Raw genomic sequence first — 72089 nt, forward strand, 5'->3', positions numbered from 1 at the left:
TGAGGGGAAACGCGTGTGCCTGACCTGCAGAGGACAGATTCCCCTGGGAAGGTGGTGGTGGCTCAGGAAGCTGAGCAGAGACATGGGGGACGGTACAGCTGACTGGGAGCGACTGGGGAACGACACCCATCGGACCATTACCGGGAACCATTGGGGGGTGAGCGTGTGCTGGGACAAGTGGTGGAATTCGGAACAGGGAATCTATGTCTGCATGTGGGGATCGCGGAAGACCTGCCCCACGGGCGTATCCATTATCTTTTCCGCAGCATGGCTGGGCAAGGGGAAGGGGGTGGAATGGGATTCCCAACTATACACTTGCATAACCCCATCCTCTCCAGCCTCAGTTAAGGCCACTGAACTCATGGCACGCGCCCAAAGCCCCTGCCCACGGCCCCGACAGTAAGGACACATATGGAGAAGTGCCCTGCCACACCAAGGGACCAGGGAATGGGCTGGTACTAGTGCCGACCGAAAAGGTGCTATACCAGGGGGTACACTACGCGGTAGCCCCCGTGATTCTAAACCTCACAGAGGTACACTTACCTGAGTGGTGCCCCAAGGAGACAGAACAGCTAAACCAGCCCCTGTTAAGAGAAATGTTCAGGAAATTCTACGAGTTCGATTTTGCCAATGTAGACAAAACAGAACTGAACACTACCCACACTGAGTACTTTAGCAATGCGGGGAGACAAAGAAGGGGAACCTGGAATGATGTTTTCACAGCATATTCTATGTCATAGAATTGCAGACACAAATAAACGGTTTAAAAACACAATTACGAAAAATCTTAACAGAGGAGAACACAGTGATAGGCTCAGAGCTACACGAGGACCAGGCCATGATGGTCCATTTAAAGGAGATTATTGCTGAGTTGGAAAGGCACGCCAAAACAGTGAATGCACTCATTCGAGAGGATAGGAATGCATCAGACCAGGCTGCACAGAATGACGTGTGCGTGCTGTACGGGGCATGGTTGCTGGGTGAGGGCTGCAGCAACCTGGAGGATTTAAAGCAAGGTTTAGTCCCTTCTTGGATCAGCAACAAGCACCTCGCAGCCCTCCACCCATTTGAGGATTCACTAAGCCCGTGTCAGTTCTGCCTAGCCTCTGAAGCCTACCCTGTCCCAGTAGATTGTGGGTGCTCCAACCACACCATCATGGGTATAGTAGTGAGGATGCCGGTCATGGGTGGGACAGCCCGACCTGCACCGGTATATAGGGTGGAGAACATTGGAGTCATTCAAGGGGGTGCACACATCCGTTTCACAGCGGTCCCACCTTACATCATAAAGTGGGAGCACATGATGACAGGTACAGACCTCTCTGGGTGCCGGAGCTGGGGTGCACACGTAGTACTGTGTCCCCAGCACATGAACACCAATTCCAGACCACAGTGCGGGTTTAAAACTGCTGGTGCACGGCCTATAAACTGTACCATGGACGTAATGGCACAAGGCCATGTTCCCCCACAGGTAGCATATATAGGGGGTGTGACATATTGTGTCACCACAAGTGCGCCCCACTACCAGCTTGGACAGCACATCCGGTGTCCGGTAAGTGACAGCAGTTTTTGTTTTAAACCCGAAGCAGAAGTTCAAGTGGCCCAGGAGCGGATTGTCCCCATTCCTGAACCCTCCACTGTTCACCTCACTGTTAGGGAAATCATTACCAACCTGCAGAGCTCTGTCACACATTTCGGTTACGAAATTCCCCCTCTACCAGAACATCTTACTAAACTACTAAAAGCTGTAGAGTTATCACAAAAGTATTTCTATACTTTGGAACAGAAAACATATGAGATAGAGGGAGAGATTCAAGGTATCACAGTCCAACCCTGGTGGGACATATTTGAAAACATAGAGGTCCCTTCATGGGTCAGAATGGCTTCCCACATCCTCATGGTTTTCCAGCTGGGAATAGTGTTGTACCTGTTGTGCTCTCAGTGCAAGGGAAAAGGCAAAATCCTACAGTTCCAAAATGAAAGGACCTGGAAGAAGCATTATGCTAAGGTGGAGAGAGATGCACCTGTTTGAATTTTTCATATTTTTTTTTTGTTCCTGAATAAAGATTGTTGTTTTTTTTGTTCGGTTATTTTTAAGAAAGACTTTTACGTGTTGTTTTCTTTTAATAAAGATGAATGTGCACCAAGTGGGGTGTTGGACCCCCTAAATGTTTGGATGTATGTAAATAACTCTATTTTGCCTATGCTTGCTTATGTACACCACATTTTAAGGAATGGGGAATGTACGTGTCATGAGATCTTAGATAGGTAATTACAGGGGAAGATTGACTATGGAGGGTCGGGAATTTTGTTTTTTTCCAGTATGATACTTGAAGCAAGGTTTAAGTATCACAGGGGGGATTGAAGGGTTCTCAAAATTCCCACGTTTTTATTTTCATGAACAAGGATATGAATTTTGGACTTTTATGGCAGAGGACCCAACTGCTGAGTTAAGTGTAGAACCCTGCAGACAGGAGGCTGGGCCCATGAAGGCCTGGGACTGGACATGCCCGGGCTTGTTGAATGCAGTGTGGTTTTTTTTTGCCTGAAACCAGACAACGAGAGGATACAGAATACACATTCTTCCCTTTAAAACAATCAAACCAGAGAAAGACTTCATCTTACACGAAACTAAAGCCCATCAAAATCTTGCATAAATAATCGCTTCTAACTACTAGGGCAGGAAGGCAGCAATCAATGCAATTATGCGAACCTATCAATACACCACATATACAATGGCTTTCAGTTCAAGACTAGTTACGGGGCAGGATAACAATGATAAACATCATGCGAGCCCATTAAAAACAAGACAACAATCACCGGGGGAAGCCCACCAAAATCAGAAAAAGAACTAACTTTGATTTGGTTTCAGATAAGAAATTGGAAAAAACAGTATAACTGGGCCACCAGTTATGAAGGGGGAGGGTGAGCAGTTTTTGGAGTGGTTGAAGCAAAGTTTAAGCAGGGAGCTGAGCCAAGCGGAGGATGGAGATCTGGAGGTTTGCAGGCCCGCAGGCAACATCACGGCGAGGGGCACGGGGTGGCAGGCTCAACCAAAGAGACAAGGCCGCAATCGCAGCCCTCCACGAAGATCGACCACCCACAACTGCGCCCTCCACCCAACTGAAGAACCTTCGCAGATTCCACGGACCAGGAACATGTGGGGACGGCAGGCCCCAGAGGACACAAAGAGCGTACCCCAAAACTGCAACCGGCTTACCTGGCTGGATTTCGAACTGTCAAGTTACCCTGGTTGGTGAGCATGATCCCTGACCTCTCCTAGTTCAATTTAGTTAGGTTTTGGGGATGGGACAAGGGTGAGAGGATTAGTAGCGTGATTTTCCCTCGTTATGCCGTGTGTTCCCCATTCTTAGCTAAGTGTACTTTGTAAATCTGTATAATCTCAGTGTAATTCTAATGTTATAAATTCATTTGTGACTTCAATAAACCCAGTTTTTTTTCTTGCACTAAAACCAGTTGTCTGCTGCACTTTGTCCCAACCCTCAAATAAGTCCAAGGTCTAGAACCCAGGGAATGGGAGTGATTTGGACCGCTCAGAAGTCAGAGGTGGAGCTGACACACACCACCACCCCCTACACACCTGATGGATCATCAGGAAAGTAACAGAAGGGGTCATCAAAGGTGCTATCAAGCGGCACTTACCAAGCAATAACCTGCTCACTGACACTCAGTTCTGGTTCCACCAGGGCCACTCAGCTCCTGACATCATTACAGCCTTGGCTCAAACATGGACAAAAGAGCTGAAGTCCCGAGGTGAGGCGAGAGTGACCGACCTTGACATCAAGGTCACATTTGACCAAGAGTGGCATCAAGGAACCCTAGCAAAACTGGAATCAATGGGAATCAGGGGAAAAACTCTCTGCTGGTTGGAGTTATACCTAGCACAAATGAAGATGGATGTGGTTGTTGGAGGTCAGTCACCTCAGCTCCAGGACAGCACTGCAGAAGTTATTGCTGAAAAAAGAGACATGTCAAAGCTTTGTCTTGCACTCACCAGGACACCACAAGAATACCAATGTAAGGGGAAAACAACAATTTATACTGTATATGAAGAGAGTGCTGATTGGTTGGCAAGTGCACTCTGATTGGTATAGGCATTGCCATGGAGAATGCACCAGTGATGGGAACAGGGCACTGTGTATTAATATATGCAGCTTCCAGTACACGCAAATATGCCACTCTGTAAGCCTGACTGACAACCTAAATTGGTTGTCAGCGTAGTTCTTAGCACACTGAGGATTATTCAGCAAATGTTGTCCAAACGCGGAATCACATCTAATGTTGGACACTGTGTTTTGAGTTTTGCAAGCATGGGTTGGTTGGGTACAGTCTGTACCCTGCCCATTGCGAACAGTGGCTGGGACATGCTGTTTGATACGATCCGCCAGTCTTTGGGACGTACGGTTTACATACCTAGCATCACACTGGCACTGAAATTCATATACCACATTACTCATTTATGTGAGAGGGAGGCTGGTGGCTCTGTTCTTTGAAGAGAAGGAGAGCAGTCCATGCCCAAATGCAGCAAGACCTGGACAATATCCAGGCTTGAGCTAACAAGTGGCAAGTAACATCCACACCGCACAAGTGTCAGGCAATGAACATCTCCAACAAGAGAGAATCTAACCATCGCCCCTTGCCATTCAATGGCATTACCATTGCTGAATACCCTACCATCAACATCCTGACCAGAAACTGAACTGGACTAGCCAGATAAATACTGTGGCTACAAGAGCAGGTCAGAGACTAGGAATCCTGCGATAAGTAACTCACCTCCTGACTCCACAAAGCCTGTCCACCATCTACAAGGCACAAGTCAGGAGTGTGATGGAATACTCTCCACTTCCCTGGATGAGTGCAGATTCCACAACACTCAAGGGGTTGAATCCTCCGTGCCCACTGGCATCGGACATGCCCGGACAATTTGGCGAGTAGGCCAGAAATGGGTTTTACAGCGTCATAAGACCATAAGACACAGGAGCATAAATTAGGCCATTTGGCCCATCGAGTCTGCTCTACCATTCAATCATGGCTGATAAATTTCTCAACCCCATTCTCCCGCCTTCTCCCCGTAACCTTTGATCCCCTTACCAATCAAGAACCTATCTATCTCGGTCTTAAATACACTCAATGACCTGGCCTCCACAGCCTTCTGTGGCAATGAATTCCATAGATTCACCACTCTCTGGCTAAAGGAGTTTCTCCTCATCTCTGTTCTAAAGGGTCTCCCCTTCAATCTGAGGCTGTGCCCTTGGGTCCTAGTCTCTCCTACTAATGGAAACATCTTCCCCACGTCCACTCTATCTAGGCCTTTCAGTATTCTGTAAGTTTCAATCAGATCCCCCCTCATCCTTCTAAACTCCATCGAGTATAGACCCAGAGTCCTCAAACGTTCCTCATATGTTAAGCCTTTCATTCCTGGGATCATTCTCGTGAACCTCCTCTGGGCCCTCTCCAGGGCCAGCACATCCTTCCTGAGATACGGGGCCCAAAATTGCTCACAATATTCTAAATGTGGTCTGACCAGAGCCTTATAAAGCCTCAGCAGCACATCCCTGCTTTTATATTCTAGTCCTCTCGAAATAAATGCCAACATTGCATTTGCCTTCCTAACTACCACGTCAACCTGCAAGTTAACCTTAAGAGAATCCTGGACTAGAACTCCCAAGTCCCTTTGCACTCCAGATTTCTGAATTCTCTCCCCATTTAGAAAATAGTCTATGCCTCTATTCTTCCTACCAAAGTGCATGACCTCACACTTCCCCACGTTGTATTCCATCTGCCACTTCTTTGCCCATTCTCCTAACCTGTCCAAATCCTTCTGCAGCCTCCCCGCCTCCTCAATACTACCTGTCCCTCCACCTATCTTTGTATCATCTGCAAACTTAGCCAGGATGCCCTCAGTTCCTTCATCTAGATCATTAATGTATAAAGTGAAAAGTTGTGATCCCAACACTGACCCTTGCGGAACTCCACTAGTGACCAGCCGCCATCCTGAGAAGGAGCCCCTTATCCCCACTCTCTGCCTCCTGCCAGACAACCAATCTTCTATCCTTGCTAGTACCTTGCCTCTAACACCATGGGCTCTTATCTTACTGAGCAGCCTCCTGTGCGGCACCTTGTCAAAGGCCTTCTGGAAGTCCAAGTAGATAACATACATTGGCTCTCCTTTGTCTAACCTACTCGTTACCTCCTCAAAGAATTCTAACAGATTTGTCAGGCATGACCTCCCCTTGATGAAACCATGCTGACTTTGCCCTATTTTACCATGCACTTCCAAGTATTCTGAAATCTCATCCTTAATAATGGACTCTAAAATCTTACCAACGACCAAGGTCAGGCTAATCGGCCTGTAATTTCCTGTCTTTTGCCCCACTCCCTTTTTAAACAGGGGGGTTACATTAGCAGTTTTCCAGTCCTCTGGGACCCTCCCTGACTGGAGTGATTCTTGAAAGATCACCACTAACGCCTCCACTATCTCTTCAGCTATCTCCTTCAGAACTCTGGGGTGTAATCCGTCTGGTCCAGGTGATTTATCCACCTTCCGACCTTTCAGTTTTCCTAGCACCTTCTCCTTGGTAATGGCCACCATATTCACCTCTGCCCCCCGACTCTCTTGAACTTTGGGGATGTTACTCGTGTCTTCCACCGTGAAGGCTGACGCAAAGTACCTATTCAGTTCCTCCGCCATTTCTTTGTTCCCCACTACTACTTCTCCAACATCATTTTCCAGTGGCCCAATGTCCACTTTTGCCTCTCTCTTACCCTTTATATATCTAAAAAAACTCTTGCAATCTTCTTTTATATTACTGACTAGTTTACCCTCATATTTAATCTTCTCCCTCCTTATTTCTTTTTTAGTTGTCCTCTGTTGGTCTTTGTAGGCTTCCCAATCCCCTGGTTTCCCACTGCTCTTCGCCGCATTGCATGCTTTCTCTTTAGCTTTTATGCTGTCCCTGACTTCCCTTGTCAGCCATGGTTGCCGCGTCCTCCCTTTAGTATGCTTCTTCTTCCTGGGGAAGAATTTTTGCTGTGTCTCCCAAATTACTCCCAGAACCTCCTGCCATTGCTGTTCCACTGTCTTTCATGCTAGGCTCATCTCCCAGTCAATTCTGGCCAGCTCCTCCCTCATGCCTCTGTAGTTGCCTTTATTCAACTGTAATACCGTTACATCTGATTCCAGTTTTTTCCTCTCAAATTGCAGGGTAAATTCTATCATATTATAGTCACTTCCTCCTAAGGGTTCCTTCACCTTAAGCTCCCTTATCAAATCTGCCTCATTACACATCACTAAATCTAGAATTGCCTGTTCCCTAGTGGGCTCCACCACAAGCTGCTCCAAAAAGCCATCTCGTAGACATTCCACAAATTCCTTTTCTTGGCATCCACTACCAACCTGAGCTTCCCAGTCTACCTGCATATTGAAATCCCCCATGATCACTGTAACCTTGCCTTTCTTACACGCCTTTTCTATCTCCTGGTGTATCTTGTGCCCCACATCTTGACTACTGTTCTGAGGCCTGTACATAACTCCCATTATGGTTTTTTTACCTTTGCGGTTCCTCAACTCTATCCACACAGATTCTACATCATCTGACCCTACGTCATTTCTTGCTATCGATTTAATTTCACTTCTTACTAACAAAGCAACCCCACCCCCTCTGCCAACCTGCCTATCTTTTTGATAGGATGTATATCCTTGGATATTTAGCTCCTTGTCCTGATCCCCTTGCAGCCATGTCTCCGTGATGCCCACCACATCATACCTGCCAATTTCAATCTGCGCCACAAGCTCATTTACCTTATTTCGTATACTGCGTGCATTCAGATACAACACCTTCAGTCCTGTATTTCCCGTCCCTTTTCTCATTGTCGTCCCTTTATCTGATGTGCTTGAAGTTAGATTCCTAGCCCTTTCCAAACACTCTGTCCTATTTTGTGTTCTGGAGACTTTAATAGCCTCTCCTGGGCTCTCCTTTCTTTTCAGCTTTTTTCATAATTTTGCATGAAGTTGAATCCACCCCCCCACACACTAACCTGCTGCTTTGTTTCCCATTAGTCATACTTCTTGGAGTTTTACCCTTCCCTCTCCCTTCACTTTCTAGTTTAAATTCCTGTTGACCACCTATTTACCCTTTTAGCTAGAACATTGGTCCCAGATCGGTTCAGCTGGAGACCGTCCCAACGGTACAGATCCCTCCTGTTCCAATACTGATGCCAGTGCCCCACGAAATGGAACCCCTCTTTCCCGCACCACTCCTTTAGCCACGTGTTTACTTCCCTTATTCTCGCGTCCCTATGCCAATTTGCACGTGGCTCGGGTAGTAATCCGGAGATTATAACCCTTGAGGACCTGTTCTTTAATTTAGTTCCTAGTTCCTGATAATCCCCAAACTGGTCCTCTTTCCTAGTCTTACCTATGTTATTTGTCCCGACGTGGACCACAACAACTGGATCCTCTCCCTCTCCAATATCCTTTCAAGCTGGTCAGAGATGTCCCTCACCCTGGCAGCGGGCAGGCAACATACCATGCGGGGCTCTCGATCCTGCTTACAAAGGATGCTATCAATTCTCCTAATTATAGCCATGAAACCAGTTTGCGGTTGTCTGCTCCGCCCGTTGATGGCGGGCTGCGTTTCCTGCCATCAGATGTCGGGAACCTCATTGTAATACATCTGCATATCATTATAAGATGCAGCCACTTTGACATGTTTGGAGTCGAGGCTCTAGCTTATCTGTCCACTGAAGCAACGCAGAGGCCTGAAAGTGCCACCAAATGCTCCAGAGCTTTTCATCCCTCAGGCACAGCCTGCAAATTAATGAGCGTTTTAATGGACTGCAGCGCAATTGGACGACTGGGCACATTGTACAATCTCCTTGCTAAAGCTGGCCATGGAGCCGTCACTGGTGGAGGCGCTCACAGCCCCTTGCAATGTCAGCATCCTGGTTTGGACCAATCTCCCCCATGGTTCAAGCTAACAGTGCAGCCTTGCAGTGTGGGTTAGGAGAATGCCTGTGCCTGAACTGAGAGCACAGCATGCAGTCCAGTGGGCAAAGCTGTCGCCAATCGGTCAGGCAGAGTGGGGCAGAGGAGAGTGGGGTTTTGGGCAGCCTTGCAGCGTGCTAAACTCTCTCTGGGATGCATTGAGGGGCCTTCAGACTTAACCAAGAGAGGTTCTTCGTATACCCATGCTAACCCACACGCCTCTCCCTTTCATCCTACAGGATGAGTATATCAGGAGCATGGAGCCTGGTAAACTAGTTGTGTGCCTTGAGGCTTACAGAAAGTGAAGATGACGGAGAAGAGAGTGACAGAGGTGCCTGGCTGGACAGAGGGAAGACAGCACCCTCTGGAAAAAGGGGCGGCTAGGACTCCTGCACACACTGCTGAAGAATGACAGTGAACCATCACTGGTTGGTGCCTTGGTAGACCCAGGGTCTATAGATGCCGCCTTTCATTCCTGCAGATGACTGACAACCAAAGACTGCGCATGACCAGGGAACTGGCCAGTCACATCTGCCACCTGCTGCAGGATTTGGCACCACGGGGACATGGAGGGCATCCACTGTCCGTGGCCAAGAAAGTGACCGTGGTGCTCAATTTTTACACCAGTGGCTCCTTTCAGGGCTCCACAGGTGACCTCTGTGGGATGTCACAAGCCTCCACCCACAAATACATCCATGAGGTCACAGATGCCATCTTTGCAAAGGCACACAGCTTTGTTCATTTCGCCTGGGACTAGGTCAGCCAGGATGCAAGAGCAATTGGAGTCACCCAGATCTCAGGTTTCCCACAGGTGCAGGGTGCGATTGACTGCTCTCACATGGCACTCAGAACTCCGTGGCAACACGCGGTCAACTGCATTGAATATGCAGCTGGTGTGTGAGCACCACAAACGCATCCTGCAGGTCTGTGCACGGTTTTCAGGGAATGTCCACAACTCCTACATTCTCAGTCAGTCACAGATCTCTGACATCTTCCAGGGTCCACAGACGCTGCAGGGATGGGTCCTTGGGGACAAGGGCTACCTGCAGAGGCCGTGGCTGATGACACCCGTGTGGCGGCCTCAGACTGCAGCAGAGCGACGATATAGCGAGGCCCATGCTGCAACTCGCAACTTGGTGGAGCAAACCATCGGGATGCTGAAGATGAGGTTCCGGTGCCTGGACTGGTCTGGTGGAGCCTGCAATACAGTCCACAGAGGGTGTCACACATCGTCGTTGTTTACTGCACCCTTTACAACCTGGTGCTGCAACGGGGAGAGGAGGAAGTGCAGGAGCTGGAGGTCTCCTCTGATGAGGAGAACATCGATGGTGATAATGGCGTGGGGGGCCTTAAAGATGACCATGAAGGGGACAAGGCCCTCACACTGGCCAGACGAGGCAGGCACGCTCCGGAGGCCCTCATAGCTGCTAGATTTGTGAAGGATGATGATAACATGCACTGATGAGACACCAGAAAAGTGTGAAGTGATGTACTTGGGCAGGACAAACAAGGCATGGGAATACACGATGAATGGTAGGACCTTGGGAAGTACCGAGGATCAAAGGGACCTTGGTGTGCATGTCCACTGGTCCCTTAAGGTAGTGGAACAGGTAGATAAGTGGTTAAGAAGACATTTGGGATACTTGCCTTCATTAGCGGAGGCGTAGAATACAAGAGCTGGAACTGTATAAAACGCTGGTTAGGCCACAGCTAGAGTATTGCATGCAGTTCTGGAATCTGCATTATAGGTAGGACGTGATTGCACTAGAGAGAGTGCAGAGGAGATTTACCAGGATGTTGCCTGGGCTGGAGAGTTTTAATTATGAGAAGAGATTGGATAGACTGGGGTTATTTTCCCTGGAGCAGAGGAGATTGAGGGGGGACATGATTGAGGTGTAATAAAATGATGAGGGGCATAGATAGGTTAGACAGAAAGGAAGTTTTCCCATAGATGGAGGGATCAATAACCAGGGGGCATAGATTTAAGGTAAGGGACAGGAGGTTTAGAGGGGATGTGAGAAAGAACTTTTTCACCCAGAGGGTGGTGGGAATCTGGAACTCACTACCTGAAAGGGTGGTAGAGGCAGAAACCCTCATAACATTTAAGAAGTATTTGGATGTGCACTTGCGATGCCAGGGCATACAAGGCTATGGGCCTAGTGCTGGAAAATGGGATTAGAATAGTTAGATAAAAGCAAAAAACTGCGGATGTTGGAAATCCAAAAATACCTGGAAAAACTCAGCAGGTCTGGCAGCATCTGCGGAGAGGAACACAGTTAACGTTTCGAGTCCGAATGACCCTTCAACAGAGCTAAGCAAAAATAGAAGAGAGGTGAAATATAAGCTGGTGTAAGGGAGGTTGGGACAAGTAGAGCTGGATAGAGGGCCAGTGATAGGTGGAGATAACCAAAAGATGTCACAGACAAAAGGACAAAAAGGTGTTGAAGGTGGTGATATGATCTAAGGAATGTGCTAATTAAGGGTGAAAAGCAGGACAAGCAAGGTACAGATAGCTCTAGTGGGGGTGGGGTGGGGTGGGATGAAGGAATCAAAAAAGGCTAAAAGGTAGAGATAAAACAATGGATGGAAATACATTTAAAAATAATGGAAGTAGGAGGGAAAAGAAAAATCTATATAAATTATTGGAAAAAAAAGGGGGGGATCGGAAAGGAGGTGGGGATGGAGGAGAGGGTTCATGATCTAAAATTGTTGAACTCGATGTTAAGTCCGGAAGGCTGTAAAGTGCCTAGTCGGAAGATGAGGTGCTGTTCCTCCAGCTTGCGCTGAGCTTCACTGGAACAATGCAGCAAGCCAAGGACGGACATGTGGGCATGAGAGCAGGGTGGAGTGTTGAAATGGCAAGCGACAGGGAGGTCTGGGTAATGCTTGCGGACAGACCAAAGGTGTTTTGCAAAGCGGTCACCCAGTCTGCGGTCGGTCTCTCCATTGTAGAGGAAACCGCATTGGGAGCAATGAATGCAGTAGACTAAATTGAGGGAAGTGCAAGTGAAATGCTGCTTCACTTGAATGGAGTGTTTGGGCCCTTGGACGGTGAGGAGAGGGGAAGTAAAGGGGCAGGTGTTGCACCTTCTGCGGTTGCATGGGAAGGTGCCGTGGGAGGGGGTTGAGGTGTAGGGGGTGATGGAGGAATGGACCAGGGTGTCCCGGAGGGAACGATCCCTGCGGAATGCCGCCGGGGGGGTGAAGGGAAGATGTATTTGGTGGTGGCATCATGCTGGAGTTGGCGGAAATGATGGAGGATGATCCTTTGAATGCGGAGGCTGTTGGGGTGATAGGCGAGGACAAGGGGGACCCTATTGTGTTTCTGGGAGGGAGAAGAAGGTGCGAGGGCGGATGCGTGGGAGATGGGCCAGACACGGTTGAGGGCCCTGTCAACCACCGTGGGTGGTACACCTCGGTTAAGGAAGAAAGAGGACATGTCAGAGGAACTGTTTTTGCAAGTGGCATCATCAGAACAGATGCGACGGAGGCGAAGGAACTGAGAGAATGGGATGGAGTCCTTACAGGAAGCGGGGTGTGAGGAGCTTTAGTCGAGGTATCTGTGGGAGTCGGTAGGCTTGTAATGGATATGGGTGGACAGTCTATCACCAGAAATTGAGACAGAGAGGTCAAGGAAGGAAAGGAAGTGTCGGAGATGGACCATGTGAAAACGATGAAGGGGTGGAAATTGGAAGCAAAATTAATAAAATTTTCCAGATCTAGACGAGAGCAAAAAGCAGCACCGAATTTATATAGATTTTTCTTTTCCCACCTACTTCCATTATTTTTAAATGCATTTCCATCCATTGTTTTATCTCTACCTTTTAGCCTTTTTTGATTCCTTCACCCCACCCCACCCCCACTTGGGCTATCTGTACCTTGCTCGTCCTGCTTTCTACCCTTAATTAGCACATTCCTTAGATCATGTTACCACCTTCAACACCTCTTTGTCCTTTTGTCTGTGACATCTTTTGGTTATCTCCACCTATCACTGGCCCTCTATCCAGCTCTATTTGACCCAACCCCCCTTAAACCAGCTTATATTTCACCTCTCTTCTATTTTTGCTTAGTTCTGCTGAAGGGTCATTCGGACTCGAAACGTTAATTGTGCTCCTCTCCGCAGATGCTGCCAGACCTGCTGAGTTTTTCCAGGTATTTTTGTTTTTGTTTAGAATAGTTAGATACTTGTTTGACTGGCGCAGGCTTGATGGGCTGAAGGGCCTTTTTATGTTCTGTAGACCTCTATGACTCTATGACTAAAGATCCTCACATCACATCTATGAACGTTTGACTCCAGTCTAGCTTATGACAGCACACATACCCTCTGTGAGAATGCTCCTGTCATGGAGATGCAGTGGAGGCCTTAATAGTCGCTCGATCGCAGGAGGAGGATGACAACATGCAGTGAGGACATTCCATAAATCTTCACATAGCCTCTGAGAATGTCTGACTCCTGTCTGGCCGAGGGCAGCTCGCTTGCGCTCCATGATCAGGGTCATATCATGGAGACAGTGCCATGAAACTTTAAAAGCATCTGATCCTTTGTCAGCCTTCAGCACCTGACCCCTTCAGGAGCACAGTCACTGGTCACAGATGCCGAAGAGATCGGGGGCCAACCCCACCTTAAAGGTGCTGAGAGCACATGGAGAGAATGAGGGAACTCTGTGGCACCTGCCCACTACATTCTGGCAGCAATGACCAGCACCATCGAGGTGCAGGCATCAGTAATGTGTCCAGGGAGTGTGAGGCTGGACCATCACTTTGGTCTGAAGGCTGCACAGAGCACAGGGAAGAGGCCCTGGACTGAGACACCTGCCTTTATCTTGTGCAGAAAGGTTTCACATCTGAGTAACAAGAACACTGCTCATCAGAACAGGGAGCCACAGGCAGGGAGACATTCTTAGTTTATTGACAATAGTGAACATTCTGTACAGGTGATCAACACCCGTGCCCAGGCTGTGCAACTAATTCTTCTTAACTTTCCTAACCTGCCGCTACATCTTGATGCTCCCCCGACATCCACAGCAGAGGTGGAGGCAACCTGCTGACTGTGACACCCTGTCTGTGATGACCTTGGTGGGTGTCGTCTGAAGGGCCGAGACCTGGAGGGCTCCGGCCTACTTTCAGGGTCCTGCTGTGTGACAGTGACACCCTCCTCGGCCTGTGGAGCTGGAGCTGCTGTGGTCACAGGAAGAGGGGAGTTGGATGGGCCGGTCACTCCCAGAGTCACCTGGGTGGATGACCCCGGAGCGTGCACCTGCTGATCCTCCTCCCTATGGGTGCCCGAGGGCCCCTGGCTGACTCTGCGAGCTGAAGGGGAAGCTGGAGTGAGATCAAGCTGCCTGGTACCCGTCTCACCTACACACTGTTGGAGGCCAACTATGGCACTCGTGATGAAGTTCAGCCCATGCGGGAGTGACGTGCTGGACCAAGGTCTCCATGGCGGCCGCCATCCTGCCAGTGTTGACCTCGGTGCATTGCAATGCTGGCGCTATCACCTCAGCCTGAAGACGGACTGACTCCTCCATCATGCTTTGCAATCTGAGGAGTGCAGCGCACATCCCTTCCTGATGTTCCCGAGTTTGCCTTTGCAGCTCCAGCAACTGTGACATGACTGAGTCCAGAGGCTCATCATCTGACTCAGACTCAGCAGTGTTCTGGCCTCCAGCAGCCCTCCGAGTGCCGGGGACCTGGGAAGTCCCTGTCACCCCCTGCTGTGGATCAGACAGTGTAATGTGCTCACTAGATTGTGACCCCGAGACTACTGTAGAACTAAGCCCCACAAAGGTGTGTGTCTCTGCGCTACTGGAGGGTGTGGGTGAGCTCTGTGATGGGACCTCAGGGAGGGTTTCAGTGGATTATTCTTCTGAGTTTCCCTCAGGGCTTGACTGGAGGCCCTGAGTCGTGGACTCTGTCGGCTGCTTCCCAGATGTGCCTGTGAAAGCAAGGGGAGATAATTAGTGCATGGTAGTGGCTTGTGAAACAGGACACATCACTCACAGCATGGTTGTCTGATGGATGTTGTACTGCTGGATCCTCATTTGATAGAGCAGAGCTGACCTCACCGTCAGCACAGGACCGGTCCCGGTTATCGCCGGCCAGCTGGATGGCTCTGTTTTCAAAGTCTGTGAGGACCTTGATTTCAGTCATTCCTCTACCAGTCTGTGACCTCTCCCTCTTGTTGTGTGCCAGCTTATCCTGCATGAATAGAGATGGAGAGAGTGTAAGCAGGACACCTGCTGGGCCAGATGATAGATGTGCCTGGCATGTGTGGGTGGTGAGTGGTCCCATGGACAGGATGAGGACATTGACGGTGAGTTTGAGAGAGTGAATAGTGATGAGACTTGCACTGGCAGTGAGTGAGGGCCCTGTGGATGTGTGCTGGTTTGTGAGTGTGTGTGAGTTGAGAGTGACGAGAGGAGTGGCTTGCCCTGGCAGAACGGAGGAGATCATTGATTCTTTTTTGGCACTGGGTGGTTGTCCTCTTTTGCAGGGTGTTGGCACTGACCACCACTGCCACCGCCTCCTAAACCGGATTAGTGATATTGCTGCCCATCCTGTGGCCAGAGCGGGGGTAGAGGACATCACAGCGAGCCTCCACACTGTCCAAAAGGCGCTTGAGGGATGCCTCATTGACCCTGGGGGCTGCAGTCTTCTTACCTTTTGGGGCCATGTCTTTCATGCAGCAGTCCTTGTCTGGAAGCACTGAGAGGTGTGCGCATGGCTGTGTTTTAAATATGGCGGTCAGCATGCTGAAGCGGCGGGGTGATGGCCTGGCAGGCGAATGAGAGCCCGCCCACCATAGAAATGCCATATGTTTCCTGGGAATTTGGGATGGTAAGGCATGAAAAGCCGCCATTGCGGCCCACGGGTAAAACATTGTTTTACTCACCCACTACCGCACTCAGAGCAAATCTGGGATGATTCCACTGAAGAAGCTTGACACCGTCCAGGACAAAGCAGCCCGCTTGATTGGCACCACATCCAGAAACATTCACTCCCTCCACCACCGACACACAGTAGCCGCAGTGTGTACCATCTACAAGATGCACTGCAGGAATTCACCAAGGCTCCTTAGACAGCACCTTCCAAACCCACGACCACTGCCATCTAGAAGGACAAGGGCAGCAGATAGATGGGAACACCACCACCTGGAAGTTCCCCTCCAAGTCACTCACCATCCTGACTTGGAAATATATCGCCGTTCCTTCACTGTCGCTGGGTCAAAATCCTGGAACTCCCTTCCTAACAGCACTGTGGGTGTACCTACATCACATGGACTGCAGCGGGGTCAGGGGGGATCCTCGGGGTCAGGGAGGATCCTCGGGGTCAGGGCGGATCGTCGGGGTCAGGGCGGATCGTCGGGGGTCAGGGCGGATCCTCGGGGGTCAGGGCGGATCCTCGGGGTCAGGGCGGATCCTCGGGGTCAGGGTGGATCGTCGGGGTCAGGGCGGATCCTCGGGGTCAGGGTGGATCGTCGGGGTCAGGGCGGATCCTCGGGGTCAGGGTGGATCCTCGGGGTCAGGGCGGATCCTCGCAGTCAGGGGGCTTCTCGGGGTCAGGGTGGATCCTCGCAGTCAGGGGGCTTCTCGGGGTCAGGGTGGATCCTCGCAGTCAGGGGGGATTCTCGGGGTTAGCCACGCTTTGTGAGGATGGCGCTTCTGAGGGAGAAACAGTTAATGTTAATTAAAAACATCATCACTGAGGGTCTGTGCAAACACCTTGGTTGCTTGCCAAACAGCCATGTGCCTCTCTGAGATACTGAGTGGCCAAGCGACGGGTACTCAGCAAAAAACTGCTTTCTGAACCAGAAGGCAGTGTATGGGGACTAGGCAGGCTGTGGAATTGAAGACTAGACGATCTGCCTTATTGCAATGCACTCCAACCCTCACACCATCCTGACTTGGAAATATATCGCTGTTCCTTCACTGTCACTGGGTTAAAATCCTGGAACTCCCTCCCTAACCGCACTGTGGGTGTACCTACATCACATGGACTGCAGCGATTCAAGAAGGCAGCTCACCACCACCTTCTTAAAGATAACTAGGGATGGGCAATAAATGTGATGTCCACCTCCTGTGAATAAATGAAGAAATGGAGTAATTTTAAGCAAAGCCACCAAGTGGGGACAGGTTAAGGATGAGCACCCATCTAATTTTGCATTCCATTGACTTCAGTGTTTGACCCAAACCCCTTCCCCCAACACCTTATTCCCCCCGGGTGATTCACATATGACTCAGTACCAGTCAGTGAGACAGCACACTGGGATAGTTGGCACAAAGTTCCACAGAGCCTCTACTGCCTAGTCGAAGGGAAAAGTCCTGCTCACTTGTTAGGCCGACTGACTGTGAAACCATTCATTGGCATCAATAACTTGCACTTATATAGTGCCTTTAATATAGTAAAACATGCTAAAATGCTTCATAGGATTGTTATCAGGCAATATTGACTCTAACCCAAGGAAATATTAGGAGAGGTGACCAAACACTTGGTTAAGGAGGTGAATTTTAAGCAGCACCTTAAAGGAGGAGAGAGGGATTGTGAAGCAGAGAGATTCCGGAAGGGAATTCCAGAGCTTCAAGCCCACATACCTCGAGACATGTCTACCAATGTGAAAGAAGTGGATGATGCACAGTAGGCCAGAAATGCAGGAGGGTAGCTATCTCAGAGGATTATTGGATTGGAGGAAGTTACAGAGATAGCAAGGGATGAGGCCATGGAAGAATTTGAAAACAAGGATGAGAATTTTAAAGTCAATGAGTTGCCAGCTCTGAACCCAGTGTAGGTCAACAAGCACAAGGGTGATGGGGGAACGAGCCTGGTGCAAGTTAGAATACTGGCAGCAGGGACTTTTCAGGGAAACAGAAGACTATTTATGTTCCATGTGGCCAGAATTGCAGGACGGTGGTCACTTTAACAGCTGCACTGCAATAGCAACAGAATCCAGATGAAGAGAGGGTGAAGACACCACATCCTTGTAGTCACAGAGAATATCAGTGAAAATGCAGGATAGAGAGAAGGGCACACAGGGCCTGAGCATGACTCTGATGATTGAAAACCTTAGTGTGGGCAGTTTATAAACAACTCATGCAACCAGGCCCTGAAGGCTGAATGTTATGAACTCTAATTGAGTAAATGGGGTCACCTAGTGGGAAGATCAGGGATGATTAGCAATGTTGGCCAGCCTCCTCGTGACCAGTCGACAGGGATTTCTGAACTTTCCTGTTTAACCTTTCAAGCTCTATTGTTTATTCCTTTTAAAATAAAGTATTTCATTGTATAACTGAGGCACCATGCAGCTCGACCAGACAGCATAAGACAGATATCAGTGTCACAATTATATAAATTTTTTGTTTTGAATTGGTAGCATGTGCTTTCTGCTTTGACATTTCCTTCCTGTTACAGGGTGAACTGGACTGAGGTGCCAAGGGGAAAACATACCGTGAATGCTTGTCCCAAACCTGCTCCCACAAACTCTCCCTTTCCTTTGTCCCTGAATTCATGTCTGCCTTTCATTATATCCTGTCCTGCATTAGACTCTGTTTCTTGAAAGCCTCTATCTTATCTTCTCCACATGTTCAATGAGACTTAACTCCCCCATCCCTGGACGGAAGCTAAAATGGACCAATAGGGGCCGGCCTTCAGAATTCAGAATGAGGAGACACATGGGGATTCCCTTGAAATGGTCTGGGCGGGAGGGTGCAGAGGGGGAAATTCAGCCTCGCTATGCATGTTATACAATCATCTAACGGACTTAAAGATGTTGAATGTAGCATTGTGAAAGTCCTAGCCTGATCTGCATGTATATTCTGGCCATTGCTAAATTCGTCATGGCCTTTATTAAAATGAGCAGTATTGAAGTGAAGGTTCTTTCAAATGTAAAACTCTCACTGATGCTCTGACCAGTTTTTCCACAGTGATAGGGGCTGAATCTGCCATCCTTAATGGGCCCACTGGAGGCCACCAATCAAACTATTGGATTCACTTTTCACCTGCACCCCAGTGTGGATTGGACCACTCGGCCCCTCAAACCTGCTCTATGATTCAATTAGATCATGACTGACTTGTGCCTCAACACGAGTTTCCTTCCAGAGCTCCTTTCTCATTCTATTCTTAACCAACAAAAATCTATCAACAAAAGCAAAATACTGTGTATGCTGCAAATCTAAAACAAAAAGAGAAAATGCCGGTAATACTCACCAAGTCTGGCAGTGTCTTTGGAGAGAGAAATGTTTCAGATGGGTCTCAGTCTTGAAAGCCCCCAAGTGACCCTCAACATCCATAACTTTTTGAGGGAGCAAGTTCTAGCTGATGATTACCAGCCGTGTTTCCTGGTTTCACCCCTGAACGGCCTGGCTTTAATTTGAAGATTCTTAAGTCAGAGGGGCTCTGCACCTTAGCCAAAATGGCGCCAGAGCCTGGAATCCAGAAGTCCCATGCCCGAACCCGACAGCCACCATTTTCACCGGGGGGGGCCGCGGGGGAAGAAGAGGTGGGAGGTATTTCACACATCCACAGATCATGGAGACAGCAGCACATTCAAAAGTGCGGCTGCCTTCAAACAGAAACTATTTTTATTATCAGAATTTCCACAACACAGCTTATGGGTTTTGACATTTGAGGAAAAGTTCTAAACATAATGGAGCTCTTTGGACAGACCAGGTACCCTTTTGGACAGACCAGGTACCCTTTTGGAGAGGCTGGGTACCCTTTTGGACAGACCAGGTACCCTTTTGGAGAGGCTGGGTACCCTTTTGGACAGACCAGGTGCTCTTTTGGAGAGGTCAAGTGCCCTTTGTGAAAGGTAAGGTAACCTTTTGGAGAGGCTATGTACATTTTGGGAGAGGTCAGGTGCCTTTTTGGAGAGATCCAGGTGCCCCTTTTGGGATTTTGGGAGTAGACATGAATTTGCACAAAAAGTGGATAGTGTCTGTGGAACTGTCAAGCTGTCATTTAAATCTCCTGATCCTTAAATTTTGAAAAAAAAACAGGCCACAGTTGAAAGAAATAAGTGCTTGCAATTTCAATCGATGGCTGTTGACATAAGTTTGATGACTATCATTATAGGATCAGTGGTGCTTGACTGCTTCCACAACCTATCATTAGCACAGTGGAGGGCCAGGAAGTTCACAGTCTGATTAATAATTCCAAGTGATCATAAATAGATCAGCTGCTTTTGATATGGGGCTATGAATACAAATGTTTATTTTTATGGGGGTTAAGTACTTGAAGGATATGATTGTTTATATAAGGTATTAAATATTTGAAAGGATTTAAATGTAGCGAATGGGCTTTTATCAATGGAAGTGTTTCTTTAATACAGTGAAGTCTGTAACAGATATTTAGAACTTTATTTTATTTGATCTTTCCATGGTGGATACTGGGTGAGTTGGAATGGAGGGTGTAAGGACAAAAGGTAGTGGATGGGGGCATGCATTGGCGTGAGTTAGCAGTAAGTTGGCATAGGGGCTATAAAGGGCCATGGGGGATGAGGAGAGGGGCATAGATTGGCATGGAGGGTATGAGGGACTATGGGAGGTGGGTGGGGGGCATGAGTTGACATGATATGGCATAGATACGGCATGGGGAGTGAGGGGGCTGAGGGCTTTTTTTGTTTTACTCCTTTTATTGTAACTAGGACGACGTCTGAGAGCTATGAGGTGGGCCATTTAACCAACCTGCCTTGGCACCCGGCAGCCCTCGTGGCTGCCTCTGCGCTGTGTCTGGGGGTGGCAGGCCCGACTCTTGTTAACGGGGTACTTACTCCCGAGTCGATTTTGCAGAGTCAGGAAACTTCGCAACTCTGCACACCCGGCTCAGAGGTGAAAATTTGGCCCTCTGTCTTTTCGGGCTGAATTTTACGTCCTGTGGGTGGGAGCATGCCCGACCCAATCAGGTGTCAAATCGAGCGGGCGTCCCGACGTCATCACGCACTTGCTCGATATTTTGCTCAGCGAGCGCACTGAAAGTTGGAAGCGTGCCCGCCGACAGTTAAGGGGGTGATTAAGCCCATTAATGGTGCAATTGTCTCTGAGTTTTCGTGGCCCGTCCAACTCTACAGTTGGCGGACGGGCGGATCGGTCAGGTGGCCTTTGCATTTTTCATCGAACCTCATCCAAGGGCAGGACGAAATTTCCGTTATGTAATAAAATAAAAATAAATATTCGTGGGCAGCATTTTTATCAGTTATATTTTCAGATGATTGATTATGATGCATGGATTTCTTTTGCAGCTATTTGAACCTTTATGTTTAGCATTTCCAGGTCTGTAGCTCACTGAGGCAGCTGCCTGCCTTCAGGGAGCTCTCTTGCAGGGCTCACCTGCACCCGTGGTGACATCATCGCCCGCCCTCGCCCACACTGGCAGCGCTGAGCTTTTCACTGCGCGTTTCCCATTGGCTGGTTGTTAATTGGCCAGTCGGCGTGAAATTGCGGCCGGGGGCCAATCACGGTGGTGGGCCTGTATCCCAGCTGCTCCCTGGCTCGCCGATCGCGTGCATCCACCAATGGTAAAATTCAGGCCTTTGTCCCTGACTTCCTCACAGGTGAAATGATTTCTCTGTATTTACCCTATCAAATTCCTTTATCATTTAAATCATTTTGATTCGGTCATCCTTTAACCTTCTTAACTCGAGGGAATACAAACCAACTTTATACAACTTGTCTTCATAATTTAACCCTTCAAGCCCTGCTATAATCTGCACTGTATCCCGTCCAAGGCCAATATAATCTTACTGAGCTGCCGTGCCCAGAATTGAAGATGATATTTCAGATAAGGTCTGACCAAAGCTCTGTACAACTAAAGCATAACTTCCTCTCCTTCGTATTCCAGCCTTCTTCATAGAAGCACAAAATTCCATTAACATTTGATTATTTTACATACCTCTGCATTAGAAATCTGTGTACCCGGACATCAAAATCCCTTTAGTCCTCCTCTCACCATTTAGAAAATGTTATGATTTTTCTTTCTTAGATCCAAAATGGATGACCTCAGCCTTGTCTATATTGAACTCTTATTGCCTTAGATTTGCCTTCTTACTTAGTCTTCCTATGTCCCTTTGTAAGTTCCTGGTCCCATCTACACATCGGTCTGCATCCCGCCCATTAGAGTTTGAACACTGTGTTCATATTCTTTGTTTCTTACCTCCCGACCAATGTTACAGGGTTACTTTTAATTCTGTGTGCTATCATGTTTGGTACACCAAAGCCCTGGCTGGCCAACTCCATTGGCATAACCCACGGATATGGGTATCACTGGCACGTCTGCCATTCATTGCCCTGGGACAGTGGTGTTGAGGTTTCTTTTTGAACTGCTGTTGGCAGTTTCAATACAACCAATTGACTTGCTAGGCCACTTCAGAGGGCAGTTAAGAGTCAATTGCATTGTCGGACTGGGGTCACACTGACTAAAGATGGTAGCTTTCTCTTCCTAAAGGACCAATTGGGTTTTCTTGACAATCTAACTACTTTGGGGCCACATCCATCATGGCTGAAATAACAGATGAGCCCAGAAATCCTAGGTTCTGCCCCTGAACTCAGCGCTTCCTATTTTCACAGGGGCAGGACCGGAGTCAGGCCAGGATTCGCTCATGAGCAGTTTACGGAGGCAACTGGCCATTTAAGTCACCAGCTGCCTCCACTGAAGTAGATTTTCATAGGCCAGGCGTGTGAAATCCGGAGTGTGCAGATTAGACAGGTAAGGGGAGGTCTGAAATTGGTGGATTTGTTTGGATAGCCAGGGTACCCATTTAGACATGTGAGGTACCCCTTTGGATATGGTCCCGGGACACCTTTAAGAAAGGTAAGACATCATTTGGAATTGTTAAAAGTAAACATGATTGTGTGTAAAAAGTGCATAAACTCATTGGAATTGTCAAAGCTGTTAAGGGATGTCAAAGGATACTAGGTGAGCTAGCACGGAGGCAGTAAGGGAAAAGGGTGGTGGATGGGGGTCAGGAGTTGGCATTAAGTTGACAAAGGGGCTATAAAAGGCAATGGGGATGTGGGGGGCATGGGGGCATGAGGGCTATGAGGGTTGGGTAGAGGGGTATGGGTTGCCATAGGGACTATGAGAGGCCATGGGATGGGTGGAGGGCATGAGATGGCATGGGTTGGCATAGATGAGGCATGGGAAGTGCGTGGGGTTATTAGGGGTATGAGCGGTGAGGGCTGTTTGTTTTAATAATTTTTAAAATGTAATTCAACAAAGTGCCAGGCCTTCCACCCAGCCTGCACCCGGCAGCCTCCGCATTCCTTCTAGGGGCGAATGGGCCCGGCTTCTAATCCAACAGCCCACCCCCACTACCACCGCTGTCTGTGCACCTGACCCGGGAGTGAAAATCTGAGCCCAGCTTTTGATTTCAGAATTTCCTGCTTGTGGAAATATGCAAAAAGAAGTATGGAGATGTGCTGAGCTGGTTAACACCGAAAGGACAGATTAACTGAGCATGGAACATGGGTGTTTTGGGGCCTTTGCTGCTGCAGTATAATCCAGAGAATGAGAATTTGGTTGAGAATTTGAATTTGAGTTTAAAGAATTGAGACAGTTTTTCCTCTCAGTCAGAAGGCCATGGGTTTAACTCCTAATCCAGAGACTTGAGCAGGACATCCAGACTGGCACTCCAGTGCAGTACTGAGCGAGTGCTGCAATGTCAGAGACAAAATCATTCAGGTTAGAGGTCCAATCAAGATCCTTTCTATCCCTTACAGGTGGATGTAAAAGATCCCTTGGTAATATTCAAAGAGGAGCTCTCTTTGGTGTTCTGCCCAATAGTCATCCCACTGCCAACATTTCCAGAACAGGTGATCTTGGCATTTATCTCATTGCTGTTTGTGAGAACTTGCTGTGTGCATGTTGGCTGCCATACTTCCCTACATTGTAGCAGCTATTAAGCCTCAAAAGTACTTCATTGACCGTGAAGCAGTTTTGAACATCATGAGGTCATAAAAGACGCGATCCAGATGGGTATCTGTTTTTTTTACTGCTCTAGATGGAGATGAGCATCATCCCACCAGTATAGCTTTAATTAGAAAGTAAGTCCCAGAGGCTTTTGTTTATTTATTCTTTCATGGGAATCCCTAATTGCCCTTAAAGTGAGTGGTTTGCTCGGCCATGTCAGAGGGCAATTAGGAGTCAACCACATTGCAATGTGTCTGGGTCACATGTAGGCCAGACCAGGTATGGATGACAGTTTTCCTTCCCTAAAGGACATTAGTGACCAGATGGGTTTTTAAAACGATCGATGATAGTTGTCACCATTACTGAGACTAGCTTTATATTCCAGATTTATTAATTGAATTCTGGGCCTTTGGATTACTAGTGCAGTGGCAGTACCACTACGCAGACCCCTCTCTCTCTCTAAGGTGAAAGTGAGTCACTGTCCCATGGTGCTGTCCTGTATTAAATTCCACCCATTCACAAGACAAACCAATATTAAAATAACACAAGGTGCCCATGTATTCTTTTAAAGGTGGGAAATTGCCAGTATATATAAAATCTGGTGAACGAGATATTACAAAAAACCCACAAAATGTGCAGTAATTTTCATTACCTCAGAATGCCAATTTGTCCAGTAGGTTATAAATCTCATTTTTTCCAATAAATGCAGTCTGAGCATTGCATTCCTGTAATCGAACACATTTACTCCTTTGAGAATTAACAGCTAGTGTCTGGAATGCCCATGTGTAACAAACTGAAACAATTGTTCCACACAAAACTGTCTTAAACACTGTCTTCCAAAGCCGGAAAGCCAGGCACTGTTCATTAGATTCTAGGACAACGCATTTCTGAGTGGGTTTGGCAGTCACTCATGTTTCTGAGAATAGCCTTTGCTGCAGTAATACTCTTGCCTTCGATTTGACTGAAATATCATGGCTCTAAGGACATGTTAATGGAATAAGTTTTTTTTATAAACCGCACAGCAATAATATCAATCTGGTACTGGCTGTCTAGAATAATTCCCACACAATAAGGTCCTATAGAAATGAATCCAGAGAGAATGTAACATATTGTTACCTTTAAATCAACCTCTCTGATACAACCCCTTTTAAATAAACAGGCTTGATTCAGTGGTAGTACTCTTGCTTTTGAGTCAGATGGTTGTGGGTTCAAATTTAACTCCAGGAACAGAGCAGGTAATCTAGGCTGATAGTTCAGAGGAGCAACAGTGTAGCATGCTGGATAAGACTTGAAACCAATGTTCCATCTGCCCTCTCGTTTGGATATGAAAGAGGCCATGGCGCTATTTTGAAAAAGAGCAGGGGTGTTTTCCCCAAGTGTCCTGGCTGATATTTATCCCTCAACCAACATCACTCAAACAGATTGTCTAGGCATTACCGCATTGCAGTTTGTGCTATCTTGCAATGCAGAAATTGCCTACCACATATCTTCCATTTTAAAAGTGACTTCAAAAATTCTTTTGATTGGCTGTGACTCAATTTGGCACACCGTGAACATAAGAAATAGGAGCAGAAGTGGACCATTTGGCCCTTTGAGCCTGCTCCACCATTCAAAATAATCATGGCTGGTCTTCTGCCTCAGCCCAATTTTCCTGCCTGCTCCCCATATTCCTTGATTACCTGTGGGACTAAAAATCTATTGATCTCCTGTCCGTTAACTAATCCTCTATCCGGCTATGAGCATCCACCATCAGCTTCACTGTGTTGGTCAGATAGTTCAGATGTCAGCTATCAGGCTCCCGAAGCAGGTCTCCTTCCAGCTCAGTCAGGGCAGACAGACCAGAGGAGGCCAGAAGAATCACTTTAAGAATGTGCAGAAAGCCAACATGAAGAAATGCAACATTGACAGCAACTCCTGGGAGACCATTACCCTGGGCTGAACCAGATGGCAGCAGAGTCTGTGGGAAGGATCCCAGCATTTTGAGACCCTGAGACAAAATGAAGAGGAAAAGCGAATGCAGTGAAAAGAACACACCATAACCTGAACTGATAATACATGACCACATGACAACAAATGCCCTACATGCCATAAAGTCTGATGGAAGACAATCATCCTCGCTGGCAATAGATAGCCAACAATAATAACCCATGCTAACATATTATCCCCAACTCCATGAGCCCTTATCTTGTGTATTAACTTTTTTTTTCATTCTTTCATGGGATGTGGGCATCATTGGCAAGACCAGCATTTGTTGCCCATGAACTGAGTGGCTTACTAGGCCATTTCAGAGTCAACCACATTGCTGTGGGTCTGGAGTCACATGTAGGCCAGACCAGGTAAGGATGGCAGATTTCCTTCCCTAAAGGACGTTAGTGAACCAGATGGGTTTTTACAACAATTAACAATAACTTCACCAATACTGAGACTAGCTTCATATTCCCCATTTATTAACTAAATTCAAACTCCACCAGCTGCCATGGTGGGATTTGAATCCATGTCCCCAGAGCATTAACCTGGGTTTACTGAATTACTAGTGCAGTGACATTACCACTATGCCACCATCTCCTCAGCACCTTATCAAGTGCTTTTTGGATATCTATATGCTGCCCTTTATCCACCCCATGCATTACATCTTCAAAATTCCTTACTAAATTTGTCAAACATGATTTCCCTTTCATAAAACCATGCTGAGTCTATCTGATCATACTAGATTTTCTAAGTGCATTGTTAAGCGTTCCTTCCATAAAGGAGGTTATTGAAGTACAGGTTCTCATAGAATTATTTTACATTTAAAATCAAATGAATTCACATCTCAGTTTGTGTAGTGGGTAGAGAATTTTATTGCCATGAACTTGTGTTTGAGGAACCTAATTCTACACATTAGTACCGGGATTGTCAGGGTGGGGTTGGGCTGTTTGAAGCCTCCTCCGCACATCACTATGTTGGCCATGCCTCAGTGGTAGCTCTCACTTCTGAGTCAGTAGGTTGTTATTTCAAGCCCCTCTACAGAAAATAATGCAGGTTGACACTCCCAGTGCAATACTGAGGGAGTGCTGCACTGTTGGCCATGTTAAATCATGGCCTTGTTTGCCCTGATCGATATAAAAGATGTGTGGCATGATTTGGAAAAGATCCATGGAGCCCCTCTGGTTTCCTGGCAAATATTTATCCCTCATCACTAAAAGAGATGATCTGGCCATTTATCCCGTTGTTGTTTATGGGATCTTGCTATGCACAAATTGGCTGCCCTGTTATCTGCATTACAACAGTACTCTTTATTTATAGAACATCTTTGGGGTTTCCTTGATTTTACTTGCTAGCATTTTCTCATGCCCTTTCTTTGCTTTCCAAGTTTCTTTGTTTTTAATTTATTCCTCTGTACTCCTTGCAGTGTTGAGCTCTTGGCATCTGGGACAAAAGCTTTTTCTTTTGCCCTATCCTAGTCTTTGACATTCAAGGGGGTCCGGATTTGAGAGTGCCACCATTTTTTGTGGTTCATACTTTTTCGGAATTCTCTCTATCTCCTCCTTCAATACTCCCACTGCGCTGACAATGATTTACCTTCAAGTAGCTGTTTACAGTCCAATACAAAATTGCACCTCAGTTTATTAAAATTGACCTTTCTCCAGTTAAACCTTTTCCTCGTGGTCTATCTTTAACCTTTTTCTATAACTACTCTAAGTCTTATGGTGATGATTACCAATAAAATGCTTTCCCTCTGATACCCTTCTTCCTGCCCAGATTAATTTCCTAATACTAAGTCTAGAACTGTCTTTCTCTTGTTGGGCTTATTAGGTACTTGCTAAAATATCTCTTCCTGAATGTATTTTAAGAATCCTGTGACCTCTGTACCTTTATGCTGGTTTTATCCCAGTTAATATTAGGGTAGTTGAAATCGCTAACTATTATTGCTGTTTTGTCCTGCACTTCTCAGCAATCTGCCTACATATTTGCTCTCTATCTCCATCTGACTGTTTGGGGATCTATAGTAAAGTCCCAGCAGTGTGAATGCCCTTTTCTTGTTCTTCAGTTCAACCTATATGTCTCCATTTGATGCTCCTTCAGCACATCATCTCTCTTCACAACTGCAATTGTTTCTTTATCCAGCATTGTGAACCTTCCTTCTATCTTTTTATCCCATTCTCTATCCCATCTGAAAACCTGGAACCCAGGAACGTTGAGCTGCTATTCCTGCCCTTCTTTAAGCCATGTTTCTGTAATAGCTATGATATCATACTTTCAAGTGCAAATCTGTGCCCTCAGCTCATCTGCCTTGTTTTGTCTCCTTGACCCTAGAAGCTGTGTCTACTCCAATTCTCACTGATGTTGTTTCCAAAATTTCCGATTTGCAATGGAATTTATTAATGTGCTCTAAAAAACATGATACCCCTTGCCCTGATAAAATTTATTCTTTATCACTTGGCCCATAAGACATGGCAGAACCATATATCTCAATTACTGTCAATCACTTGTTCTATAACCCAAAATCTATTGTCTTTCCCTAGTTCACAGAGTAAGCTGTGGTAGCACTCTCACTTCTGAATCTGAAGCTTGTAAGTTCATAATTCCACTCCAGGGTTTGAGTACAGATTTCTAGGCTGACACTGCAGTGTAGAATTGAGGGAGTGAAAGACACGATGACTTTTTTTTTCTTTCTATAACCAACAATAGCACCAGACGTCTCACCTACTGCCTATTCATTGATTCATAATCCACAGTAGATCCAAATATTTCATTTAGACTCTAAGGAGCTCCATATATATTAACTTAATATCTATCTCTCACTATGTAATCCACATTAGTTCTAGATATTGAATCTACTGTCTGTCTATTGTTCTATAACCCATTGTAGGTCCAGATATATCATCTATTGTTTGTCTCATTTTCTAATCTATATTACTTTTTGGTATCATCATCTATTGTATCTCCTAAGTAACTCCCATTAGTTCCAGATCTCTCACGGATTGTCTAATCCTTGTTCTTAGCCCATAGCAGCCACAAGATGTCTTACATATTGTCAAGTTCTTGTCCAGCCTCAGAACAATCATCGGTAATCCAGCCATTTCCAGTCTGTGAAAGCATCCCCTGCATTCAAGTCCTAACTGGGTTCCAGAGTGATCTTAAATTCCTGAAGATCTGGCCTATTAAGTTTACTCCCTTCATGGCCCATCTGCAGTTTGCACTATCTTGAACCCTCCTTAATTTATCTAATCTTCCCATGGCAAATTTCCAACAATGCTAACATTTCTCCCTGACCATGTAACAGTAAGGTCGATGCTTGGGACTATTAATCTAAGGTCACAGTCTATATTACTCAACTGACCCATTACATTCCACCATTGAAAATTCCTTAGGTTCAAAGAGGAATGAAGTCATAACAATCTGTGTGTCACTTTGATCTATGCTTCATTCTAACATGTTTTCTAATCATCCTTTCATTCTGTGACCTTCATTACTCCAACATCTCAGTATTTTTGAAACCTGAATTATATCACACCCCAACCTTTTTCCCAGTGAATTCAGAGCCTCTGTTCACAGTTTTAGACTATTACGTTGTAGAATCATTCTTGTAGGAATATAGGAACAGGCTGGGTCATTCAGCCTCAGGAGTCGCCCATTTAGCTCCTGAAGCCTTTCCCATCATTGTATTAGATCATGGCTGATCTATAACTCAGCTCCTTTCACCAGCCTTCATTCCATGCCCCTTGATCCCCTTAAGAGTCATAGAATCATTATGACACAGAAGATGGCTATTTGGCCCATCGGGTCCATGCCAACTCTCTGTGGAGCAATCCAGTAAGCCCCATTCCCTTGCTGTATTCCTGTAATTCTGCAAGTTTATTTCCCTCCAGCACCCAACCAATTTCCTTATGAAATTACCTAGTGAAAATCTATCCCTCTTAATCTTGAAAGTTGCAATTGGCCCCCTACAGCATCCCCAGATTTTTGGAGAGTGATTTACAAATTTCCACTACACTTTGGATTCAAAGGTGCTCCTGATTTCACTCCTAAAAAGCTAAAGCTAATCTCTAATTTTAAGATTGCATATGCCTGCCTGTGTTGTCTCTATCCAAATAGTGCAATATTGTATAAACTTAGTTGGTGAACTTTGTACTTATCAAGTTGACTGGGCTGTGGGGGTTGGCCTGAAAAAAGTGGGGGGGGGGGGGGGGCGGGGAGGGGGGGGCGGGGCGGCGGAGTTAGGTGGTGACATGAAGGTGAGGGGAGGGAGCAGGTGGGGTGTTGAAAAATGTGTGGGAGGGACCAAGAAGAGGAAAAGAGGGACCAAGGGCGGTAGAGGTGGAGAGGAAAATGTAACCGTTTCCATTTTTGGTAGTCAGTGTCAACATCCCAAATCAGCTACAAGAATCAGCTAGAACTATCCCCGTATCCGTCACTCTCTTAGTACCCAAAATTCTGTTAACCTGTCTCGAATATACTCAATGACTGAGCATCCATAGTTGTCCAAGGTAGAGAATTCCAAAGATTCCCAATCCTTTGAGTGAAGAAATTTCTCCTCACTTCAATCCTAAATAACTGACCCTTTATTTTGGTGTTCTAGATTCTCCAACCAGGGTAAACATTTTCTCAACATCTACCCTGTCAAGCCCCTTAAGGATTTTATCTGTGTCAATTAGACCACATCTGAGTGTTCTAAACTCCAGGGAATAAAATCCTAGTCTACTCAATCCCTCCTCATAGGACAATCTTCTCAGCCTGAATTTCACGCTTTGTTTGCACGCCAAGTCGGCGGGCCCAGAAGCGGATACGCTTTCGCCTGCAATCGGCCCCCTGGCTGGCCAGCGTGAAACGCACGCTAAGAAATCCTCAGTGCTGCCAAGGGAAGAGGGCAGGTGCTGACAAAAGTGAGGGTGTGGGTGGGCGCTTCTAGCAAGCTCCCTGAAGGCAGACAGCTGCTGCGGAGCTGTGTCAGGGAGCTGCAGTCCTGGACAGATTAAATGACAAGGAAAAAATGCACCAAATTGTGTCTATGCAGCATATTCATGCACCTGTTAACAAAACCCAAAAAACATCAGGCCCCAGATATATTTTTTTATTATATTTCACCCTGGATATTTCATCCCACTCTTGGATGAGGCTCCATTAAAAATGGGCTGCCTGCCTGTTTGTATTGCCCATGCGACAAGTGCGAAATCACACGGGTAACGTGAAATCATGGACAGTAGGGTTTTTAATGGCCTTAATTGGCTCTTTAATTACCGGAGGGCACGGGTCTGACTCTCACTCACGCCTGCCAACCTCAGTATTGCTCGCGTGCACAGTGAGGTCGGGATGCACACCCAATGACATTTCGCACAATTTCACGTGCGTTCGGGTCAGGTGTGAGCCTGCCCGATCAGCGGAAAGTTCTGGCCCTTATCTCAGGAACCGGTCTAGCGAACCTTCGATGTATTCCTCTGGAGCAAGTATGTCCTTCCTTAGATAAAGAGACCAAAACTGCACCCATTGCTTCAGGTGTGACCTCACCATTGTCCATTATAATTGTAGTAAGACTTCTTTATTCTTGTAACTTCAATCCCTTTGCAACAAAAACTAACATATAATTTATCTTATTAATTATTTGCACTCTCTGCATGTTGATGTTTTGTGTACAAAGACTCCTAGGTTCCTCTGAGTGCAAAGAGTTTCCAGCCTCACAATTCAAAATATTCTCTGCAATTTTGACTCCCCTATCAACTTTTATAACCTCACAAAAGCAAAATGCTGCAGATGCTGGAAATCTGGAATAAAAACAGAAAATGTTGGAAATACTCAGCAGGTCAGGCAGCATCTGTGGAGAGAGAAACAGAGTTAAAGTTTCAGATTTTGATCAGAACTGGGAAATGTCAATGATGTACTAAGTGAAAGGGGGGAGTGTGGGTAAAAGATCATAAGGGAAGGTTTGTAATAAAGTGGCAGACAGGAGAGATTTTAAAAAAATATTCATGGGATGTGGGCATCGCTGGCTAGGTCAGCATTTATTGCCCATCCCTAGTTGCCCTTGAGAAGGTGGTGGTGAGCTGTCTTCTTGAGCTGCTGCAGTCCATGTGGTGTAGGTACACCCACAGTGCTGTTAGGAAGGGAGTTCCAGGATTTTGGCCCAGCGTCAGTGAAGGAACGGCGATATATTTCCAAGTCAGGATGGTGAGTAACTTGGAGGGAACTTCCAGGTGGTGATGTTCCCATCTATCTGCTGCCCTTGTCCTTCTAGATGTTAGCAGTCATGGGTTTGGAAGGTGCTGTCTAAGGAGCCTTGGTGAGTTTCTGCAGTGAATCTTGTAGATGGTACACACACTGCTGCTACTGTGCGTCAGTGGTGGAGAGAATGAATGTTTGTGGATGTGGTGCCAATCAAGCAGGCTGCTTGTCCTGGGTGGTGTTGAGCTTCGTGAGTGTAGTTGGAGCTGCACTCATCCAGGCAAGTGGGGAATATTCTATCACACTCCTGACTTGTGCCTTGTATATGGTGGACAAGCTTTGGGGAGTCAAGAGGTGAGTTACTCGCCGCAGGATTCCTAGCCTCTGACCTGCTCTTGTAGCCACAGTATCTATAAGGCTAGTCCAGTTCAGTTTCTGGTCAATGGTAACCCCCAGGATGTTGATAGTGGGAGATTCAGTGATGGTAATGCCATTGAATGTCAAGGGCAATGGTTGGATTCTCTCTTGTTGGAGATGGTCATTGCTGGGCACACTTGTGTGGTGTGAATGTTACTTGCCACTTGTCAGCCCAAGCCTGGATATTGTCCAGGCCTTTCTGTATTTGGACATGGACTGCTTCAGGATCTGAGGAGTCACGAATGATGCTGAACATTGTGCAATCATCAGCGAACATCCCCGCTCCTGACCTTATGATGGAAGGAAGGTCATTGATGAAACAATTGAAGATGACTGGGCTGAGGACTCTACCCTGAGAAATTCCTGTAGTGATATCCTGGATTTGAGATGATTGACCTCCAACAACCACAACCACCTTCCTTTGTGCTAGGTATGACTCCAACCAGTGGAGAGATTTCTCTCTGATTCCCATTGACTCCAGTTTTGCTGGGGCTCCCTGATGCCGCACTCAGTCAAATGCTGCCTTGATGTCAAGGGCAGACACTCTCACCTCACCTCGGGAGTTCAGCTCTTTTGTCCATATTTGAACCAAGGCTGTAATGAGGTCAAAAGCTGAATGACCCTGGCGGAACTCAAACTGGGCACCAGTAAGCAGGTTATTGCTAAGCAAGTGCCACTTGATAGCACTGTCAATGACCCCTTCCATCACTTTACTGATGATCGAGAGTAGGCTGATGGGGTGATAATTGACTGGGTTGGATTTGTGCAGCTTTTTGTGTACAGGACATCCCTGGGCAATTTTCCACATTGCCGAGTAGGTGCCAGTGTTGTAGCGGCACTGGAACAGCTTGGCTAGGAGTGCAGCAAGTTCTGGAGCACAAGTCTTCAGTATTATTGCCAGAATATTGTCAGCGTCCATAGCCTTTGCAATATCCAGTGCCTTCAGCAATTTCCTAACATCACGTGGAGTGAATCGAATTGGCTGAGGACTAGCATCTGTGATGCTGGGGACCTCCGGGGGAGACAGAGAGATCATCCACTCGCTACTTCAGGCTACAGATTGTTGCAAATGCTTCAGCCTTGTCTTTTGCACTGATGTGCTGGGCTCCTCCATCATTGAGGATGGGGATATTTGTGGAGCTACCTCCTCCAGTGAGTTATTCAATTGTCCACCACCATTCATGACTGGATGCGGCAGAACTGCAGAGCTTAGATCTGATCCGTTGGCTATGGAATTGCTTAGTACTGTCTATTGCTTGGTGATTATGCTGTTTAAAGAACAAGTAGTCCTGTGTTGCAGCTTCACCAGGTTGACACCTCATTTTTAGGTATACCTGGTGCTGCTCCTGGCATGCCCTCCTGCACTCTTCATTGAACCAGGCCTGATCCCCTGGCTTGATGGTAATGGTAGAGTGGGGACATGCCTGTTACTCCATCATTGCCTAGGCATGCACATGAAGAACAGGCACTTGTGCAAGAAGAATATCCCAGCATGAAGCAGCCCATTCAGAAGAGGAGAAAGCGCTTAATGAAAGGAGAGTCATTGATTTGTTATTGCTGATTGTAACAGTGAGGTTATGATGGAATAGGGCTAACTAGATGATTCTTAGACAGTGCAAACAGTGATCCAGCATTGCAAGAGCAGATGTAAGTAATTTAAGCGAAGAAATTTGTCATGTACTCTAATACTTTGGAACCAGCACTGATTTGATGAAGAAGAGTTGACACATTGCCATTGGGATTTTCTTGGAACAGTGTCATCTCATGTGAATAGTCCAAGAAACTTGTGGCTAGTTTATTCACCATTGTGCATCCTGCTGAATGCTTTTCACTCAGGGCCCTGGTACTTTCCATCAAGACAGCCATGTGTCCCAATCTCTTTTCACCAGTGCTGTCCTGCTGTCACCCTCCATTCCTGAAGATCCTGGGTCACATTGAGGCTGAGTTCCATGGATACCGACAATATTCTGGGACTGATAGACATAGCTAAGCAATCCCACAACCAATGGGTCAGCTCTCAACTCTGCAGTCCTGCCACATCAGAACATTAGCAAAGTGATGGAAGGTGTTGCCGACACCTAGCTATCAAATGGCACTTACTCAGCAATAACCTGCTCACTGATTCCCAGTTTGGGTTCCGCCAGTGACACTCAGCTCCTGACCTCGTTACAGATTTGGTTCAAATATGGACAAATGAGCTGAAGTCCTGAGGTGAGGTGAGAATGACTGCCCTTGACATCAAGGCAGCATTTGACTGAGCGTGGCATCAAGGAGCCCTAGCACAACTGGAGTCAATGGGAACGGGGAAAACGCTTCACTGGTTGGAGTTATGCCTGGCCCAAAGGAAGGTTGTTGGAGTCTCCAGACATCACTGCAGGAGTTCCTCAGGGTAGTGTCCTCAACCCAACCATCTTCAGCGGCTTCATCAATAACTTCCCTCCATCATAAGGTCAGGAGTGGGGATGTTCGCTGATGATTGCACAATGTTCAGCACCATTCGTGACTCCTCAGATACTGAAGCAGTCCATGTCCAAATGCAGCAAGACCTGGACAATACACAGGCTTGGGCTGACATGTGGCAAGTAACATTCGTGCCACACAAGTGTCAGGCAATGACCATCTCCAACAAGAGAATCTAACCATTTTCTCTTGACATTCAATGACTTTACCATCACTGATTCTCCCACTATCAACATCCTGGGAGTTACCATTGACCAGAAACTGAACTGGACTAGCCATATAAATACTGTGCCCACAAGAGCAGGTCAGAAGCTAGGAATCCTGCAATGAGAAGCTTTTCATTCAGCTCAATGGTTCTCAGTACGTCTGAGATGTCCAATGCTTTTTCTTCCTCTAATTCCTTGCACTTCAGCGTGGATTTACATTTTTCCAATCTTATTTCTGTCTTTTGTTTCTCTGTCTGCAGCAGAGCTTTGTCCTTGTCTTTCATTTTGGTTTCACTGTTGGCCAGGTCCGTCTCCAGTGAAGTCTTAACTTGTTTCAGTTCTGTAATTTGCAGCTCATGGCTTCATTATCCACTCGCCGCTTGGAAAATGTTACAGCTTTTCTTTCCAATGCCTCCTCTTATCCATCTAACTGCTTCTTCAGCTTTTCAGTCTGTTTCTTGTAGCTTTTGGCTTCTTCCTAGATTATAGAATATTGCTGAGTCTTCTCTGCTAACCCGTTCTTCAGTTTGTTCAGAGTGATGTTAAATTCATTTCGCTTCTCTTCATACTTTTCCAGAGAAATAAACTTTGTCCTAAGAGATTCTTGTAACGTGTGAATATTCTTCAACAGGTTTTCCTTTTCTTTATGAAGCTCACTTGCTCCATCTTAAGCTTTCGTATAATTCAGTAGAATCTCCTTGAGTTTCTCCTGCTGTTCTTCCATTCTGCTGTTTAAGACAGTCTTCATTTCTTCATGTCGCTGAATGGTTACACATTCCTTTTGCATTTATGTTTCAAATCTTCCAGTGCGGCTCTGATGTGAATATTTTCCTGTAGAACAGTTTCATTTGCTTTTTGCACTTTTTGCTTCTTTAGTGTTACCTCAGATAGCTTTCCTTCTTTCATAGCCATCACAGCAGCACTACCATCTGCTGTTGCAATCTTGCTAATGTGTCAGTATTTTCAAAAAACTTTATTTCTAAGGCTGGGATTTTACAGCCCTGATGAGGGGGGAATGGGGCCGTAAAATGCGCCAAGCCATTCTAAACTCCAATGACTCTGGCGGGACTGTAAAATCCCGCTAGCATAAAATTCTACCCTAAGACTTTCAGCTGCTTCTCAGCTATTTCTTTCTTCTGCACCAAAGTCATCAGCTTGTACATTTCATTGCACTGGCATTGTTGGCAACCATCTTGTACTTGAATATTGTCCCCCTCGCTCTGGGGTCTTCTGTCTTTGCTCTGGGGTCTTCTGTTGCCCTCAGCTGGAGTCTTTTGTTGCCCTTGCTCTTGAGTCACTTGTTGCCCTCTCTCTGGGGTCTCTCATTGCCCACGGTGCTTTACTGGGGATGTGCTCTACCTTCTTCTAGGGTCTACACTCTCCACAACTTGTAGTTTAAATTATCTGTCAAAGCGTTTTAATATCTCACTAAACGTTGTCCAGTATTCATCTATATGTTGACTGTGGAGTACTTCACTAGCCAATGAACCAAAGGCAAATAAAAACTTATTAACTTGTACTTCTTCTGATTCCATATTGAATCCTATAATTCTTCTGTAAACTAAAAATTGTCTTCTCCAAGACTCCCATTCTTTGGTCTGGTTTAGATATCTCCTTATCCAAAATGTGTCTGGCTCTTCTAATTTGCTGTCCATAGTCTTTTTTTTTCTTGTAGTTACTGCTTTAAATATTATTTCCCCTTTAAGACTATCTGTGCAGTAACCATTTTTTTTATCCCCTGGGATCCTATAGCAGTCGGTTTCTTTGTTTTTGATTTTCCCATGTTTTTTTGGGTTCAACAGGATCCTTGTGATTGTAGGCCTTTTTAAAAAACTTTTAAACTGGGGACCCAACTGAAAAGGAATTGCTTTTCCAAGCTCTGCAGGTTTTTCTTTTTACCCTGCAGTTTTTCCTCTTTTCCTTTTTTATAATTTCAGTGGGTCATGGCCATCACTGCTGCAATCTGCTGAGTCCATGGGACTGCCACCTTTCCTATAATGTAAGTACAGCTTTTTTGTATTTTTGCTCACCTTTATCTGAACAGGTTCCTTAACTTTGTGTCTCTCAGGGTCTTAGCTACTTTTTTTTATAGTTTAGTCATCTGACTTTGTGATCTGACTAGGTTTTTTTATCCTGCATCACTCAGGGTCTTGCAATAGGCCCTCACTCAACTTCTAAATCTGTAGCGAAGCTTCTTCAACTATTTCTTCAAAATTTTCTTCTTAGATACATGTCTATCTAGTCAGGCTTCAGTTGCTTTTAGTTTTTCATACCTTGGAGTTCTGTTCTGACTTCATTGTTTAAAATGCCACCTTTCATATTACCGTCGATCACCATGTTGTGTTAAGGGTTTGTTTGATGTCTCAATGATGAGATCTTGAGACTTATATGTTTAAACATTAACTATTTTTTGTTAACCTTTAACTATGTACATATCCCACTTGCTGTCATGCATGGTGCTGCTGTCTGCATGCAGGCTGGTTCTAGAATGTTCTTCAAGTCTATTACCATGTGATTCTATACATCATTCTGTGGATGATGCTATTCTCCTGTCCCAAATTAACCCTAGCTCTGCCCAGCGCCTTTACATTACAATGGCATGCAGGCATACACAGCATCATGCAACAGGCAAGGCCATATTATATGTCCAGTGTATAGAACAGTGACTTAGTCAGGGAAAGATCATCAGAAAGTGCATAAAATTGAACCCACAAAGTGTCTTGTGGAACCTGCCAAGAGCAGAACTGCCTAACATTATTAAAAATGCTGTGTTGATAACAAGATTTAAGAACTGAAGGCAAATCAAAATGCAGATTGCGTTAATCTAACTGAGGAATGCAAGCATAACCACTATGTTTTTCTTTGCCTAAATTAAACTTTGATAAGTATGTCGAGGCCTCGGGTGGGCGGGTGCAGCTGAGGGAAGGACCTTCCCCTTGTGCTATAAGAATGAGGGAGTCCGACTTCCAGCACATCATTAGCAGAAACCGAGGGATCACTGTGGGAGGAGAGTCGGACTGCAGACTCCACCATGAACCCTACACACAGCTCCATCTGCTGCAGTTGTGCACTAAAGGTGACCCTCTTTGTGTAGACCTCTCTCTGCTTACTGCATGATGTTTAAACTCAACTCGTGGCTATGAGTGTAATTTTGATAAATCTTGTGGTTTTGGTTGAAAGCCATGATTTACTTTTGGGAGGTCTTATATTTTTCTGTCAATTTTTAAAAAGTGAGCTTTTTGGCTTGAAGCAATGGGCTATCCGAGCAGAAACTTTAGTGCTTTCTTTTTACTAGGGTATCAGTTCTTGAAGTTCAGCTTTTACTGGACGTAGAGAACTATTCATAGTATCAAAAAAATTGTAGAAAATAACTTAAAGTGGCTCATGGGAGGAGGGGAGGGACTGGGGACTGAAGGGAAGGATTGAGAGGAAGCCTGAGAAAGAGAAAGAGAGAAAGGGAGAGAGAGTAAAAGAGAATGAATGCAAGATGACAGAGAAGAAGAAAGACAAAGTCAGAGAAATAGTACAAGATAGAGAGAAAAAGGTGATAGAAAAGAAATTGGAATGGCAAGAAGTCAAACCAGAGAGAAAATCAGAAGAATATATATAATATAAATATATATAAAGACAGCTGGAAAGAGAGAGAGAAAGAGAGAGTGAGAGGAAGAGGAGGGACATAGAGCTGGACAATGGGATGCAGAGAAAACTACAGATGGAAACAAAAAATGGAGAAATATTGAAGATGTTAAGAATTGATTTTCAAACTCATAGGCACAGGGTCTTCATTATATTGTATATTCATGGCATGGGAAGTGTAAAGCTTAGCTGTAGAAGTGTAATTAATGTTGGCAAAGACACAGTGATTAGGGGGGAGAAGTGAAAACTCTATCCATTTCATAGTCTTGAATGAAACTGCTCTCCAATGCCAGTTGTGTTTAATCAGTTAAATGTCTGTGTGCTAACTCTTACCAGTGGCAAGAGAAATATTTACAGCTGGTTTGGCAGGCAGTCCATAAACCAGAGAGTGAGAGAGAGCTTTCTGAAACTGCGACGGATTACAAGATCTATCAAAAGCAAATTACTAAAGTAAATCCTAAAAATACTGAGAAAGTGAAGGAGCATTCATTCTGATAGAACAAAGTGGGCTCAGTGAACAAAACAAGTTTAAAATAGTTATTTGGAGGTGCTCTTTAGTCCAAAGCAACAGCCCTGTAACTGTTTCTGTGTACAGTGTGTGTGAAATCTATATACACTATCTGTTTTGAAAACGTGTATTGTCTGTGTTTTGTCTGTGTACAGCCTCTGTATAACCTGTGAACAGCCTGGGCAATCTGCAAAGGGTTTGAGTACAGTCCATATACAATCTGTGTGCAGTCTGTGTACATTTTCTGCACAGTCTGTGTATGTTCTGTGTGCCATCTGTATGTATTCTGTGAACAGTTTATGTGCTGTCTGTACACAGTCTGTTTACATTCTATATATACTCTTTATACAGTATCTGCATACTCTGTGTACAGTCTGCATACAGTTTATGGACAGTCTGTGTACAGTCTGGTGTATAATTTGTGTATTGTGTGACTTTAGCCTGTGTTTAGCCTGTGTAATGCCCGAGTAAGCCACCCTGTGACTGTGTGTATTCACTAGCCCATCCTGTGACTTGCATGTACACTACACTACCCTGTGACTATGTGTACACTACCCAGCTCTGTGACTGTGTGTGTACACTATCCCACCATGTGACTGTGTGCATACACTATCCTATGCTGTGACTGTGTGCGTACACTACCTCGCCCTGTGACTGTCTGCGTACACTACCCCGCCCTGTGACTGTGTACGTGTACTACCCCACCCTGTTACCGTGTGTGTACACTACCCCGCCCTGTGACTGTGTGTGTACACTACTCCACCCTGTGACTGTGTACTCTACCCCGCCCTGTGACTGTGTGTACACTACCCCACCCTGTGACTGTGTGTACACTACCCTGCCCTGTGTGTACACTACCTCGCCCCGTAACTGTGTGTACACTACCCCACCCTGTGTGTACATTACACCACCCTGTGACTGTGTGTATACTACCCCCACCCTGTGACTGTGTGTGTACACTACCCCACCCTGTGACTGTGTACACTACCCCACCCTGTGTCTGTGTGCGTACACTACCCCATCCTGTGACCGTGTGTACACTACCCCACTCTGTGACTGTGTGCGTACACTACCCCATCCTGTGACCGTGTGTACACTACCCCACTCTATGACTGTGTGTGTACACTACACCACCCTGTGACTGTGTGTGTGTACTACCCCGCCCTGTGACTGTGTGCATACACTACCCCGCCCTGTGACTGTGTGCGTACACTACCCCACCCTATGACTGTGTGCGTACTCTACCTCGTCCTGTGACTATGTGCGTACTCCACCCTGCCCTGTGACTGTGTGTGTACACTACACTGCCCTGTGACTGTGTGTACACTACCCGCCCGTGACTGTGTGTGTACACTACACCGCCCTGTGACTGCGTGTGTACACTACACTGCCCTGTGACTGCGTGTGTACACTACCCCACCCTGTGACTGTGTGTGTACACTATCCTACCCTGTGATTGTGTGTTTACACTACCCCACCCTGTGACTGTGTATACACTACCCCACCCTGTGACCGTGTGTACACTACCCCACCCTGTGATTGTGTGTGTACACTACCCCACCCTGTGATTGTATGTTTACACTACCCCACCTGTGACTGCGTGTGTACACTACCCCACCCTGTGATTGTGTGTTTACACTACCCCACCCTGTGACTGCGTGTGTACACTACCCCACCCTGTGACTGTGTGTGTACACTACCCCACCCTGTGATTGTGTGTTTACACTACCCCACCCTGTGACTGTGTGTGTACACTACCCCACCCTGTGACCGTGTGTACACTACCCCACCCTGTGACTGCGTGTGTACACTACCCCACCCTGTGACTGTGTGTATACACTACCCCACCCTGTGACCGTGTGTACACTACCCCACCCTGTGACCGTGTGTACACTACCCCACCCTGTGACCGTGTGTACACTACCCCACCCTGTGACCGTGTGTACACTACCCCACCCTGTGACTGCGTGTGTACACTACCCCACCCTGTGACCGTGTGTACACTACCCCACCCTGTGACCGTGTGTACACTACCCCACCCTGTGACTGCGTGTGTACACTACCCCACCCTGTTAGGTGCTCAGAAAAAAGCCATAATTAACTTTTACTCCTGCATGTGTGCAGTGGATTTCCTTACAGAGGGCATCAAAACTGAGCATAATGCTAGTCTTTACCCTTCTTAGAACTCCCTCCTGCCCCTCATTGGGAGATTATTAGGAATGGGAGCCCTGTTTTGGTTTTTCTGAGTCTTTGCCAAAGGGGCAGGTTGTGAGTGTGGGCAAGGAGGGCACTGAGATTAATTCTAATACTCGGACAACTGCCCTGGCTTCAGGTCAGCTGACTCAGAATGGACTTGGATGGCAGGGCTGGTTTGGACTCCTGGGCCACTTTGCCAACCCTTGCTGTGTGAGTAGCCATATTAATGTTGCCCGTAAACTCAAGCCAATTGAGGAAGGTAAACCTAAATCTCTGAGTGTACCCTCTGTGAATCTGACACTGCTTTTTGTTTTCATTCCATACAGGTCCATGCACTGAATCACTTCTGGATGCTGTACCCTCTGCTCTGCCTGGTCGCTCTGCCCCACTGGGCAGTGGTTGCTGAGACTCTCTGTGGCTCTGAGCTGGTGGATACACTCCAGTTCGTATGTGGTGATCGGGGTTTTTATTTCAGTAAGTTCTGGTTAACACTTCTTAATTTAGACATGTGTCTTCCATTTTATCCCCACCTTACATTAATTTAAATTAATGTGTACAGTTCTACAGACCACTGGATAACTTTCTAGAAAATATTTTTTTCACTTTGTGGTTTACTCATTTGGCTGCTAAATTGTGAATTGTTCCTTAACATCTGTGTCTCTCAGGGCATCATATTTAAAGATGGCCACTGGAAAAGTCAGAATCAGTTCATAATTTCATAAGATATAGCAGTGAGTAGGCCATTCAGCCCATTGAGCCTGCTCTGCATTTCAATAAGATCATGGCTGATTGTGGCCTTAACTCCATTTTCCTGCCTGTGCCCCATAACCCTCAACTCTCCTGTTGATCAAAAATCTGTCCAACTCAGCCTTGAATATATTCTGTGACCCAGCCTCCACTGCTTTCTAGGGTAGAGAATTTCAAAGACTAACAACCCTCTGAGAGAAGAAATTCCTCCTCATTTTGATTTTAAATGGGAGACCCTTATTTTTAAACTATGCCCCCTAATTCTAAACTCCCCCACGAGAGGAAACATCCTCTGAGCAAGCCCCCTCAGCAACTTATCCATTTCAATAAGATCATCTCACATTCCTCTAAACTCCAATGAGTATAGGCCCAACCTGCCAGGAATCAGCCGATATAATGAATCTTCTCTGACCTGCTTCCAATGCAAATATATCCCTCTTTAAGTAAGGAGACCAAAACTGTACACAGTACTCCAAGCGGAATCACCAATGCCCTGTACAGTTGTGGCAAAACATTCTTGTTTTTATACTCAATCACTTTTGCAATAAAGGACAACATTCCATTTGCTTTCCTAATTACTTTCTGTACCTGTATACTAACTTTTTATGACTCATGTACCAGGACACTCAGATCTCTCTGTAAGGCTGCATTCTTCCATCTCTCTCCATTTAAATAATATTCTGCTTTTCTATTCTTCCTGCCAAAGTGGACAACCTCATGTTTTTCCACAATATACTCCATCTGCCAAATTTTGTTCCATCCACTATACACACACATAAATCTCTAGCTGCCGTGGTGGGATTTGAACCCATGTCCCCAAGACATTAGCCTGGGTGCCTGGATTACTAGTCCAACCACCGCTACACCACCATCTCCTCCAATAGTGACAGTGATTGTTTTAAGCTCCAGCCTCCCTTTTGCCTCTTGATTTTGAACTATTCTTGGGATGCTTTTTGTGTCTTCTACTGTGGAAGCAGATACAAAATACTTGTTCAAAGTCTTTGCCATTTCCTTGTTCGCCATTATTAATTCCCCAGTCTCACCCTCTGAGGGACCAATGATCACTTGAGATATCCCTTCATTTTTATATACTTGTAGAAGCTTTTACTGTTAGTTCTCAACCTAACATGGATTGACTAAATCCCAAATGAAGGCCTTACTAAGCTTTTTTATTTCATGTCTTTCACAACCTCAGGACAAATCAAAGAGTGACTGAAGCACTTTTGAAGTGTACTCACTCTTGTAGGAAAACATGGCTCCAATTTGTGCAAAGCAAGATCCCGCAAATAGCACTATGATAACGAGCAGATAATTTCTTTTAGAGATGCTGGTTGAGGATAAATCTCAACTGGGGAGAACTTCTCTAATGTGGATAGCGCCAAAAGATCCTTTAGACCCGAGGAGGCCTCAGCTTACTGTTTCTTCTGAATGGTAGCACCTCTGACAGTGTAGCGCTCCCTCAGTACTGCAATGGAGTGTCAACCTTAACTTGGTGCTCAAGTATGTCAAGTTGAAATTGTATCCAAAGCCTTTTAACCCAGAAGTAAGAGTGCTACCCACTGTACCATGGCTGGTAATTCATACCTCAGAATACTTACTCTCCCAGTCCTTAGACATAACAAATTTGGGCTGCTATACTGTCCCTAGGCCAAAATTATCCTTCTTTCAGCTTCAGTTAATGTCAACTGGGATCACAATAATGAAAGTCAGAAATCTGAAATCTAAATAGAAAACCTTGGTCATTCATGGCAGGCAAAAATACAATAATTTTGATTTTGACCAGGGCCCTGAGATCATGGGGGCAGAGTTGGGGGGCAGGGGGGGTGTTATTTCAACTTTTGACATTGGTGAGAAACTGGCAACCACAGACTGGTCACTGGTTATGCACACCAGTCAATCCTTGGTGTATAATGGATGGCCAATCCTCTGTCAAAGTTCAGAATCACTCTTCCCCTCGTGAGTTCAAATCCAGTTACGGCAGGTTGATCAGCCATAATCTAATTGAAAGGCAGAATATATTCCAGGGGCTGAAAAGCCTCTTGTTGCACTTATGTGGCATCTCAACAATGATCGACACCACTGTGATAAAAACCTAATTGGTTCATGAATGTCCTCCAAGGATACAAAGCTGCCACCCCTAATCCATCCTAGCCAGTTACATGATACTTGGTTGACTTCTCAATGCCCAGCAAACTGCTCTATTGTACAATCAATCAGTTGGCAGCACTGCCTGGGTAATAAATGCCCATCTGTTTAGAAGCCTGCCATTCTTCTAATGGAGGGTCAGACCTTGTGGAATGTGTACTGATGATCTGTGCACATTCAATAATTCCTGGTCCTATAGTTTGGCTGTGTTGGTACCAGCTGCTCTGACAGCTGAGTTTGACCTACTCCTGAGGTACACTTAAAGATAAAATTTGTGTGTTGAGTTTCAATGAATATGATTAGGTTATGGGAAGGGCTGAGCCCTGTCCTCAATGAGTGATTGGAGTGTTCAAATGGCATTCGGAAATTTTACCAATTCCTGTCAAGGAACCATATGTTAAGGTCCACAGCTTTTATTTTACGGGAATCACAAGCACACTGGAGTTAGTGTGGGTTCAGGTTCAAGTATTAGGGCCACTTGCTTACTTTCCACATGGATTTTCAACCTGGAATTGTACTCAGCATGGGAGTGGATAGAATCTTTAAAGCAGATGTTGGGCTGAGAGCCAGAATTAAAGTATATTTCACCTCTTTTTGAGTCTAATTAATCCCAGTGTGTGCACAGATCACGTGAAACACTATTTGAATTCAATAGATATGGTACTCATCAATCTAAATTTGATGAGTCAGCGCTGGACAAGAAAGGGAAAGGGAGGTGTGAAGACCCAATAACCCAGAGCCTGTATCGTTATTGAAACTTCATGTTTTTTCTTCCTATTAAACAGCTGAAGAACATCACTGCTCTTTCATAACTCAGCTCTTCCTATATGACTTCAACCTTTTCTATAATATTGATTAATTCTGTGTCTCCCCTTTTCAATCTGTTATTGCTGCCTTATTGAAAGAAAATATCAGTCAATTGACCTACATGTGGCCACATCCATAAAACTTTGACAGTTAAGGAAACACCAAGTGAAGAAGACACGCAGTAGAGCGCATTACTCTGCCACTCTTTGTTAACTCAATGTTATTATCATTATGCAACTCTCCCTTGAGGCTTTTCCCTGTCTGGGTTGATGCTCTGTAACCTCAAAGCTGGAAAAATAAATATTTTTATTAAGAGTTTCCATCTCACTGAGGAGGCTTCAGGCCAATCCACAACCAACAAGCTGCTCTGAAAACTCTGCTCACATTTTGACAGCTGTGACAAATTCCACCAGAGCAGCTGAGACAATGCACAACATTCTAAAACAGTCCACAACATTCTAAAATAATCAACAACATTCTAAATAAAACAACCCATAAGATTCTAAAAAAAACAATTCACCCTCGTTCCCTATGTCTTTGGATCCTTTAAAAAAATTCCAGTATCCGGATCTGTACCTTCACCAAAAACTAATCATTTCTTCCTTGGGCCAAACCCTATCTATGTACTAGGTCTCATTGAAACCCATGCATTAGTTTTTGAAATATATTGCTTATAAACAGACTACCTTCGGTGGTGGAGGCAATCATTGGAAGAATATTCTGGTAATGGCAATCCTTTCCCCAACATGCCAGACACATTAGCACTCACATAATCAGTCCCAACACCATGTCCAGCACTACCTGTCACGCCAATCTCTGAGTCACAGTTGAACTAAGTTCGCTGGTTCCAATCCTCCTATCACATTAATGATCAATTTCCTCACTCTAAGCCAACAATTGCTTAAGTGTTGAGTTTCCTCACTCTGATCCACCTGTGATATTAATGCTGAGTTTCTTCACTTCCATCCATCAATTACGTTAGTGCTAAATTTCCTCACTACAATCCTTTATTCATATTATCATATCACTGCTATCTATCAGTGCACTAGTTCTGAATTTCCTCACTTCAACCAAGTTACATTCATTCTGAATTTCCTCTCTTGCATTCTCACTCCAATCTTCCATTACATTAATGCTGCAGTTTTCTTTCCAGTCCAGCAGTTGCATTAGTACAAAAATTTCATTTCTCAACTTATCAATTACATTAGTGCTAAGTTTCCTCCCCTGCTATTCTCTGGCCATATTTGTGATCAATTACCTCATTCCAATCCAATGAGGCAACAAATTTGAAAATTCTCCTCCTGTTTTCAAATAGATTGCCCTTGGAAAGAGTGAAGCACCGATTCCAGAATGTTATTAGGGCTCCAACGGTTAAGTCACAAGGTTACATTACATAAATTTAGCTTATATCCCCTGGAAAATAGAAGGTTAAGGGATGATTTGACTGAGGGTTTTAGGATTTTGAAAGGAATTGATCGGGTATATTGGGAGAAAAGATTTCCACTGGTGGGGGAGTCTAGTACAAGGGGACATGACGTTAAAATCAGAGCTTGGCCATTCAGGAGGGAAGTTGAGAAACACTTCTTATCAGGAAAAGGGCGGTAAAATTATGGAATTCTCTCCTACAAAAAGCAGTAGATGTTAGGTCAATTAATTTTTTCATAAATCTGAGATTGAAACACCTTTGCTAGACAAGGGTATAAAAGGATATGGTGCCAATGTGAGGAGTTGAAGTTAGGACCCTCAGTCAAATCATCCCTTAACCTTCTACTTTCCAGGGGATACAGGCCAAATTTATGTAAGGTAACCTCGTGACTATCTCTGACCAAGCTTTTTGTGAACTGCTCTAATATGTACATTTTTTATTCATTCATGGGAAATGGGCATCACTGGCTAGGCCAGCATTTATTGCCCATCCCTAATTGCCCTTGAGAAGATGGTGGTGAACCACCTTCTTGAACTGCTGCAGTCCATGTGGTGTAGGTTCCAGGCATTTAAGAGTCACCTACATTGTTGTGGGTCTGGAGTCACATGCAGGCCAGACCAGGTAAGGACAGCAGATTTCCCTCCCTCCCTAAAGGACATTAGTGAACCAGATGGGGTTTTACCACAATGGTTTCATGGTCGCCATCATCAGACTTTTTAATTCCAGCATCTGCCGTGGTGGGATTTGAACCCAGGTCCCCAGAGAATTACCCTGGGTCTCTGGATTACTAGCCCAGTGACAATACTGGCAATATTATGCTAAACACCTTAATATTTCATTGCTCATTCATTTATTCTATTCAATATTTCACACTCCTCCTTAACTACAATGTCTGTTTTTCTCCCCTCTTGTGAAAACAGGTGTGAAGTATTCATTAAGAACCTTGCCCACATCTTCTGCCTCCCCACACAAGCTACCATTTTGGTTTCTAATTGGCCCTACTCTTTCTTTACTTATCCTTTAGCTCTTTATGTATTCATAGAGCATCTTTGAGTGTTTCTTGATCTTACTTGCCAATATTTTTTCTTGCCCAATCCTTGCTTTCCTAATTTCCTTTTTAACTTCATCCTGCACTTCCTTATATTCCTCTCCGCTTTGTGCAGTATTGAGCTCTTGGTAAGTGGCATAAGCTTTCGTTTTTTTTGCTATATCCTGCTCTGTTTGCTATTTGACATCCAGGGGAATCTAGGTTTGGGAATCCCACCCTTTTTCTTTGTGGGAACAAATTTAACTGAGCCTTCTCTATCTCCTCCTTGAATACCTCCCACTGCTCTGACACTGATTTATCTTCAAGTAGCTGTTTTCAGTCCACTTTTGCCAAGTCACATCTCAGCTTAGTAAAATTGGCATTTCCCCAATGAAAGCTTTTCATCTTAGTCTATCTTTATCCTTTTCCATAAATACTCTAAATCTAACTGAATTCTGATCATTCCATCAGTCAAATAGCACCGAGTTTCACTACAAACCTCCCATTTAATTTGTGCTAAGTTCCCTCACTCCATCAGTAGTAAGATTAGTGCTGTCTGTCCAAGTGTGGACTGACTCAGGTTGGCCTGATACTGTGAACAGTTAGGATTGGCTGATTGAGAATTATATGACACTGATAGGATTGGCTCAGGCAATAATGGCTCTGAATATGTTGGGGATTGGCTGGTTAGGAGTCTGTGCTGGCTCAACAGGACTCAAAAGGGTCAGGGAGCAGTTTAAAAGGAAAACCTGTGTTGTTATACAGTGCCAGCAATAACTGTGACCTACTGCTCTCCAGGTAAAAGTTCCTCATACATAAAATACAAGTACAGCATAAAGAAGCAGAGTAAAGGAATCGTGGAGGAATGCTGCTTTCGAAGCTGTGACCTGCAGCTGCTGGAATCGTATTGTGCCTCTCCCCGAACATCGCGCTCTGTGCCACCGTTAACCACCATCAGGCCCCAGGTGAGGAGCCCAGTTTCCACGGGGAGTTACAGCTCCCTTAGCCAAACCGTGTGCTGGGATTTACACTTCAACACTCAAGTGACTGAGACAGGCATGAAGTAAAATATATGGGCCGGGGCAGAACAGAGAGGCTCCTGGGAGCTTTGCCACATAGTTAAACACGGTTAACCATGGTGGGGTGGGATGACATTCCCATTCCCTTTGCTCAGCAGCCTGTCATTTTTATCCATTTAATTTTGAAGGGAGAAATGTGTGTTTTTTGTTGCTAATTGTCACTAATTGCTAACCTTTGTTACTGATCTATTGACATATTTGCTGACAAGTTTAGCACTCCTGGTTGCCCTGATAAGCTGAAAAGGCTGCCATGCTGGTGGCAGTTTGTGACAATTACGGGGCTTATTCAGCCACTTCAGAGGGTAATTAAGAGTTCACCATTAGGATGCCACCGGAGTCGCAAAAGGCCCAGAGTGATTGACAATGGCAGGCTTCCTTTTTCAAAGGACTTAGGTGAACAAGTTGAGCTCTTACAAAAATCTGACAGCTTCACAGTCACTTTTACGCTCACCATCATTTATTACCAGATTCTAAAAGCTGGATTCATATTCTCAAGCTGCTGTTTGGTGTTGGGCGTGGGTGGAGGGCTGAGTGGATGGGGAGCAGTTGGGGTGAGGGCAGCATTAGGAATGGGTGCAAGAGAGTGGGTAGGGATTGGATGGGGATGAGTAGGCTGAGGAAGTGGATTAGGGGAGCAGAGATCTGTTGGACTCTAAGGGTACTTCATAAACCCTTTCACACCCTGTATACATTTACATTTCCAACCGTTGGGCCAACGCTCTTGAGTTTATATGAACCCAGCCTGGGAAAGATGTAGGTGAATAGCATAGATATTTTTAAGGAGTAGCTAGATAAATAGATGAGGGAGAAAGCATTAGGAAGAAATGCTGATAGAGTTAAATCAAGAGGGCTTGTGTGGAGCAGAAACACTGTCATAGACCCATTGGGCCGAGTGGCCTGTTTCTGTGCTGTAAATTTGATGTACTATTCCAGGAGGTTTTATCACATGACCTCCTGCTAGCTGCTCCACTCCCACTTTCCATCCTTTGGCCACCTGACACATCCATCCTCATGGGGCTCTGCCTGCACATGCCAGTTGGACAATGAGTACACTTTTTGAAATGAATATATTCAAAGAAAATTTTTAAAAGTTATTTTCTTTCTGTCTGATTTTGCCCCCAGTGTGATAGACAGTGACAGTAGAGATCTGTGTTTCATGTTTTATTGAAATGTTGATAAACCACGAGGACTGACAGTATGAAACTAGAATTACTTTGTACTGACAATAAACGTGCAGCACAAGCGTAACATTAGCTAAACAATCACCCAGTGACACAGGAGAACTGCTCACTGACTGTATTACAGTAACCCAGTAAGTTCTACCTCAGACCTACAGCACAGAAACAGACCATTCGCTCGACTAGTGTATTGCAGAATTTATACTCCATACAAACCTCCTCCCACACTCATCACCTCTTGCCACTTTGGCCCACATCCCTGATTCCCTGCTTTTGCTCAGCTCCCTATGAATGCATCAATGCTTCAGCCATTCCATGCAGCAACTCCTTGTAAAGAAATTCCTCCTAGAGTTTTTTATTTGATTGCTTAGTCACTATCTATTCATGTCCACTTGTTCTAGGCTCCATACTAATGGAAACAATTTCTCCACATTCATCCTCTAGGATCCCTGTTAATGGCCTCCATTATGTCTCCTCTTTGTCTTGCCTTTCCCAGGGAAAGGAGTTCCAGCCTGCTCAATCTTTTCAGATAGTTGCATTCCCTCAATTCCAACCTCCTTGTAAATCTTTCCTGCACTTTCTCTAGTGAAGGAATGGGCAACGTTCTTGCTAAGGAACTTTGTGTCAGGTCAGATGTTATTAAGAGAATTGGGGAAGGGCTGTTGGGAACTCACTCTGTGGAGAATTTTGTGTGGGCCCTTGACTGCCCAGGCCCCCAGAATGCAGCCATTTCCCTCAGCCCATATTTGGTAACTCTGTTCTTTGAACAATTTTTTGGCAAAATGATACTTATTTGATTTCATTTCAGGATGAAAATTTAAAGACCTCATATAAAGAGACCTCCAAGTCTGCCAAGTGGATTTCAGAATTACTGGGACTTAAAACAATGGCGGAAATCAGAGCCTCGCTAGGAAACCAACACGTGATAAGGGATCTGAGTCCATCCCAGAGTCAAACACCCTTGATGGCACTGTTAAGCAAGTCACCAAAGAAGGTTCCAGAACTTCAGATAACAAACTTACGATAGTACCAAGGAAGGAGTGAAGGCAGGATGCACTAGTTTCCGCTGCCCCTTCCTGTTCAATGTTACTGTGAATTCAACACTAGTGTTGAAACTTGGAATGGAGAATGGAGTTGGAATGAACCAATGCCTCTTCTTTCAGTGAAACATTTTGCTCTTTGCTTTAGCTCAAGCTAGTCTGACCTGATTTCCCCATTCTCTTCCCCCACCCCTTACTCCACTGCCCCACAACTTCACATTCTCATTATCTAGTCCCATTTGGATACCAGGCTTTATAACTAGCATAAAGGAACTCTCAAACTTATAATGCAAGGGACAGAGAGCTTCCAAATATTCAGTCTCAAATTGCCCTCGGCCCAGTAACTGATGACTACTCTTTATGGACTTCTTATTTAAAGAAGTATGAAGAAATTTGGATGATTTAATATGAAACGTCACACACAAACACACCAAGCTTCCTGCAGCAGAATACAAGAGGACTGTGTCTCCACAGACAACAAGAAGAACGAAAGAACCAGAAATCAGCAGTGATGGAGTAATAGGCTCAGTAGCTCTGAATCCATGTTTTGACGATTACTGAGAAGCTGGTGTGAATAAATTTGCAATGGGCACCTTCCTCCAGGCCCATCACTCTGTAAAGTCTGAAGCAAAATGAAATTGAAGGAAGTGCCCCATTGGACAATTCCACAAAGACTTTAAGTGCACCTTATTTAATGAAGAGAGTTCTGAAAATTTCACTGCCGCTAGTTGATCCCAGCGAGTGGTGTGGATGTCGACTGTGTCTGATGTCAAACTTCCTGCACATGTATTTAATGCCTGTTGAGTTATTTGTATGTATTCATTGTAATTTCTCTAGTATCATGTACCAGCGATACACTTCAGTATAGCACTACAACACTATGTTTAAGCTGTTTTACGAGCAAGTGAATTAACGAGCAAGTGTCTCTTTTAAAAAGCAATAGATCAGAGTACCACAACATACAGGAAACCTTCACTAACGTTTCAGTGTGTTAGGAATGTCAACACTTAAGTAACACTATAATGCATTAATGTTATGTTACGCAGCATTACATCACTCTCCCACTCATCTTTAGTATTCCTGATAATGGCATACTTTATAATCCACAGCATTTTCTCATCTTTCCATTTTCAGTGTGCAAAAATAAATTCCATTGGTCCATGATTGCTTGGGAATGACCATCAACTATGTTAGGGGATGGAGGCTCAGGAACACTCGTATCCAAACTTACTCACTGCTGGTTCAATAGATTTTTAAAACCCTAATTTTCCTTGGCACCAATCTCATCCCTCTCCCTGGCCCTGACTCAGGCTGAACCTGAGCCACGTTCACAGCCTCAGCATCCTATTTAACCCTGAGCTGAGCTTCTGACCCCAGGTGCACTCCACTACCAAGGGAGCCTTCTTCCATCTCCGCAATTCAGTCTTGTCTTTGCTCCTGTCTCACTCCATCAGCTGTGAAATTCATCCCTGCTTTTGTTGCTGTCAGCTGCCTGGGCCCTAAGCTCTGGAATTCCTCCCTAAACCTTTGCATCTCTCAATCGATTTCCTCCTTTTAGAGCCTCTTTGAAATCTACCTCTTTGACCAAGCTTTTGGTCACCAGTCACACAGAATCACACAGTACAGAAGGGGCCCTTCGGCCCATCGAGTCTGCGCCAACACGTGAGAAACACCTGACCTATCTACCTAATCCCATTTACCAGCACTTGGCCCATAGCCTTGAATGTTATGACGTGCCAAGTGCTCATCCAGGTACTTTTTAAAGGATGTGAAGCAACCCGCCTCCACTACCCTCCCAGGCAGCGCATTCTAAACCACCCTCATGCCTCCTTCTTTAGCTCAGTTTATGCTGGAATGTTTTGCTATGTTAAAGGCAACATGTTAAAGCAAATTGCTATGAAACGATTAAAAATATCACAATGGTGGAGAGGGGAATTTGACACTGGGTTAGACATTTATCCACTAGCATCATAAACACTCATTTTGTGCTCCTACTGTTTCAGGAGGACAGAGACTTGGCCTATAGTGTTGTAGTTCCTTGTGAGTACCGATCACATAGAGATTACAACTCAGAAACAGGCACTTTGGCCCAGCCAGTGTGTGTCGTTGTTTGTCCTTCATGTGAGCAAATAGCTTCAATCACATTTATCCAGCTTGACCCACATCCCTCCATCCCCTTTTCCATCATCTGCCTAGCTAATTGAATGGATCCATCTCCTTCACTACATTATAAACAGAGTAGGAATGACTTCTCCTGGAGAAATCAGAAAGCTGATTATTCCCGGAGAAACACGTTTGAGGGAATCTTCCTACCGTTTTCACAATGTCACAAGCATAGAGCAGCCAATGACAATCTTCTGTTCCCTTGTGATGGTCTTAGATATATGATGAATAAATTTGTACTGTCATTTTCTATTTGTATTTATTTATAATTCTGTCTGCTTTGTGAAATCGATGCATTGTACATCAGCAGAAAGCCAGGAATTGGTTTTGAATTTTTATTGAAAATAAAACTCTACAGCATTTAACACCAAGTACAAAGTAATGTGTTGCCGGCCTAATTGCGTTTTTCAAGTACTGTGTTTGCTCTATTTGTAGACAGGAATTTTGCATCATATCATCTGTGTGGGGATTATTTTGTTTTTCTTACTGTAATGTGTTAGTGGTTGAGCTGAGACCAGCCTGAAGGTCTAGCCTGCAGCTGGATCTTTCAAGTTACTTTGATGAGCTCAGTCATAGCCCACAAGAGCTCTGGTTCATCCTCTGATCCATGAAGCGGGACATACTACAGATGGCCTCAATACTTCTGCGCTATAGAGAAGGCTCCTGCTGAGGGAACACAGTTCTGATGCCTGTTGACAAGCTCAGGGAGAGGCCTATCAGGAAAGTTGGCATCCATACACCTGCACCAGCCAGTGCCTTCAGTGGGGTAGAGATGCCTGGGAGGGGGAGGCAGAAAGGAAAAGGGATGGGGCAGAGAACATGGCTGTGGGTATCATACTCAAAGCAGACAGCTCCTCACTGCTACTGCTGGGCCTAGAACACTTCAGTGGGGGCTCTTCAGCAGAGTCCTGACTGCACTCAGTTAGTTTTGGACTTAGGGGGTTCAGCCTGAAGCTGCATCTCCCATACTGCAACATTGCGTTAGGTCTGATTGATACATGCTGAAATGCCACAGCAGCTCACTAACACGGCTCATATTACACAAGTTACAGAATAGGGTTTACTTACATTCTCTGTGTCTCACTGATTTTTTAAATTCTTTCATGGGATGTGGGCATTGCTGACTAAGCCAGCATTTATTGCCCATCCCTAATTGCCCTTGAGGAGGTGGTGATGAGCTGCCTTCTAGAACTGCAGCACTGCAGTACTTCTTTACTTCATATTTCGATTTGGATATTAACTTTCAGGGAGGCCACATGGAAGGAAATAGCTAAGACTGTTAGGAAAGCAGTCATAAGTGATCCATGAGGTGCTTAGCTGGAACAGGAGAGAGAAGCATGCCTGAGATTCCAAATTCCAGTATAGAATTAGCTAGACATGTTATCTGTATTTTTAGACAGCAGATTTTCTCCATCAACTTCAAGAACCTTACACAATTTATGTTCAGATGGCACTAGTGGTGAATTTCATGCAGTTTCAAATTAATGTTAATCATTGGAATGAGACAGCCACTTAGGAATGAGTTGCTTCCTTCTACTCTTTATCTACTTTGTACAGTACTTCTCGCCACCAAAACCACATAGCTCTCTTTCACTGTTTGTTGAGGTCACTTTTAAGATTATTTAAATCAAGGGTTTAGAATTCTGATTTGGATAGATTAATCGAGATTGTCCCTATAGTGCATGTGCTTATATAAATGAAAGTCTCCTGTAGGTGCTTCTAAATCCAGTAGAGTACATGACAATAAGCTCAGAAACTCGTTTAGTCCACACTTATGTCTTCTATAGACCTTCACTAAAGAGGATTGTTCTGACCATAGTCTAACCCAGCCACAGACTGACAGCTATGTCTGTGTTTAATGCAAACGCATTATCCACTCTGTACCGCTTTGTGCCTTTACACAGCAGTTAATAGAGCCCAGGGCCCAAATAGATCGTCATGCTAACTTGTATTGCTACTTTATCTTCGCTTGTTATCTTGAAATGTGTGCAAGGTACATGGGGAGTTAAAATTCAGCTTCACTCACAGATACAAATGGTAGGTACAAAATAGAATTAGTTATCTGTGACTGGTTTTGATTGCCTGTGGTAGGGGGCGGGGGGGGACAGGGGGTCAAAGAGAAATTTCACAGGTTTTGTTTTCCAAATTTGCCTTTTTATTAATCTGATTTTTCACCTCTCCCAGGGGGTAACAATGGGCCAAACTCCCATGGTGGGTTTGGTGGTGGAGGGGATATTAAATCAGGTGGGAGGCTGGCGGGTGGGGATTCCACTGCCTTCCTGTCTCCAACCTGATTAAGGGGAGATGCACGGTGGGAAGACCCATGATGGGAAGGTCCTTGGACTGAAGGTCCATGGTGAAATGGCTCATGGATGGAAGGCCCATGGCTGGAAGATCCATGGTGGAATGGCCTCTGGATGACCATCTCAATCCACTGTCAACTGAGGCATTGGGGAAAATTTTCTCCCAGTTGGGTGGGCCATTCAGGAGTGGGCGCAGGCGGGCGCCGAGCCGATCATGTTCAGTGTAAAGCGCGGCTCCCGAGGATAGCGGGAGTGAGCGGGCGGCGGTGGGAGTGCAATGACCACCGGGTCCAAAGGCGACCCTGCGGCCTGTTTAAATGAAGCGCTGGCAGCCTTGCAAAGGCTGATCATAATGGCCAATAGAAGGGCTCCCCAGAGCGCTGCTGGAGAGCAGGCCAGGCAGGAGGGTAGGGCAGTGGGGCACTGTGCCCCTCGGTTTTCCGATGAGTGCTTAGCTGCCCTCCTGGGGGAGTTGGCAGCACGGCGGCATGTTCCGCGGGACAGGAGGCAGAGGACCCCCACCTGACCAAACGTGCCTGGGAGGAGGTGGCAGACATAGTCAGCTCCCATGATGTGGTGTGACGCATGTGGGTCCAGTGCCGAAAGTGATTCAACAACCACTTGCGCTCAGGAAGGGTGAGTACCATGTTGGCAGAGGTCACTTAATACAGGCGGTAGCCTTTCCCCCCAAGACCCCCCCAACCCCTGCAACTCTGAGTGCAGTTACAGCATTGAATCCTTCACAGTATGTATCCCTCACTGGGTGGGCCAGCAGATATTGCCCATGCCTAGTTCACCCTGAGAGGGCTGTGCTGAGATGGGTTCTGCACCCGCAGCAGGTGTGACACTGACACCCAAAGTAGAGTTTTGGGGGCAACCTCAAGGATCTGCACCTAGGCACAGTGCTGGAACTGTGAAACATGTCAAAGTCAGGGTGCTGACATGCTGGGAGGGGAACTTCCAGGCGGCGGGGCACCAATGCATCTGCTGCCCTTGGCGTTCCATGTGCTTGTGCCTCCTCGCTTTGCAAGGCTAGACCGTGTGGTGCCAAATGTGATGGAGGCAGAATGTGAGCAAGGGGGGGTCAGCCCTCGCTTCTTGGTGTGGATGTGCAGCAGCTGCAGGGTGAGGAAGCACTGGAGCCCTGCAATGCCCCACTCTGGTTGGGGTGGCAGGGATGGGATGGGAATCCAGGTACTAATGGGTGGACTAATCAATGCTCTTCTCTCCTTTACAGGTGAATGCTGCACACAATGCTGACGAGCGGATGCAGACTGGTGGAGGCCAGGCCCAGTTGGCCATTGCGACTAGATATGAGCAGGAGGCAATGGACCTGGAGAGGCACCATGCCCAGGCCCACCGGTGGCGGTGAGGCTGGGGTGCCATAGGGAGGTATGTTTACCGAGCACTGAGGCCACCAGGTGTGACCCAGCAGCCAAGGCACTGCTGAATGCTCAATGATTGAAGCTTGCAACATGGATTGGCCATTGCTTTTGGAAGGATGAGAGCATCATGAACCGGGGAACAGGGATGCACACTCACATTGTTTCCTCGTTAACTAATCAAATGTCCTTGTTCTTCCTTTCAGCATCAGCGGAGCAAGGCCGGGAGGAGGAGCAACAGGGGCCCCCCTCTCACACTTGAATGCCCTGACGTTTCGGACTCACCAGCATCATACCATCCCTGCCAGGCAGGCACCAGCGCGGGTATGAGCACCTCGGTGGGAATTAGATCATCGGCTAGTGTCCCAGGGCACAGCGGTGAGGGCACTTCACTGTTGCTGGAGGAGCTGGCGGAGACAGATAGTGCCCATGGCGCCAGCAGTCGGAAGACTGCAGGGACCAGGCACATGGTCGGTTGGTGGCTGACAATGTGTCTCTGGAGTCGTCTGCGAATCAGCAGACGCTGGAAGTGCAGCAGGGTGTGCGGGAGGATCTGGCGGAGATACATGAGGCAATGCGTGGCATGATCTCCGTGCTGGAGGAGTCCATGTGGAGCATCACCGATGCAATGAGCCTCAGGGCCGAGCGCCAAGCTTCCTCCATGGAGAGAGTGGCGACTCTCGTGGAGAGGCTCCTCCAGGAGACCAATCAGGGCTTCCTGGGGATGTGCTCGGACCTGCAAGCCCTCACAGTGGCAATGACTTCAGGTGGTCAGTGTCAGTGTGGGAGATGACCATTGAGTGTGCAATCAACCACCACTTAACGCTCTCATTCCACCACTGCTGGGTTGAACCCAGTCGCAGGCAGGGGGCTCACTATGCAGGGACAAGCAAACTGGTGCAGGTTTGTTTGTGGGCTCCCAGCGGGAGGGGACCCTTGTTCAAAAGTACTCAGTGCCTGATTGAGGAACCCAGCATCGGGAAAGCTGACACCCCTATCTCCCCTCCCCCACCCCACGACCACCCTTGCACCATCATTCCTACCAATGCTGCGTTCACCCTTAGGAAGACTTCCCTACTTTTATACTCCAACCCCTTTGCAATAAAGGCAAGCATTCCCTTTGTCTTCCTCAGGCTCTTTTCCTGTCTGTTATTATTCGGTATGCTCGTATATCACATCCCAGCATAAGATCAGGCAATTGCTGCAGAAATACTCATGTCTGGTGTTCGATGGAAGAGCCAAGCCATTCTATTCAATTCAAATACAAACATCTTGTGGGACTTGTTCAAGTTTGTGTTTGGCAATAGCTCCTGTTTGAATTTAACACTTGAATTTAATAGATACTTAAAATAACTTCATTCTGATCACTTTTTCAAGGTGGTCTTATTCAAACCAGGGAACCTATCAAAATGGGACAGGCCCAAGAGCTTCTATAGACAGAGAGAAAAGGAAGAGAACTTGTATCAGCCTTTAGCACAACAATTATGAGCTGTTTATTATTTCTACCACATGAAGGAGCTCATTATACATAACCACTGTTAAAGGTTATGCTGTGCTCCTGCTACTGTTTTGTATATTGTTTAATAAATGCACCAAGCAGTTAAAGCCTATGACAAAACCTATATTCTTTTTAAAATTCATTTATGGGATGTGGGCATCACTGTCCATCCCCAGTGGCCCTTGAGAAGGTGGTAGTGAGCTGCCTTCTTAAACAGCTGCGGTCCCTGTGGTGTAGGTACACCCACAGTGCTGTTAGGGAGGGAGTTCCAGGATTTTGACCCAGTGACAGTGCAGGAACGGCGATATAAGTCTGGGTGGTGAGTGGATTGGAGGAGAACTTGTGGGTGGTGGCGTTTCCATGAGTCTGCTGCACTTGTCCTTCTAGGTGCTGGAGGTCACAGGTTTGGAAGGTGTTGCCTAAGGTGCCTTGGTGAGTCGCTGCAGTGCATCTTGTAGATGGTACACACTGCTGGCAATGTGCCAATGTTTAAGGTGGTGAATGCAGTGCTGGTCAAATGGGCTGTGTTGTTTTGGATGGCATCAAGCTTTTTGAATGTTGTTGGAGCTGCACTCATCCAGGCAAGTGAGGAATATTCCATCACATTCCTGCTTTGTGCCTTGTAGATGATGGACAGTCTTTGGGGAGGCAGGATGTGAGTTACTCAGCACAGGATTCCTAGCCTCTGATCTGCCCTTGTAGCCACAGTATTTATGTTTGTTCCAATTAAGTTTTGGCATCTTCCAAAACAAAAGGGATCCTATCAGAGAAAATCATGGAAGCAGTACCTGGAAAAACTGAAGAGGGTTTTCTGTTCGATTCTTGAACTTGCTACATACTTACCTAGATATCTGGGCAAGGAAGTAGTCATTCCTACATATGGACCTGAGGCAAAACTTGCTATGAAGTATCATTTATCTCCCTACAGGTAAGGGTTTCTCCTGTGCACCTGTCTAATGAGATTGCAAACTTATCCTTTATAAATGGAAAACTTCCTATTGGAGATTAATGCTGGGGATAGTCAATGATAGAGAGTGTACATGGGCTTTGGGAGGAGATTGAATGGCTGGATAGCCAATGATATAGTAAAGAAAGACATTGCATTTATATAGACCCTTTAACATTCCAAAGTATTTCACAGTCAATGAAATATATTTAGAAGTGTAGTTGCAGTAGTGATGTAGGCAAATGTTACTTGCAATGAAAGACCCTTCTTACAGGTTGATTCTGGTGGTTGTCTAAGCTATTTGCGATGTAGTAATATTTTAAAAAATTTTTCTGGGAGTCTGCCAGTCATTTGCCAACATATTCTTGAATTTTGGTTGTGGAATAGTATCTCAGATAGGTGGAGATATATCCATATCTGATTGTGCCAACTCAGTGAGATATTACACAGATGTGAGTCCATTGAAAGAACTGCCATCCTCAATGGCATGTGCAGATGTTTGTGAATGCTGTGTGAACATTACAGATCTTTGTTATTCATAAAATCTATTGGTATGATTCATACTGACCTTGTTTCTTCTCTTTCAAAAGACGCCCACTCTTTCAAGTAATGCAATGTGGTGGTATCTAGCCAATGGATAAGGTCTGGCAATGATATTGGTGGATAGACCACACAGCAGTCAAACTCACATTCAGACTTGTAAATAAATTATTCAGATTGAGAAGTATCCTGTCATTATGCTGGACTAACACTCAGTTCGTCCCAAAATGGCACAGTAGTGGAGTTGAATTTAATAAATCTGCTAATATGTAGGCTGGCACCAAAAATTGATCAGGAGAGACAATGAAATCCAAGAACTCAGAAATTTTGAAATGAGTTTGACAATGTAACTATGTAGGCAAATCAACAGCAGATGAAGTAAGATTAATGATTCTGCGATTGCCTTTGTCTGATTTGGCTTTTATAATCTTGAACACAAAGGAAAAAAATTACTAGGGCTCAAACCAATTAAACCAAGACCAGCACTGTCAGAAATTATAGGGCATGAGCTGAAAGGGAAAAGGTTATCTGATAGAGAGCTGGATAACAGCAGCTTCTGCAAGGGCTCAGTGTGCATTCAAAGAATCATTCTGGCCTGTCTGAGCAAAGAGGCCCCAGAACTAGTGAACGGAAGAGCCAGCTAATGTTACTGCTCCCTGTAGTGTAATCTATTAACCCTGATGAATTGTGCCAATTTGTGTGCATGTGTGTGTGGAGGCATCTGTGTATGTCTGTGCACGTGAATACATGTGAGCATGTGCTGTGCACTTGTACATGTGCACACAAGCTCACAGGCGTGCCCATCTGTATGCATGTGGACAAGTGTGCAGCATTGGTGCACGCTCATGTATGTGAGTATCTTTGCACGTGCATTCTGTGTGCACGGCCATTTGTGTGTACATGCGCATGTGTTCACATGCACACATCAAACAATGAATGATCTCTTATGATGGCCTCCGGGTTAGATACTGTGCAGTCTCATACGTGTGCCTAGTCAGATTCCTATCAAATCATGCACCATCCCACTTTGGAAATATATCACTGTTCCTTCATTGGCACCGGGTCAAAATCCTGGAACTTGTTCTGTAACAGCACAACTGGAGCACCTTCAGCATAAGGACTGTAGTGGTTCAAGAAGGAGGTCCACCACCAGCTCTCAAGGGCAATTAGGGACGGTCGATAATCTTACCAGCGACAGCCACATCACAAGAAAGAAAGAAGTAATGATTGGGTGAGATACCAGAGGGTTTCTGACATTCAGTAAGGCTGAGTACCATTAGGAGACAGGAAAACTGGAAAACAAGAGTTCTTGGAATAGGAGCAGCAAGCACAGGAAACACTCAGCAGGTCGGGCAGCATCTGGGTAGTAAGGAACAGACTCGATGTTTCAGGTCAATAACCTTTCATCAGAGCTTTATCAGGTCGTCGAATTCTGATGAACGGTCATTGATCTGAAAGGTTAATTCTATTTCTCACTCCACAGGCGCTGCCAGACCTGCTGAGTATTTCCAGCATTTATTGTTTTTATTCCAGATTTCCTACTTCCGCAGTATTTGTTTTTCTTAAGGGAATTCTTGGATTGTATCCATCTGACTGAATGTAAATGAACCATAGACTATGAAGCATCAAATATGCTGATCAAAGCTTCTGATGATTAATAATGCAGAACTCGAAAATCCATTGCTACAAGGTTATGGCGGCAAGCTGAGGCTCAGCTTCAATGTGGTATCAGTCAGTGCCAGTGAGACTTTGCTATTTGCTGACTCTTAAAAAAGTTTGGAATGAAAGTAACACATCTGTGAAAAAGAGAGAGAAATTGGCATTCAATCAAATTTAATGGATTTCATTACAAGACTAAAAATGATGCAAACATCCAACAATGTAACAATGGGAAATACCACAGACAAAAACACAGAAATGAAATACCAGTTAGATTAATCATTCCTGTTTTCTTATTGAGAAACTGAGGTGAAGGGGTCAAGTCTCAGTGTTGTAGGATAATCCAGATTTGAGGAAATAAAATGAGTTAAAGTAAGGGTTGGGGGGTGGGGTTTCAGTGACTGGGGCCTAAGAGGAGGGAGAGGACCAACGTGGGTGAGGATTTTCAGGGTGCAGAGCAGGCACTGGGACAGGATGACTTGGAGAAGGTAATGGCACATGCCAAGCCAAATGTTTGAGCCAACAGCTCTGCAGCCTCGTGCTTAGCCCTTTGGGAGAATCCCTCCATATTTCACCCTTTCATATGCATTTCTTTAACTGTAAAGCGCTATGGTTGAGTTCCCTTTCTGATCCTTCCCTTTCTGTGGCCTCATCCATGCACTGGCATTGCTTCTGTAAGGCCTTGGAAATACCTGTCTCTGTATGAGCAGCTGTATCCTAATACAAACATACGAATTAGGAACAGGAGTAGGCCACTCGGCCCCTCGAGCCTGCTCTACCATTCATTAAGATCATGGCTGATCTGATTGTAACCTCCCGCCTACCCCCAATAATCATTCACCCTCTTGTTAATCAAGAATCTATCTAGCTCTGAATTAAAAATATTCAAAGACTCTGCTTCCACCACCTTTTGAGGAAGAGAGTTCCAAAGACTCACAACCCTCTGAGTGAAAAAAAATTTCCTCATCTCTGTCTTAAATGGACTACCCCTTATTTTTAAACAGCGTGCCATAGTTCTAGATTCTCCCAAAAGAGGAAACATCCTCTCCACATCCACTCAAGATCTTATATGTTTCAATCAAGTCACCTCTTACTTTCCTAAGCTCCAGCGGATACAAGCCTAACCTGTCCAGCCTTCCCTCATAAGGCAACCTACCCATTCCAGATATTAGTCCAGTAAACTTTTTCTGAACTGCTTCCAATGCATTTACATCCTTCCTTAAATAAGGAGGCCAATATTGTACACAGTACTCCAGATGAGGTCTCACCAATGCCCTGTATAACTGAAGAACAACCTCCCTACTTTTGTATTCAATTACCCTCGCAATAAACATTCTATTAGCTTTCCTAATTGCTTGCTGTTGGGGTGTGGACTAATCAACATCATATTTTCCACCAGTTTAAAATTCTGATTTTCATGTTTAAGTCCCTTCATGCCTTGCTCATTTCTATCTCTTTAACATCTCCCAGTCGTACAAGCCTCTAAGATCTCTTCACTCTTCCCATTCTGCCTCTTGTCGCTCCTTAAAACTTACCTTTTTTGACCAAACGTTTTGTTACCTGTCCTTACGTTTGACGCTCATTCCTGTGGGATATTTTACTATCTTAAAGGCAGCAAATAAAAGTTGTTATTGTCGTTGGGATAAAGAAAATAATGTTGATGATTTTTGATGCCCAGCCTTGATAGGACTGGAGGGGAGGCTTTAAGAGACAGGTACCCTAATCCATTGAGTGCAATTCATTATTGGTGGGTGGTTGATATATGGCTCCCCACTGACAGATTTTGCCAGCACCGTGAAGGCTCCACAGGCAGAGCTGGTGCTATTCAGTTATGGCAGGTGCCAGGGTCTTGCCTGGGAAGCAGATGGGAGTCTGTGTCAGGTCAACTGGACAGGTGGGGAGCCCCAGGTTCCTGGGGAAAGGAATTGTGATACTGAGGCCAGGAAATTGGAGGCGGCTGAACTGGGATACGACCCTGGGTGCCCATGTTCAGGCTGGCCAATGGGGGCGAAGCGATTGACCAGCCTCATCAACAACAACCTGCATTTATATAGTGCCATGAACATGGTAAAATATTGCAAGATGCTTCACAAAATCGTTGCCAGACAAAGTTCCATAGGATAGCACCAGCAAGCAATGGACATCAGCTGCAACTCCAGGATGGATGACAGGAAGTGCAACATTGGCTGGTTAGAATGCTGGCCAAGGACCTAAGGTGACACCTGGTAGGTAAGGGTGCAATCAATCCAGGGCAGAATCTTCTGGTCCTGCCAGGAGCAGCAATCATGGCCGTCCGGGGCTCTTAGTTTGGTGGGAGGCAAAAAATCTGTTTTCTGACAGTGGGGTAAATTGAATTTTGTTCTCCCGACTTTGAAGGTGGTCAAAGGCGGCTTGAGCTTCCCGGTGAACAGTGTTGGGGATCCCATTTGCATGCATTAGCATCTCATGCATGCTCATTAAAAAGCCACCTCGCTGGAATTAAGTTCGCTCTCCAAATTAAGTTTCCCTTCCAGCTAGAAATTAAAATGTTCAGTTTTAAGACTGGATATAAGTGGCGTGCACGTGGTGAGCTTCACCTCTTCCACGACTTTGAGGTCAGTAGATGTAGTAATTATGGTTTTATTTAGTGTGCAATATACCTTTAAGAATAATACTTGTTAGGCAAGATCACATGATCTGTAGTAACCAATGCAGAGATGGAGTTGGAGTTGAAAGCACACGTGTAGTTGTTGCTGAATACAGTGTAAATAGACTTAATGTTTCCACCCAAGAAGTGTTTGAAGATCAACTCTATCAATAAAAGCACAACTCGGCCACCCTATAACAAACTGGCGATGAGGATGGTATCAGATTTGGTACTGTCTCTCACCCGGCGATTGTGAGTGTTTAAGATAATTAAAAAGAAAGGAAGATATACTCACTTCATACATAGGCCTGGCAATCAAATCGCAAATGCCAAAGCCCTTAGTTGTTTGCCTTTACAAGAAAATGATGAGCACGTCCCAGTTCCACAGGAACTTGTTTTACTGTTAAATTTCTTAGATTCTTCACCAGTATGTGCTCGACAGATCGGACACTGGACAAGTCAGGACCCAGTCCTATCTCAGGTACGAGAACAAGTGCTACATGGTTGGTAACAGGAGCCTGTACCTGATGAAATGAAACTGTACTTCAACAGAAGACATAAAATAACCAGTCAGGGTGGCATCTTATTGTGGGGAGCATGAATGATAGTTCCTCCAAAGGGAAGCGAGCCACTTTTAATTGAACTACACAGTGCCCATCCAGGAATTTCCCGAATAAAGACCATAGCACACAGCTATCTATGGTGGCCTGGGATGGATGGTGAAATAGAGAGTATGGTAAAGCGCCGTGGGCGGTGTCAGCAACTGCAAAAGCTGCCAGTAACAGTTCTATTGCACCCATGGGAGTGGCCAGGTAGTCCCTGGGTACGGTTACACATTGACTACGTTGGATCTTTCCTGCGAACAATGTTTCTGCTCATTGTCGATGCTGATTCAAAATGGTTGGACGTAAATGAGGTGAAGTCACCAACATCAGCCGCTACAATTGAGAAACTATGTCAAAGTTTTGCCATTCACGGACTACCAGAAGTAGTCATTTCCAAAAACGGCACGGCATTTAGAGTGCTGAGTTTCAACGGTTTATCAGCCTCAATGGTATCACTTATGTGAAAACTGCACTACCAATCTTCCTCAAACGGACTGGCCGAAAGGGCGGTGCAAACTTTCAAGGCAGGCATGAAAAAGCTAACTGGAGGTTCCTTGGCAACCAAGCTAGCACACTTTCTTTTTCATTACAGGATTACCCCTCACACAGCAACAGCAGAGTTATTGTTGAAATGGCATCCCAGCATGAGATTGATCTTAATAATGCTGAATTTAGAAGGGAAGGTGGAAAGGAGTCAAGGGAGCCAGAAAACTAGACACGACTGGCATATTCGCGAGAGGAAATTTACCGTGGGAGAACCGGTATACATGAAAAGTTTCGGAGAAAGACCAAAGTGGTTACCCAGTGAAATAAGTGCGGTGACTGGACCTCTATCTTACCACATGGAGGGGGAAGGCTGGATCATCTGTAAATATGTGGTCTATTTAAGGAAGAGAGAGACAAATCACCAAGATTTGGTTCCACCAGTGATCATGACCGGGTCTGCGTTTCCTGTTGAGGATACTCAACCCAGGACTGACATGTCTGATGTTCCTGTAAGAGTTGAGGATACAGAACTGCAAGTGCCCACCGAAGCACCTGATGTCCAGCCAACTCCGGAATAGGAGGTTCCTGACAAAGAATCTTAAGTTGTGGAGCTGCGATGTTCCATATTTACCAGGAAACCACCTGAAAGACTGAACTTGTAAATTCCTTACCCAGTGTAAATATTATGTTGTCTTGAAAAATATGTATGTGTAAATATAATATGTACAGCTGAACCAAAGGGGGAGGAATGTAGTAATTATGGTTTTATTTAGTGTGCAATATACCTTTAAGAATAATACTTGTTAGGCAAGATCACTTGATCTGTAGTAACCAATAGGAGAGTAGCACGGGCTACTTCAGCAGTCAATGCAGAGATGTAGTTGGAGTTGAAAACTCACATGTAGTTGCTGCTAAGTATATTGTAAATAAATTTTATATTTCCACCCAAGAAGTGTCTGCAGATCAACTGTATCATTAATAGCACAACTCAGTCACCCCACAACAGGAGACGTTGCTTTCTCCTTCTTGGGGACCTTGTATAACTTCACTCGAGTACCTATAGTAAATGCTACGCCAAGGCTGGACCCAGGAGGCAGGCTTACAGGGGAAGGGCGGTGGGAGAGTGTCCAGGGGGTGGGAGGGGGGGTGGGTAGAGAGTGTCTGGGGAAAGGGAGAGGGGCTAGAGAGTGTCTTAGAGGATGTGGTTGGTGGTGTCGACTGTGGAGTCACGTGTGGTGAACTCAGGGTACTGGTGATAGGAGGGAACAGTCACAGTAGGGGGGCAGGGGTGGGATGCGTTTGGGTGGCTGGTCCAGGGTGAGAGTCTGGTAGGTGGAGGTCTCATTGGGTGGTTCATGGACACTAGACAATGGGAGGGGGCAGGGTCAGGGTGGACGTGGGGACAGTGACAGATGTTGGCTCTAAGGGGCGGAGAGGCATATGGAGGCGGATCAGGATAGGGTCCAGGGTAATGGGGGATGATCCTAGGGTGACAAAGAAGAGAGTAAAGGTCATATTGGGTGGGTCAAAGGTGATGGGGGGAAGGTGGTGAGTGACAAGGAAAGGGTAGAAGGTGGTGGACTGAGCCTGGAAGGTGCTGTGCACCAATTTTCAAATCTAACTCTGACCATGCAGTTAGCCAGTCAGTGAGATCCCTCGACGGGGGAGGAGGGTCTTTTCAGGTGAGTGGTGTTTTCTATGGTGAAGGCCATATTGCAGCAGGTTTGTCCCTGACTCATGGGTCTCATAACATCGAGATCCCAGCGAGGTCTGGAGCTGCCATTCATTCTGTGCCATTCGCCATCGGTTACAATCAGGGGCAGAGGTGAAGGGAGGGAGAGAGGGAGGTGGAGCCTTCAAGGGGCACAGCTGGCGGAGGGCAGCCAACTCCCGACTCCAAATCTCCATCCTCCTGGATGCATGGTCATGGCTGACAATGGGCTCATGTGGTTAGTCTTTCTATGCTGCCCAGGCACTGGTCTCTCTATAGAGTCTCGAGGGTAGTAGAGGCAAGCGGAATAGTGTCCATGTGAGGCTCCTTGCACATGGCTCTCATCACCCTGGTCAAAGAGCAATGTATGAATGGGAGGTGCACCCATCTCTGGTCCTCCAGGATGACACCTGGAAGGGGAGGGGTGGGGATGCCATGTCTAGACGGAGGCCAGGTGAAGGGTTTAGCACAGGCCTGCTGGTCTTGGGGTAGAGGGAAACATGTAAAGGACGTACTGACTAAATGTATCACTTCAACTCGTTCACACATCCACTGAGGAGTCGATGATGTACGCTGCAGGCAACTCTGCCTTGGTAATGGTTCTCATCCAGATGAAGACAAGGAGGGCCCCTCGCAGGTTGGCACAGAACCAGGAGGAGCAAGGGCCTGAGCAACAAGAAGCAACAAGACCTCAGAAGGTCAAAATGCTAATGAACAGGGTCCACTGCAATGGTGAGCACTGGCTCAACCATGGGTGCATAATAGGGGTGTTCTTATCTAGCAACGAGTTAAAGGCAATGCCGGAGGTATTGTAAGTCCTGACATGTGGCTGCTCACGTCTGCCAGCTTCTCCAGTACAAGGTGTGTCCGCAAGGAGTCTGGAGGAGTAGTGCGGAGCTCCTGCCTACAGTGAGTGAATAACCATCCAGATGCTGTTTAAATATAGTGCCAGGACCTTCAATCCCATAAGGCAAAAGGGGAATGTGAGAGGAGGACCCTGAGCCAGGCAGTCAGCAGCACCTAGCACCTAACATCACAGGATAAAAATGAGTTCATTGGTGAGAAACTGCTGTTAGGGGGTGTCATCAAGTAGCTGAGAATTATAAAAACACATTCTTTTTAAAAGAATGGGCTACTTACATTTAAGTAAGAAACACAAGCATGAGGGAAATAAAGTCAAGTCAAGACCAGGTAAAATAAAGTTGCATAAGTAAACCAAAGTAAAATAAAGTTAACGCAAGGGAAGTAAATTGACGCCATAGCAGAACTCAGTCATGCGGAATGTGTGTCTTGTAATATGTGGATAATATCTGGATGATACTAGTGTTCTAGATGACCACATGAGCAGGAAGTGTCACCAGCTGCAGAACCTTGAGCTCCAGGTTTTGGAGCTCGAGCAGCAGTTGGAGTCACTCGGGTGCATCCGCAAGATTGAGAGCTACATGGATAGTACATTCAGAGAGGCGGTCACACTGCATCTTAGGAACCTGGAGGTAGAAAGGGAAAAGGTGACCGTCAGGCAATGCAAGAAAATTAGGCAGGTAGTGCAGGAGTCCCCTGGGGTCTCTGGGCAGTAGTAATAGGGGATTCATTACTTAGGGGAACAGACAAGCATTTCTGTGGCCTTAGACGTGACTCCAGGGTGGTATGTTGCTTCCCTGGTGCTAGGGTCAAGGGTGTCATGGAGTGGCTGTAGGACATTCTTCTGGGGGAGGGTGATCAGCCAGAGGTTGTGGTCCATGCTGGTACCAGTGACTTAAGTAGGAAAGGGGATGAGGTCCTGAAAGCAGACTTTAGGGAGCTAGGAAGGAGATTGAAAAGCAGGACCTCTAAAGCAGCAATATCAGGATTACTCCCAGTCCCACGTGGAAGTGAGTATAGAAATAGGAAAACTAAGCAAATAAACACATGGCTGGAAAGCTGGTGTAGGAGGGAAGGCATCAGATTTCTGAGGCATTGGGACCAGTTCTGGGGAAGGTGGGACCTGTACAAGCAGGACAGTCTATACCTGAACAGGACTGGGACGAATATCCTCACAGGGAGATTTGCTTGTGTTGTTGAGGGGTGGGAGGGTTTAAACTAGATTGGCAGGGGGATGGGAACCTGAGGGCAAATGCAGAGCAGGGAACGGGAAATAGAGAATTAGTGAGTGACTCTGAAAGACAGAAGCAGCACGGGTTAAAAAATGTACAGCACAGGAATTTGGCAGTGTTAAAAGGTATATGTGTAAATGCAAGGAGCATAGTAAATAAAGCTGATGAGCTGAGGACACAGATAGACACATGGCAGCAAGATATCATCGCTATAATGGAAACTTGGCTTAAGGAGGGGCAAAAATGGCAGCTCAACATCCCTGGATATAGAGTTTTCAGACAGCATAGGGAGGGGGATAAAAAAGGTAGGGGTGTAGCATTATTGGTTAAACAATCAATTACAGCTTTGAGGAGGGATGATATACTAAATGAAGCATTAAATAAGGCCACGTGGGTTGGAGCTCAGAAATAAAAAAGGGGCAGCCACACTGCTAGGAGTGTACTATAGACCCCCAAATAGTGGAAGGGAGTTAGAAGAGCAAATATGTAGATGGATTTCTGAGTGTAACAACAATAGGGCAGTAATCATCGGGGACTTCAATTAACCCAATATCAATTGGGATACGAACAGTGTGAAGGGCACAGAGGGCACAAAATTCTTTAACTATATTCAAGAGAAATTTTTAGCCAGCACATAACAAGCCCAACGAGAGGGGGCACAATTCTAGATTTAGCCTTAGGAAATGAAGCTGGGCAATTGGATGAAGTAGCAGTGGGGGACCATTTTGGAGATAGTGACCATAATACAGTTGGATTTAGCATCATCATGGAAAAGGACAAAGGTAGAACAGGAGTAAAAGTTCTAAATTGGAAAAAGACAAATTTTACAAAGCTGAGTGGACTGGATATTGGAAGCAAAAACTGTGTCAAATCAGTGGGAGGAATTCAAAAGCAAGATTCTACAGGCACGGTGTGGACATGTCCCCACAAAGAAAAAGGGTGGTACTGCCAAATCTAGAGACCCCTGGTTATCCAGAAGTGTACAGGGTAAGATAAAGCAGAAAAAGAAAGCTTAGGACAGTCACAAAAGACTTAATACTGGAGAAAGCCGAGAGGAGTATAGAATGTACAGGGGTGAAGTAAAAAAGGTAATTAGGAAAGCAAAGAGAGGATATGAAAAAATATTGACAGGTAAAATCAAAGAAAATTCTAAGGTGTTTTACCAGTACATTAAGAGCAAGAGAATAACTAAGGAAAAGGTAGGGCCTATCAGAGATGTACAGGGTAACTTCGGTCTGTCCGCAAGCATGACCCAGACCTCCCTGTCGCTTGCCATTTCAACACTCCACCCTGCTCTCATGCCCACATGTCCGTCCTTGGCCTGCTGCAATGTTCCAGTGAAGCTCAACGCAAACTGGAGGAACAGCACCTCATCTATCGACTAGGCACTTTACAGCCTTCCAGACTTAATGTTGAGTTCAAATCTCTCCTCCGTCCCCACCCCCTTTCCGATCCCCCTTTCTCCAATAATTTATAATTTTTTTACAAATACATTTTTCTTTTCCCACTTATTTTTAAATTTATTTCGATCTATTGTTTTATCTCCACCTTTTAGCTCATTTCGATCCCTTCCCCCCACCCCGCCCCCACTAGGGCCATCTGCCACTAGCTTGTCCTGCTTGCTACCCTTAATGTCACCATTAGCACATTCCTTAGATAATATCACCGACGTCAACACCCCTTTGTCCTTTTGTCTATGACATCTTTGGCAATCTCTTCTTTGCCTCCACCTATCACTGGCCCTCTATCCAGCTCTACCTGTCCCACCCCTCCTCTGCCAGCTTTTATTTCACCTCTCTTCTTTTTTTCCTTAGTTCTGATGAAAAGTCATACGGACTCGAAACATCAACTGTGTTCCTCTCTGCAGATGCTGTCAGACCTGCTGAGTTTTTCCAGCTATTTTTGTTTTTGTTCTAGATTCCCAGCATCTGCAGTTTTTTGCTTTTATGTACATGGTAACTTGTGTGTTGCTGCAGCAGATGTGGGCAGGTTTCTCCATGAGTGCTTTGTCTCTGTCTTCACTAAGGAGAGGGATGATGCAGACATTCTAGTTAAAGAGGAGGAGTGTGAAATATTAGATACAATAAGCATAGTGAGAGAGAAAGTACTGGAGGGACTGACATTCTTGAAGGTGGATAAATCACCAGGGCCGGATGGATTACAAGATCGGTCAGTGGTCAGGGTCAGCAGGGCATGACTGCAAGTGAGGCTGGTAGAGGGATCCTGTGTTCAGGAACAGAGGAGCCTCAGCTCTTGACCTTGTCCAACAGGTACGAGATACTTGGTCCCTGTGTGGATGAGGAACAGGGATGTAGGGAGGATGAGCCAGCTGACCACGGCACCGTGGCACAGGAGGCCATTCAAGAGGGGGTAACAAAAAGACAAGTGGTAGTTGTAGGGGATTCTATAATTAGGGGAATTGATAGCATCCTTTGTAAGCAGGATCGAGAGTTCCGCATGGTATGTTGCCTGCCCGCTGCCAGGGTGAGGGACATCTCTGACCAGCTTGAAAGGATATTGGAGAGGGAGGGGGAGAATCCAGCTGTTGTGGTCCACGTCGGGACAAATAACATAGGTAAGACTAGGAAAGAGGACCTGTTTGGGGATTATCAGGAACTAGGAACTAAATTAAAGAACAGGTCCTCAAGGGTTATAATCTCCGGATTACTACCCGAGCCATGTGCAAATTGGCATAGGGACGCAAGAATAAGGGAAGTAAACACGTGGCTAAAGGAGTGGTGCGGGAAAGAGGGGTTCCATTTCGTGGGGCACTGGCATCAGTATTGGAACAGGAGGGATCTGTACCGTTGGGACGGTCTCCACCTGGACCGATCTGGGACCAATGTTCTAGCGAAAAGGGTAAATAGGTGGTCAACAGGAATTTAAACTAGAAAGTGGGGGGGGGGGGTTTAAAACTCCAAGTAGTATGACTAATGGGAAACAAAGCAGCAGGTTAGCGTGTGGAGGGGTGGATTCAACTTCATGGAAAATTATAGAAAAACTGAAAAAAAAGGAGAGCCCAGGAGAGGCTATTAAAGTTCCCAGAACACAAAATAGGACAAAGTGTTTGGAAAGGGCTAGGAATCTAACTTCAAGCACATCAGATAAAGGGACAACAATGAGAAAGGGGACGGGAAATACAGGACTGAAGGTGTTGTATC

At 45.7% G+C, this 72089-nt stretch overlaps 1 protein-coding gene across 2 annotated transcripts; it reads left to right on the forward strand.

Annotated features, from left to right (window-relative positions):
• Positions 1 to 38092: 38092 nt before the first annotated feature.
• On the forward strand, positions 38093 to 53450 carry LOC144683640 (insulin-like growth factor 1). 2 transcript variants are annotated; one of them, XM_078546882.1, is made up of 4 exons: positions 38093 to 38203; positions 41794 to 41941; positions 48418 to 48584; positions 50685 to 53450. In XM_078546882.1, the coding sequence occupies exons 1-4, from the start codon at positions 38159 to 38161 to the stop codon at positions 50901 to 50903; spliced, it is 579 nt and encodes a 192-aa protein (XP_078403008.1). In that variant the 5' UTR covers positions 38093 to 38158; the 3' UTR covers positions 50904 to 53450. The 2 variants fall into 2 exon arrangements, with proteins under 2 accessions (XP_078403008.1, XP_078403007.1); XM_078546881.1 differs by lacking the exon at positions 38093 to 38203 and adding an exon at positions 38575 to 38671.
• The last annotated feature ends 18639 nt before the right edge of the window (positions 53451 to 72089 follow it).

Source organism: Cetorhinus maximus, chromosome 8 (assembly GCF_964194155.1).
Source record: "Cetorhinus maximus chromosome 8, sCetMax3.hap1.1, whole genome shotgun sequence".
NCBI lineage: Eukaryota > Metazoa > Chordata > Chondrichthyes > Lamniformes > Cetorhinidae > Cetorhinus > Cetorhinus maximus.

Bases quoted from the DNA above. Each gene is read 5' to 3' on its own strand.
- LOC144683640 (XM_078546881.1), top strand. From the start codon at position 38,615: ATGACAGAGAAGAAGAAAGACAAAGTCAGAGAAATAGTACAAGATAGA. The intron at 38,672-41,793 runs GTGATAGAAAAG...CATTCCATACAG, and splicing joins TACAAGATAGAGAGAAAAAG to GTCCATGCACTGAATCACTT. The intron at 48,585-50,684 runs GTGAGGAGCCCA...ATTTCATTTCAG, and splicing joins TAACCACCATCAGGCCCCAG to GATGAAAATTTAAAGACCTC.